General features: G+C 47.0%; 1 protein-coding gene across 1 annotated transcript; it reads left to right on the top strand.

Annotated features, from left to right (window-relative positions):
- The first annotated feature begins 40,869 nt into the window (after window positions 1–40,869).
- On the top strand, window positions 40,870–54,826 carry LOC137372358 (zinc finger protein 436-like). The gene is made up of 2 exons (XM_068036251.1): window positions 40,870–41,012; window positions 51,936–54,826. The coding sequence occupies exon 2, from the start codon at window positions 52,289–52,291 to the stop codon at window positions 52,829–52,831; it is 543 nt and encodes a 180-aa protein (XP_067892352.1). The 5' UTR covers window positions 40,870–41,012; window positions 51,936–52,288; the 3' UTR covers window positions 52,832–54,826.
- The last annotated feature ends 17,263 nt before the right edge of the window (window positions 54,827–72,089 follow it).

The following is a 72,089-nucleotide window of genomic DNA, read 5'->3' as shown; positions in this document are numbered from 1 at the left end:
TGGGTGAGCTTGCAGCATGGGTTGGTACCTGGGATCTCGATGTAGTGGCCATTTCGGAGACATGGGTAGAGCAGGGGCAGGAAAGGATGTTGCAGGTTCCGGGATTTAGATGTTTCAGTAAGAACAGAGAAGATGGTAAAAGAGGGGGGGGGGTGTGGCATTGTTAATCAAGGAGAGTATTACAGCGGCAGAAAGGACGTTTGAGGACTCGTCCACTGAGGTAGTATGGGCCGAGGTTAGAAACAGGAGAGGAGAGGTCACCCTGTTGGGAGTCTTCTATAGACCTCCGAATAGTTCCAGAGATGTAGAGGAAAGGATAGCGAAGTTGATTCTCGACAGGGGCGAGAGTAACAGGGTAGTTGTTATGGGGGACTTCAACTTTCCAAATATTGACTGGAAATACGATAGTTCGAGTACTTTAGATGGGTCAGTTTTTGTCCAATGTGTGCAGGAGGGTTTTCTGACACAGTATGTAGACAGGCCAACCAGGGGCGATGCCACATTGGATTTGGTACTGGGTAATGAACCCGGCCAGGTGTTATATTTTGATGTAGGTGAGCACTTTGGTGATAGTGATCACAATTCGGTTAGGTTTACCTTAGCGATGGGCAGGGACAGGTATATACCGCAGGGCAAGAATTATAGCTGGGGGAAAGGAAATTATGATGCGATTAGGCAAGATTTAGGATGCGTAGGATGGGGAAGGAAACTGCAGGGGATGGGAACAATCGAAATGTGGAGCTTATTCAAGGAGCAGCTACTGTGTGTCCTTGATAAGTATGTACCTGTCAGGCAGGGAGGAAGTTGTCGAGCGAGGGAGCCGTGGTTTACTAAAGAAGTTGAAGCGCTTGTCAAGAGGAAGAAGAAAGCTAATGTTAGGATGAGACGTGAAGGCTCAGTTAGGGCGCTTGAGAGTTATAAGCTAGCCAGGAAAGATCGAAAGGGAGAGCCAAGAAGAGCAAGGAGAGGACACGAGAAGTCATTGGCGGATAGGATCAAGGAAAACCCTAAGGCTTTCTATAGGTATATCAGGAATAAAAGAATGACTAGAGTTAGATTAGGGCCAATCAAGGATAGTAGTGGGAAGTTGTGTGTGGAATCAGAGGAGATAGGGGAAGCGTTAAATGAATATTTTTCGTCAGTATTTACAGTAGAGAAAGAAAATGTTGTCGAGGAGAATACTGAGATTCAGGCTACTGGGCTAGATGGGATTGAGGTTCACAAGGAGGAGGTGTTAGCAATTTTGGAAAGTGTGAAAATAGATAAGTCCCCTGGGCCAGATGGGATTTATCCTAGGGTTCTCTGGGAAGCCAGGGAGGAGATTGCAGAGCCTTTGTTCTTGATCTTTATGTCATCATTGTCGACAGGAATAGTGCCAGAAGACTGGAGGATAGCAAATGTTGTCCCCTTGTTCAAGAAGGGGAGTAGAGACAGCCCTGGTAATTATAGACCTGTGACCCTTACTTCGGTTGTGGGTAAAATGTTGGAAAGGGTTATAAGAGACAGGATTTATAATCATCTTGAAAAGAATAAGTTCATTAGCGATAGTCAGCACGGTTTTGTGAAGGGTAGGTCGTGCCTCACAAACCTTATTGAGTTTTTCGAGAAGGTGACCAAACAGGTGGATGAGGGTAAAGCAGTGGATGTGGTGTATATGGATTTCAGTAAGGTGTTTGATAAGGTTCCCCACGGTAGGCTATTGCAGAAAATACGGAAGTATGGGGTTGAAGGTGATTTTGAGCTTTGGATCAGAAATTGGCTAGCTGAAAGAAGACAGAGGGTGGTGGTTGATGGCAAATGTTCATCCTGGAGTTTAGTTACTAGTGGTGTACCGCAAGGATCTGTTTTGGGGCCACTGCTGTTTGTCATTTTTATAAATGACCTGGAAGAGGGTGTAGAAGGGTGGGTTAGTAAATTTGCGGATGACACGAAGGTCGGTGGAGTTGTGGATAGTGCCGAAGGATGTTGTAGGGTACAGAGGGACATAGATAGGCTGCAGAGCTGGGCTGAGAGATGGCAAATGGAGTTTAATGTGGAAAAGTGCGAGGTGATTCACTTTGGAAGGAGTAACAGGAATGCAGAGTACTGGGCTAATGGGAAGATTCTTGGTAGTGTAGATGAACAGAGAGATCTTGGTGCCCAGGTGCATAAATCCCTGAAAGTTGCTACCCAGGTTAATAGGGCTGTTAAGAAGGCATATGGTGTGTTAGCTTTTATTGGTAGGGGGATCGAGTTTCGGAGCCACGAGGTCATGCTGCAGCTGTACAAAACTCTGGTGAGACCGCACCTGGAGTATTGCGTGCAGTTCTGGTCACCGCATTATAGGAAGGATGTGGAAGCTTTGGAAAGGGTGCAGAGGAGATTTACTAGGATGTTGCCTGGTATGGAGGGAAGGTCTTACGAGGAAAGGCTGAGGGACTTGAGGTTGTTTTCGTTGGAGAGAAGGAGGAGGAGAGGTGACTTAATAGAGACATATAAGATAATCAGAGGGTTAGATAGGGTGGATAGTGAGAGTCTTTTTCCTCGGATGGTGATGGCAAACACGAGGGGACATAGCTTTAAGTTGAGGGGTGATAGATATAGGACAGATGTCAGAGGTAGTTTCTTTACTCAGAGAGTAGTTGGGGCGTGGAACGCCCTGCCTGCAACAGTAGTAGACTCGCCAACTTTAAGGGCATTTAAGTGGTCATTGGATAGACATATGGATGAAAATGGAATAGTGTAGGTCAGATGGTTTCACAGGTCGGCGCAACATCGAGTGCCGAAGGGCCTGTACTGCGCTGTAATGTTCTAATTCAGGAAGGGAGGACTGAGTTCAGTAGTTTTAGGATCCAGGGAGAGAACAAGGAGCTAATGAGGTGACTGGTGTGGGTTTCATCACATTTAGGATATAGGAGAGGTAGATTGTGTCGGGCTGTGTATTATGAGTGTAGGAGGAACAAGAAAGGAACGGTAAGGGGAGCAAGTACCACAGCAGTGTCCATAATAGTGAGGTCTCTTACCAGTCTGAGAAAGTGGGTGTGTTAGAAGGTGGGATGACTGAATCCCTTTCCACACACACAGCCTCTCCCCAGAGTGAGTGTGTTGGTGTTTCTTCACATAATTTATGCTTTTAAAGCTCTTCTCACAGTAAAAACATTTAAATGTTCTGGTCAGATGGGCAGAAAAGTGGCAAATGGAATTCAACTTGGAGAAGTGTGAGGTGATGCATTTATTTATTTATTTAGAGATACAGCACTGAAACAGGCCCTTCGGCCCACCGAGTCTGTGCCGACCAACAACCACCCATTTATACTAACCCTACAGTAATCCCATATTCCCTACCACCTCCCTACACTGGGGGCAATTTACAACGGCCAATTTACCTATCACCTGCAAGTCTTTGGCTGTGGGAGGAAACCGAAGCACCCGGCGAAAACCCACACGGTCACAGGGAGAACTTGCAAACTCCGCACAGGCAGTACCCAGAATTGAACCCGGGTCCCTGAAGCTGTGAGGCTGCAGTGCTAACCACTGCGCCACTGTGCTGCCCTCATCTTCAAATGTCATGACCAATCCTATTTCAGCAATTGCCTCCAGGGTATACATATCAAGAAGTGCTCTCCACTCGTCTGAAATCTGAAACTATTCATTCCGCTCTACCGGCCAATTTGGGGAGGTCAAACAAGGCAAACAAGGATTAGGGAACCATGGATGACAGGTGAAATTGTGAGACTAGCTCAGAGGAAAAAGGAAGCATACATAAGGACTAGGCGGCTGAAGAAAGACGAAGCTTTGAAAGAATATCGGGAATGTAGGACCAATCTGAAACGAGGAATTAAGAGGGCGAAAAGGGATCATGAAATATCTTTAGCAAACAGGGTTAAGGAAAATCCCAAAGCCTTTTATTCATATATAAGGAGCAAGAGGGTAACTAGAGAAAGGATTGGCCCACTCAAGGACAAAGGAGGAAAGTTATGCGTGGAGTCAGAGAAAATGGGTGAGATTCTAAACGAGTACTTTGCATCGGTATTCACCGAGGAGAGGGACATGACGGATGTTGAGGTTATGGACAGATGTTTGATTACTCTAGGTCAAGTCGGCATAAGGAGGGAGGAAGTGTTGGGTATTCTAAAAGGCATTAAGGTGGACAAGTCCCCAGGTCCGGATGGGATCTATCCCAGGTTACTGAGGGAAGCGAGAGAGGAAATAGCTGGGGCCTTAACAGATATCTTTGCAGCATCCTTAAACACGGGTGAGGTCCCGGAGGACTGGAGAATTGCTAATGTTGCCACCTTGTTTAAGAAGGGTAGCAGGGATAATCCAGGTAATTATAGACCGGTGAGCCTGACGTCAGTGGTAGGGAAGCTGCTGGAGAAGATACTGAGGGATAGGATCTATTCCCATTTGGAAGAAAATGGGCTTATCAGTGATAGGCAACATGGTTTTGTGCAGGGAAGGTCATGTCTTACCAACTTAATAGAATTCTTTGAGGAAGTGACAAAGTTGATTGATGAGGGAAGGGCTGTAGATGTCATATACATGGACTTCAGTAAGGTATTTGATAAGGTTCCCCATGGTAGGCTGATGGAGAAAGTGAAGTCGCATGGGGTCCAGGGTGTACTAGCTAGATGGATAAAGAACTGGCTGGGCAACAGGAGACAGAGAGTAGCAGTGGAAGGGAGTTTCTCAAAATGGAGACGTGTGACCAGTGGTGTTCCACAGGGATCCGTGCTGGGACCACTGTTGTTTGTGATATACATAAATGATTTGGAGGAAAGTATAGGTGGTCTGATTAGCAAGTTTGCAGACGACACTAAGATTGGTGGAGTAGCAGATAGTGAAGGGGACTGTCAGAGAATACAGCAGAATATAAATAGATTGGAGAGTTGGGCAGAAAAATGGCAGATGGAGTTCAATCAGGGCAAATGCGAGGTGATGCATTTTGGAAGATCCAATTCAAGAGTGAATTATACAGTAAATGGAAAAGTCCTGGGGAAAATTGATGTACAGAGAGGTTTGGGTGTTCAGGTCCATTGTTCCCTGAAGGTGGCAACGCAGGTCAATAGAGTGGTCAAGAAGGCATACGGCATGCTTTCCTTCATCGGACGGGGTATTGAGTACAAGGGTTGGCAGGTCATGTTACAGTTGTATAAGACTTTGGTTCGGCCACATTTGGAATACTGCGTGCAGTTCTGGTCACCACATTCCCAAAAGGATGTAGATGCTTTGGAGAGGGTGCAGAGGAGGTTCTCCAGGATGTTGCCTGGTATGGAGGGCGCTTGCTGTGAAGAGAGGTTGAGCAGATTAGGATTATTTTCATTAGAAAGACGGAGGTTGAGGGGGGACCTGATTGAGGTGTACAAAATCATGAGAGGTCTCGACAGGGTAGATAGCAAGAATCTTTTTCCCAGAGTGGGGGATTCAATTACTAGGGGTCACGAGTTCAAAGTGAGAGGGGAAAAGTTTAGGGGGATATGCGTGGAAAGTTCTTTACGCAGAGGGTGGTGGGTGCCTGGAACACGTTGCCAGCAGAGGTGGTCGACGCGGGCACGATAGCGTCTTTTAAGATGTATCTAGACAGATACATGAATGGGCAGGAAGCAAAGAGAAACAGACCCTTAGAAAATAGGCGACATGTTTAGATAGAGGATCTGGATCGGCGCAGGCTTGGAGGGCCGAAGGGCCTGTTCCTGTGCTGTAATTTTCTTTGTTCTTTGTTCAGCCCAAAATCTACCAAAGGAATACACGATTAATGGAAAATACTGAGAAGTGTCGAGGAAGTGATGGATATTGGAGTGCATGTCCACAGATCCCTGAAGGTAACAGGACAGGTTGATAAAGTGATTATAGAGAGATACAACACTGAAACAGGCCCTTCGGCCCACCGAGTCTGTGCCGACCATTAACCACCCATTTATACTAATCCTACATTAATCCCATATTCCCTACCACATCCCCACCTTCCCTCAATTCTCCTACCACCTACCTTTCCTCGGGGCAATTTACAATGGCCAATTTACCTATCAACCTGCAAGTCAGGCGGAAACCCACACGGTCACAGGGAGAACTTGCAAACTCCGCACAGGCAGTACCCAGAACCAAACCTGGGTTGCTGGAGCTGTGAGGCTGCGGTGCTAACCACTGTGCCACCCCTGAAGAAGGCATTTGGAATCCTTTCCTTTATTAGCTGAGTTATTATATATATTTCCAAGTCAGGAAGGTGTGTGACTTGGAGGGGAATTTGCTGCTGGTGGTGTTCCCATGTGTCTGCTGCTCTTGTTATTCTAGCTTCTTCTACCAGGAAGCTGCTGTAGAAGGAGCCTTTTGCTGCAGTGCATCTTGAAGATGGTACATATTGCTACCGGTGTGCACCAGTGGTGGAGGGAGTGAATTTTTAAGGAGGTGGATGGGGTGCTGATCAAACCGGGTGCTTACTCCTGGATGGCATCGAGTTGCTTGAGTGTTGTTGGAGGCGCACTCATCCAGGTAAGTGGAGAGTATTCTGTCACATTCCTGACTTGTGCCTTGTAGATTGTGGACAGGCTTTGGGGTGTCATGAACTCACCACAGAATTCCCAGCCTATGACTTGCTGTTGTAGCCACAGTATTTATATGGCTGCTAAATTAAGTTTTGTGGTCAATGATAACCCCCAGGATGCTGATGGTGGGGTATTCAGTGATGGTAATTCTGTTGAACATTAAGGAGAGATGGTTAGTTTCTCATTTGCTGGAAATAGTGATTGCTTGGTGCTTGTGTGGTGCAAATGCTACTTGCCACTTAGCAGCCCAAGCCTGAATGTTGTCCAGTCTTGCTGCATGAGGGCATGGACGTCTTCAGTAACTGAGGAGTTGTAAATGGTCCTGAACCCTGTGCAATCATCAGCGAACCTCCCCACTTTTGACCTTAAAAGGTCATTGATGAAGCAGTTTAAGATGTTTGGATCTAGGACACTGCCCTGAGGAAATCCTGTGGGCCTGAGGCTTCCAACAACCACAACCATCTTCTTTTGTGACAGGTATAATTGTAACCAGTGGAGTTTTTTCCCGCGCATTCTCATTGCCTTCAATTTTGCAAGGTCTCCTTGATGCCACACTCGATGAAATACTACATTGATGTCAAGGGCAGTCACTCTCGCCTCACCTCTCAAATTCAGCTCTTTTGCCCATGTTTTGCCTATGTTTGGACCTCTAATGAAGTCCACAGCTGAGTGACCTGGTGGAACCCAATTTGAGCATTGGTCAACAGGTTACTGGTGAGTAAGAAGCCAGAATTAGGTGAACACAGAGTTCATAAAATCATAGAATTACACAGCACAGAAGGAAGCCATTCAGCCCATCATGCCTATGTCACCCCTTTGAAAGAGCAGTGCACTTTAGCCCCACTCCCCTTTACCTGTATTCCAATTCAAGTATTCATCCCTTTTGAAAGTTACTATTGGATCTGCTTCCACCACACTATCAGCCAGTGTATTCCAGATCAGAACAACTCACTTCATAATGTCTTCCTCCATATCACCTCTGGATCTTTTGCCAATTACCTTAAATCTGTGCCATCTGCTTACTGACCCTTCTGACACTGGAAACAGTTTCTTCTTATTAAGAGGGTTGTTTGGCTGGGTGAGGTCACAGATAGGGAAGGGTGAAGCCATGGAGGGAATTGAACAAAAGGATGAGTATTTTAAAGGCTGAAGCCACCAGACGTCTCCCCAGTACAGAATATGACTCACTAGCATCATAGAACGTTTACAGCACAGAAAGTGGCCACTTGGCCAGCCGATAAACGTTCCACCCATTCTAATCCCACCTTCCCGCATTTCACATGGACTGCAGCGGTTCAAGATGGCAGCTCACCGCCACCTTCTCAAGGGCAATTAGGGATGGACAATAAATGCTGGCCTAGACAGCGATGCCCACATCCCATGAATGAATAAAAAAAAAGAATTTAGTCTGCAGCCCTGCAGATTATGGCACTCAGTATTTTCCCATGAATCGTGCATTCCTTTGGCTTTTTTGACCTTGCCAAATGCATCACCTCACACTTCTTCTGGTTGAATTCCATTTGCCACTTTTCTGCTGATCTGACCAGACCATCAATATCTTCCTGCAGCCTACAGCTAACTTCCTCGCTATCTACCACACGGCCAATCTTTGTGTCATCTGCAAACTTCTTGATCGTGCCCCCCACATTTACATCCAAATTGTTAATATATACCACAAAAAGCAGGGGACCCAGTACTGAGCCCTGCGGAACACCACTGGAAACAACCCTCCAGTCGCAAAAGCACCCATCAACTAATACCCTTTCTTTCCTGCCACTGAGACAATTTTGTATCCACCTTGCTGCATTTCGCTGGATCCCGTGGGATTTCATTTTTTAAACTGTCTGCCATGTGGGACCTTATCAAAAGGGCAATCAATATCTGTATCTTTAACGAACAGCAACACGGAAATCGGGAAATCTTTACACACTTGGTCAATTTGGCACTGAAGTGATTGAAACTCAGAATAGGAATTTCAAGGAAAGAAAATACTGACAAATGTTGATAAAACCAATCTTAATTTAACTATTAAAAGATAAATTCTTTAACAGGGGTTCGTACATCATCAACTGACTGTTATCTAATAGATAGAGGAATGGTGGCGCTGCTGCAACCTCTCGTGTACGGTGTGGGGACTCTAGGAGACTTTCCATGTCCTGGATTACCATTTGTGCAGGAAATGTCATCAGTTGCAGCAGCTCAAACTCAGGGTTTTGGAGCATGAGCAACAGCTGGCATCACTGTGGCGCATCTGGGAGGTTGAGAGCTACACGGATAGCATGTTTATGGATGTGTTCTTCCAGCAGCTTAAGAGTATGCAGGGAGAGAGGGAATGGGTGGCAAACAGACAGTCAAGAAGAAACAGACAGGTAGTGCAGGAGACCCCTGAGTGCATCTCACTCTCCAAATGGAGTTCAGTTCTGAATACTAATTTAAGTGATGGTTCTTCTGGGGAATACAGCCAGAGCTATGTCCATGACACCATGGTTGGCTCAGCTGCACAGGCGTGCACAAAACAGACAGGAGGAGCAATAGTGATAGGAGATTCGATAGATATTGGTATAGGCAAGGGTTTCTGCAGCTGGAGATGTGAATCCAGGATGGTGTGTTGCCTCCCTCAGCACAATGTGCAGCAGGGCGCATGCGTGGCCATTCTGGGCCAGGAAACAGGAGAAGAAAATGTTGTGAATTGACAGTGATAGCTTTTATAAGCTTCTTTTGCAGGGGCTGAGAAGGGGACGATCTGCAGATGGGCACTCTCAAGCCAAACATCACATCAAGATCTGACAATCATTCGATTTTTCGGGACCTGAATATCTTCAGCTTTTGATCGTTGAAGGAAGTAGTTTTATCTGCTTTCTCCATGGGGAAATGATTTCAGGTATCAGTGTGACAGGAAAAGCACTGAGATGCACAAAACCCTGGTGAGACCACACCTGGAGCACTGTGTTCATTTCTGGGCACACAGGAAGGATATATTGGCCTTGGAGGGAGTGCAGTGTTGATTTACCTGAATGGTACAAAGAACAGTACAGCACAGGAACAGGCCATTCGGCCCTCCAAACCTGCGCCGATCTTGATGCCTGCCCTAACTAACACCTTCTGCACTTCCGGGGTCCATATCCCTCTATTCCCTTCCTATTCATGTATTTGTCAAGATGTCTCTGAAACATCGCTATCGTATCTGCTTCCACCACCTCCCCTGGCAGCAAGTTCCAGGCACTCACCACCCTCTGTGTAAAAAAACGTGCCTCGCAGATCCCCTCCAAACTTTGCCCCTCGCACCGTAAACCTATGTCCCCTAGTAACTGACTCTTCCACCCTGGGAAAAAGCTTCTGACTATCCACTCTGTCCATGCCGCTCATAACTTTGTAAACCTCTATCATGTCGCCCCTCCACCTCCGTTGTTCCACTGAAAACAATCTGAGTTTTTCCAACCTCTCCTCATAGTTAATGCCCTCCAGACCAGGCAACATCCTGGTAAAACTCTTCTGTACCCTCTCCAAAGCCTCCACGTCCTTCTGGTAGTGTGGCGACCAGAATTGCACGCAATAGTCTAAGTATGGCCTAACTAAGGTTCTGTACAGCTGCAACATGACTTGCCAATTTTTATACTCTATGCCCCTTCCGATGAAGGCAAGCATGCCGTATGCCTTCTTGACTACCTTATCCACCTGCGTTGCCACTTTCAGTGGCCTGTGGATCTGTACGCCCAGATCTCTCTGCCTGTCAATACTCCTAAGGGTTCTGCCATTTACTGTATACCACCCACCAGCATTAGACCTTCCAAAATGCATTACCTCACATTTGTCCGGATTAAACTCCATCTGCCATTTCTCCGCCCAAGTCTCCAACCGATCTATATCCTGCTGCATCCTCTGACAATCCTCATCATTATCCGCAACTCCACCAACCTTTGTGTCGTCCGCAAACTTACTAATCAGACCAGCTACATTTTCCTCCAAATCATTTATATATACTACAAACAGCAAAGAACCCAGCACTGATACCTGTGGAATACCACTAGTCACATCCCTCCATTCAGAAAAACACCCATCCACTGATACCCTCTGTATTCTATGACCGAGCCAGTTCTGTATCCATCTTGCCAGCTCACCTCTGATCCCGTGTGACTTCACCTTTTGTACCAGTCTGCCATGCGGGACCTTGTCAAAGGCCATACAGGTAACATCCACTGCCCTTCCTTCATCAATCATCTTTGTCACTTCCTCAAAAAACTCAATCAAATTAGTAAGACACGACCTCCGCTTCACAAAACCATGCTGTCTCTCGCTAATAGGTTTGTTTGTTTCCAAATGGGAGTAAATCCTGTCCCGAATAATCCTCTCTAATAGTTTCCCTACCACTGACGTAAGGCTCACGGGCCTATAATTTCCTGGATTATCCTTGCCACCCTTCTTAAACAAAGGAACAACATTGGCTATTCTCCAGTCCTCTGGGACCTCACCTGTAGCCAATGAGGATGCAAAGATTTCTGTCAAGGCCCCAGCAATTTCTTCCCTTGCCTCCCTCAGTATTCTAGGGTAGATCCCATCAGGCCCTGGGGACTTATCTACCTTAATGCTTTGCAAGACACCCACACGGTTGTGTGTAGGGAAGGTAAGGCTTTTTCTATTTCTCTTCTTGTTTTATCGTGTGATTGGTTAAAAACTTGGGGATTTAGAATAGTGGGAATGGAGGTTAAGGCAGTTGAATGTTCCTCCTGCAGAATGTGGGAGGTAAGGGTCGCCAAGGATGTCCGTGCTGACTGCATCTGCGGGAAGTGCACCCAGCTCCAGCTCCTCGAGGACCGCGTTAGGGAACTGGAGCTGGAGCTGGAGGAACTTCGGATCATTCGGGAGGCGGAGGGGATTATTGAGAGGAGTTATCGGGAGGCAGTCACACCTCAGGTAAAAGAAGAAGGTAGATGGGTTACCGTCAGGGGAAGGAGAAGGAACCATCAGGCAGTGCAGGGATCCCCTGTGGCCGTTTAACTCAACAACAGGTATACTGTTTTGGATACTGTTGGGGGAGATGACTTACCAGGGGTAGGCAATGGGATACAGGTCTCTGGCGCAGAGTCTGTCCCTGTTGCTCAGAAGGGAAGGGGTAAGAGGAGCAGAGCATTAGTCATTGGGTACTCCATAGTTAGGGGAACAGATAGGAGGTTTTGTGGGAACGAGAGAGACTCACGGTTGTTGTGTTGCCTCCCAGGTGCCAGGGTACGTGATGTCTCGGATCATGTTTTTGGGATCCTCAAGGGGGAGGGGGAGCAGCCCCAAGTCGTGGTACACATAGGCACCAACGACATAGGTAGGAAGACAGATGGGGATTTAAGGCAGAAATTCAGGGAGCTAGGGTGGAAGCTTAGAGCGAGAACAAACAGAGTTGTTATCTCTGGGTTGTTGCCCGTGCCACGTGCTAGCGAAGTGAGGAATAGGGAGAGAGAGGAGTTGAACACGTGGCTGCAGGGATGGTGCAGGAGGGAGGGTTTTGGTTTCCTGGATAATTGTGGCTCTTTCTGGGGTAGGTGGGACCTCTACAAACAAGATGGTCTTCACCTGAACCAGAGGGGTACCAATATCCTGGGGGGGAGATTTGCTCGTGCTCTTCGGGGGGGTTTAAACTAATTCAGCAGGGGGATGGGAACCTAAATTGTAGTTCCAGTGTGCAGGATGTTGAGAGTAGTGAGGGCAGAGATAAGGTTATAAGGACACAAGAGGGCACTGGCAAGCAAGAGCTTGGTTTAAAATGTGTCTACTTCAACGCCAGGAGCATCCGGAATAAGGTGGGTGAGCTTGCAGCATGGGTTGGTACCTGGGATCTCGATGTTGTGGCCATTTCAGAGACATGGGTAGAGCAGGGACAGGAATGGATGTTGTGGGTTCCGGGATTTAGATGTTTCACTAAGAACAGAGAAGAGGGTAAAAGAGGGGGGGGTGTGGCATTGTTAATCAAGGAGAGTATTACAGCGGCAGAAAGGACGTTTGAGGACTCGTCTACTGAGGTAGGCTGGGCCGAGGTTAGAAACAGGAGAGGAGAGGTCACCCTTTTGGGAGTTTTCTATAGACCTCCAGATAGTTCCAGAGATGTAGAGGAAAGGATAGCAAAGATGATTCTTGACAGGAGCGAGAGTAACAGGGTAGTGTTTATGGGGGACTTTAACTTTCCAAATATTGACTGGAAATACTATAGTTCGAGTACTTTAGATGGGTCTGTTTTTGTCCAGTGTGCGCAGGACGGATTTCTGACACAGTATGTAGACAGGCCAACCAGGGGCGATGCCACATTGGATTTGGTACTGGGTAATGAACCCAGCCTGGTGTTAGATTTAGAAGTTGGTGAGCACTTTGGTGATAGTGATCACAATTCGGTTAGGTTTACCTTAGCGATGGGCAGGGACAGGCATATACAGCAGGGCAAGAATTATAGCTGGGGGAAAGGAAATTATGATGCGATTAGGCAAGATTTAGGATGCGTAGGATGGGGAAGGAAACTGCAGGGGATGGGCACAATCGAAATGTGGAGCTTATTCAAGGAGCAGCTACTGCGTGTCCTTGATAAGTATGTACCTGTCAGGCAGGGAGGAAGTTGTCGAGCGAGGGAGCCGTGGTTTACTAAAGACGTTGAAGAGCTTGTCAAGAGGAAGAAGAAGGCTTATGTTAGGATGAGACGTGAAGGCTCAGTTAGGGCGCTTGAGAGTTACAAGCTAGCCAGGAAGGATCTAAAGGGAGAGATAAGAAGAGCAAGGAGAGGACACGAGAAGTCATTGGCGGATAGGATCAAAGAAAACCCTAAGGCTTTCTATAGGTATATCAGGAATAAAAGAATGACTAGAGATAGGTTAGGGCCAATCAATTAGTGGGAAGTTGTGTGTGGAATCAGAGGAGATAGGGGAAGTGTTAAATGAATATTTTTCGTCAGTATTTACAGTGGAGAAAGAAAATGTTGTCGAGGAGAATACTGAGATACAGACTACTAGGCAAGATGGGATTGAGGTTCACAAGGAGGAGGTGTTAGCAATTTTGGAAAGTGTGAAAATAGATAAGTCCCCTGGGCCAGATGGGATTTATCCTAGGATTCTCTGGGAAGCCAGGGAGGAGATTGCAGAGCCTTTGTCCTTGATTTTTATGTCGTCATTGTCGACAGGAATAGTGCCGGAAGACTGGAGGATAGCAAATGTTGTCCCCTTGTTCAAGAAGGGGAGTAGAGACAGCCCTGGTAGTTATAGACCTGTGAGCCTTACTTCGGTTGTGGGTAAAATGTTGGAAAAGGTTCTAAGAGATAGGATTTATAATCATCTTGAAAAGAATAAGTTCATTAGAGATAGTCAGCACGGTTTTGTGAAGGGTAGGTCGTGCCTCACAAACCTTATTGAGTTTTTTGACAAGGTGACCAAACAGGTGGATGAGGGTAAAGCCGTGGATGTGGTCTATATGGATTTCAGTAAGGCGTTTGATAAAGTTCCCCACGGTAGGCTATTGCAGAAAATACAGAAGATTGGGATTGAAGGTGATTTAGTGCTTTGGATCAGAAATTGGCTAGCTGAAAGAAGACAGAGGGTGGTGGTTGATGGTAAATGTTCATCCTGGAGTATAGTTTCTAGTGGTGTACCGCAAGGATCTGTTTTGGGGCCACTGCTGTTTGTCATTTTAATAAATGACCTGGATGAGGGTGTAGAAGGGTGGGTTAGTAAATTTGCGGATGACACAAAGGTCGGTGGAGTTGTGGATAGTGCCGAAGGATGTTGTCGGTTACAGAGGGACATAGATAGGCTGCAGAGCTGAGCTGAGAGATGGCAAATGGAGTTTAATGCGGAAAAGTGTGAGGTGATTCACTTCGGAAGGAGTAACAGGATTGCAGAATACTGGGCTAATGGGAAGATTCTTGGTAGTGTAGATGAGCAGAGAGATCTTGGTGTCCAGGTACATAAATCCCTGAAAGTTGCCACCCAGGTTAATAGAGCTGTTAAGAAGGCATATGGTGTGTTAGCTTTTATTAGTAGGGGGATCGAGTTTAGGAGCCACGAGGTCATGCTGCAGCTGTACAGAAATCTGGCGCGGCCGCACCTGGAGTATTGCGTGCAGTTCTGGTCACCGCATTATAGGAAGGATGTGGAAGCTTTGGAAAAGGTGCAGAGGAGATTTACTAGGATGTTGCCTGGTATGGAGGGAAGGTCTTACGAGGAAAGGCTGAGGGACTTGAGGTTGTTTTCGTTAGAGAGAAGGAGGAGAAGAGGTGACTTAATAGAGACATATAAGATAATCAGAGGGCTGGACAGGGTGGATAGTGAGAGCCTTTTTCCTCGGATGGTGATGGCAAACACGAGGGGACATAGCTTTAAGTTGAGGGGTGATAGATATAGGACAGATGTCAGAGGTAGTTTCTTTACTCAGAGAGTAGTAGGGGCGTGGAACGCCCTGCCTGCAACAGTAGTAGACTCGCCAACTTTAAGGGCATTTAAGTGGTCATTGGATAGACATATGGATGAAAATGGAATAGTGTAGGTCAGATGGTTTCACAGGTCGGCGCAACATCGAGGGTTGAAGGGCCTGTACTGCGCTGTAATGTTCTATGTTCTATAACATCTCCTCCTTTTTGATAATGAGATGACTGAGACTATCTACACTCCCTTCCCTAGGCTCATCATCCACCAAGTCCTTCTCTTTGGGGAATACTGATGCAAAGTACTCGTTTCGCACCTCGCCCATTTCCTCTGGCTCCACACATAGATTCCGATCTCTGTCCTTGAGTGGGCCAACCCTTTCCATGGTTACCCTCTTGCTCTTTATATACGTATAAAAAGCCTTGGGATTTTCCTTAATCCTGTTTGCCAATGACTTTTCATGACCCCTTTTAGCCCTCCTGACTCCTTGCTTAAGTTCGTTCCTACTGTCTTTATATTCCTCAAGTGCTTCGTCTGTTCCTAGCCTTCGAGCCCTTGCAAATGCTTCCTTTTTCTTTTTGACTCGGCTCACAATTTCCCACGATTTCAAAGCTTCCCGAAACTTGCCAAACTTGTCTTTCTTCCTCTCAGGAACATGCTGGTCCTGCATTCTAATCAGCTGACGTTTGAAAGGCTCCCACATGTCAGATGTTGATTTACCCTCAAACAGCCGCCCTCAATCTAAATTCTTCAGTTCCTGCCTAATATTGTTATAATTAACCTTCCCCCAATTTAGCGCCTTCACCCGAGGACTACTCTTATCCTTATCCACAAGTACCTTAAAACTTATGGAATTATGGTCACTGTTCCCGAAATGCTCCCCCACTGAAACTTCGACCACCTGGCTGGGCTCATTCCCCACTACCAGGTCCAGAATGGCCCCATCCCTAGTTGCACTATCTACATACTGTTTCAAGAAGCCCACCTGGATGCTCCTCTCAAATGCTGCCCCATCCAAGCCCCTCGCACTAAGTGAGTCCCAGTCAATATTGGGGAAGTTAAAATCACCCACCACCACAACCCTGTTACCTTTGCATCTTTCCAAAATCTGTCTACATATCTGCTCCTCTACCTCCTGCTGGCTGTTGGGAGGCCTGTAGTAAACCCCCAACATCGTGACCGCATCCTTCCTATTCCTGAGCTCCATGCATATTGCTTCACTGCATGACCCCTCTGAGGTGTCCTCCCGCAGTACAGCTGTGATATTCTCCTTAACCAGTAATGCAACTCCCCCACCCCTTTTACATCCCCCTCTATCCTGCCTGAAGCTTCTAAAGTCTGGAACATTTCGCTGCCAATCCTGCCCTTCCCTCAACCAAGTCTCTGTAATAGCAACAACATCATATTTCCAAGTACTAATCCAAGCTCTAAGTTCATCTGCCTTACCTGTTATACTTCTCGCATTGAAACAAATGCACTTCAGACCACCAGTCCCGCTGTGCTCAGCAACATCTCCCTGCCTGCTCTTCCTCTCAGTCCTACTGGCCTTATTTACTATGTCCTCCTCATTTATTTCACTAGCTGTCCTACTGCTCTGGTTCCCACCCCCCCGCCACACTAGTTTAAAAGCTCCCGAGTGACGCTAGCAAACCTTGCAGCCAGGATATTAGTACCCCTCCAGTTTAGATGCAACCCGTCCTTCTTGTACAGGTCCCATCTGTCCCTGAAGAGAGCCCAATGGTCCAAATATCTGAAACCCTCCCTTCTACACCAGCTGCTCAGCCACGTGTTTAGCTGCACTATCTTCCTATTTCTAGCCTCACTGGCACGTGGCACAGGGCGTAATCCAGAGATTACAACCCTAGAGGTCCTGTTTTTTAATTTACTACCTAACTCCCTAAACTCCCCCTGCAGGACCTCATCACTCTTCCTGCCTATGTCATTGGTACCGATGTGTACCACAACCTCTGGCTGTTCACCCTCTCCCTTCAGAATGCCCCCTGTCCGTTCAGAGACATCCTTGACCGTGGCACCAGGGAGGCAACATACCATCCTGGAGTCTCTTTCACGTCCACAGAAGCGCCTATCTGTGCCCCTGACTATCGAGTCCCCTATAACTATTGCTCTTCTGCGCTTTGTCCCTCCCTGCTGAACAACAGTGCCAGCTGTGGTGCCACTGCTCTGGCTTCTGCTGTTTTCCCCTGATAGGCCATCCCCCCCAACAGTATCCAAAATGGTATACTTGTTAGAGAGGGGGATAGCCACAGGTACCTGGACTCCAAGGGTTAAATTACAAGGAGCGATTACATAAATGAGTCTTGGAGTCATTACAGCACAGAAGGTGGCCATTCAGCCTTTTGGTTCCATCCCAGTTCTCTGTCGAGCAATCCAGTCAGTCCCATTCCCCTGCTCTATTCCCATAGTCCTGCAGGTATATTTCCCTCAAGTGCACATTCAATTTCCTTTTTTAAATCATTCATCGTCTCCACTTCCACCACCCTCATAGGCATCGCATTCCAGGTCATTACCACTCAGTGTGTAAAAAAATAATTCTTCCTCACTGTTAAATTCCACAAAACCTGAGATGGAAGGATAATGCTGGAGCCTATCTTTATTTAGTTTCACATTTATTGTGCTGAATAGAAGGATTATAAACATGTAGCTCATCACTGAAACCCTCCACCAGTCTCCATAACTGTCTGCTTATAAGTGCTCAAGTAAGACCCCAATTAACAACCTCCACTGCATATAATGAAACAATTGATACACAATTAACAGATTAACACTTACATCCCTCCTCGATCTCATGCTCAAAACCTTAATATGTGTCCCCTAGTCCTTGTCAATCTTGTACACCTCCATCAGCTCACCCCTCAATTGCCTTTGCTCCAAGGAGAACAAGCTCCAACCTACACCCTCTCAAGGACCTTCATATCCTTCTTAAAGTGTGGTGACCAGAAGTGGACACAATACTCTAGTTGTGGCCTAACCAGAACTTGAGAAAGGTTCAGGATAACGTCCCTGCTTTTGCATTCAGTACCTCTACTTTGAGGCCCAAGATCCCATTTGCTTTGCCAACTACTTCTTCCTCTTTGGCCTCCTTGTCTCGAGAGACAATGGGTAAGCGCCTGGAGGTGGTCAGTGGTTTGTGAAGCAGCGCCTGGAGTGGCTATAAAGGCCAATTCTAGAGTGACAGACTCTTCCATAGGTGGTGCTGATAAAATTGGTTGTTGGGGCTGTTACACAGTTGGCTCTCCCCTTGCGCTTCTCTCTTTTTTCCTGCCAACTGCTAAGACTCTTCAATGCGCCACTCTTTAGCCCCGCCTTTATGGCTGTCCGCCAGATCTGGCGATCACTGGCAACTGACTCCCATGACTTGTGATCAATGTCACAGGACTTCATGTCGTGTTTACAGACGTCTTTAAAGCGGAGACATGGACGGCCGGTGGGTCTGATACCAGTGCCGAGCTCGCTTTACGATGTGTCCTTGGGGATCCTGCCATCTTCCATGCGGCTCACATGGCCAAGCCATCTCAAGCGCCTCTGGCTCAGTAGGGTGTATATGCTGGGGATGTTGGCCACCTCAAGGACTTCTGCATTGGAGATACGATCCTGCCACGTGATGCCAAGGAGTCTCCAGAGGCAGCGAAGATGGAATGAATTGAGTCGTCGCTCTTGGCTGACATACATTGTCCAGGCCTCGCTGCCATAGAACAAGGTACTGAGGACACAGGCTTGATACGCTCAGACTTTTGTGTTCCGTGTCAGTGTGCCATTTTCCCACACTCTCTTGGCCAGTCTGGACATAGCAGTGGAATCTTTCCCATGCGCTTGTTGATTTCTGCATCGAGAGACAGGTTACTGGTGATAGTTGAGCCTAGGTAGGTGAACTCTTGAACCACTTCCAGAGTGTGGTCGCCAATATTGATGGATGGAGCATTTCTGACGTCCTGTCCCATGATGTTTGTTTTCCTGAGGCTGATAGTTAGGCCAAATTCGTTGCAGGCAGCGGCAATCCTGTCAATGAGTCTCTGCAGACACTCTTCAGTGTGAGATGTTAATGCAGCATCGTCAGCAAAGAGGAGTTCCCTGATGAGGACCTTCCGTACTTTGGTCTTCGCTCTTAGACGGGCAAGGTTGAACAACCTGCCATCTGATCTTCTGAAGACTTGAACACATGTGAGAGCATTAGGGAGAAGAAGATCCCAAACAGTGTAGGTGCGTGAACACAGCCCTGTTTCACACCACTCAGGATAGGAAAGGGGTCTGATGAGGCGCCGCTATGCTGATTTGTGCCATTCGTATTGTCATGGAATGAGGTGATGATACTTAGTAGCTTTGGTGGACATCCAATCTTTGCGAGTAGTCTGAAGAAACCACGTCTGCTGACGAGGTGAAAGGCTTTGGTGAGATCAATGAAAGCAATGTAGAGGGGCATCTGTTGTCCGTGGCATTTCTCCTGTAGCTGGCGAAGGGAGAACAGCATGTCAATGGTCGATCTCTCTGCTCGAAAGCCACACTGTGCCTCAGGGTAGACACGCTCAGCCAGCTTCTGGAGTCTGTTTAAAATGACTCGATTGAATACTTTCCCCACTATGCTGAGCAGGGAGTCACCGCGGTCATCCTTGTTCTTATAGAAACTGATGATATTGGCATCGCGCTTGTCCTGTGGTACTGCTCCCTCGTCCCAGCACAGGCAAAGCAGTTCGTAGAGTGCTGAAAGTCTAGCAGGCTAGGCACTCTTGATTATTTCATGGGTAATGCTGTCCTTACCAGGGGCTTTTTCGCTGGCTCGAGAATCAATGGCATCACTGAGTTCCGATTTTGTTGGCTGTTCGTCCAGCTCATCTGTGACTGACAGAGACTGGACTGCATTGAGGGCAGTATCAGTGACAACATTTTCCCTGGAGTACAGTCTGGGTAGTGCTCCACCCAGCGGTCCATTTACTTGCATTTGAAGCCCATGATCCCATTTGCTTTCCCAACTACTCTCTCAATATGACCTGCCAACTTCAGTGATCCATGCACATGAACCCCTGGGTCCTTCTGTTCCAGCACTCTTTAGAACTGTACCATTCAGTATATGTTGCCTCTCCCTATTTCTTCTGCCAGAGTGCATCACCTCAATATTAGTGGTGGGGGTGGGGGGGGGGGGGGCGGGGATATCCCTGGAATTTAGCAGATTAAGGGATGATTTGATCAAAATTCTCAAGATATTAATTGAAACTGATTGGGTAGTTGGGAGAAACTGTTTCCACTGGTTGGGGAATCCAGTACGAGGGAGCAAGGTCTAAAACGTAGAGCCTGAACTTTCATTCATCCACCGCAGCCCTGTAAAATACAAGCATTAATCTACCCCCGGGCCCTGTAAACATGAGCATTAATCCACCCTGGGTCCAGTAAACACGAGCATTAATCTGCTCCTGGGCCTGGTAAACACGAGCAATAATTGGCAACTGAATCCTGTAAACACGAGCATTAATCTGCCCCGGGCCCTGTAAACATGAGCATTAACCCGCCCCCGTGCCCAGTAAAGACGAGCATTAATCCACCCCCTGGCCCCTGTAAACACGAGCATTAATCCACCCCCGGGCCCTTTAAACATGAGCATTAACCCGCCCCCGTGCCCAGTAAAGACGAGCATTAATCCACCCCCTGGCCCCTGTAAACACGAGCATTAATCTGCCCCGGGTCCTGTAAACACGAGCATTAATCCACCCCCAGGGCCTGTAAAAACGAGCATTAATCTTCCCCGGGTCCTGTAAACACGAGCATTAATCCACCCCCAGGCCCTGTAAACACGAGCATTAATCCACCCCCTGGCCCCTGTAAACACGAGCATTAATCTGCCCCGGGTCCTGTAAACACGAGCATTAATCCACCCCCAGGCCCTGTAAACACGAGCATTAATCTGCCCCGGGTCCTGTAAACACGAGCATTAATCCACCCCCAGGCCCTGTAAACACGAGCATTAATCTGCCCCGGGTCCTGTAAACACGAGCATTAATCCACCCCCAGGCCCTGTAAACACGAGCATTAATCCACCCCCTGGCCCCTGTAAACACGAGCATTAATCTGCCCCGGGTCCTGTAAACACGAGCATTAATCCACCCCCAGGCCCTGTAAACACGAGCATTAATCTGCCCCGGGTCCTGTAAACACGAGCATTAATCCACCCCCGGGCCCTGTAAACATGAGCCTTAATACGCCCCCGGGCCCAGTAAACACGAGCATTAATCTGCCCCGGGTCCTGTAAACACGAGCATTAATCCACCCCCGGGCCCTGTAAACACAAGCGCCCCCGGGCCCTCTATACCCGAGCATTAATCCACCCCCAGGCCCTGTAAACACGAGCATTAATCCACCCCCGGGCCCTGTAAGCACGAGCATTAATCCACCCCCAGGCCCTGTAAACATGTGCATTAATCTGCCCCGGGCCCTGTAAACATGAGCATTAATCCACCCCCAGGCCCTGTAAACAAGAGCATTAATCCACCCTCGGGCCCTGGAAACACGAGCATTAATCCACCGCCAGGCCCTGTAAACGGGAGCATAAATCGACCCCCAGGCCCTGTAAACAAGAGCATTAATCCGGCCCCGGGGCCTGTAAACACGAGCATTAATCTGCCCCCGGGCCAGTAAATACGAGCATTAATCCACCCCCAGGCCCTGTACACACGAGGATTTATCTGCCGCCGGGCCCTGTACACACGAGCATTAATCCACCCCCAGGCCCTGTACACACGAGGATTTATCTGCCGCCGGGCCCTGTACACACGAGCATTAATCCACCCCCGGGGCCTGCAAACACGAGCATTAAGCCACCCCCGGGGCCTGTAAACGGGAGCATTAATCCACCCCCGGGCCCTGTACACACGAGCATTAATCCACCCCCGGGCCCTGTAAACACGAGCATTAAACTGCCCCGGGCCCTGTAAACATGAGCATTAATCGGCCCCGGTCCCTGTAAACACGAGCATTAATCTGCCCCGGGTCCTGTAAGCATGAGCATTAATCTGCCCCGGGGCCCTGTAAGCACGAGCATTAATCCGCCCCGGCCCCTGTAAACCCGAGCATTAATTCGCCGCCGGGCCCTGTAAACGCGAGCATGAATCTGCCCCTGGGCCCTGTAAGCACAAGCATTAATCTGCCCTGGGCCCTGTAAGCACGTATATTAATCTGCCCCCGGCCCTGTAAGCACGAGCATTAATCCGGCACGACCCCCGTAAACCCGAGCATTAATTCCCCCCCGGGCCCTGAACACACTTGCATGAATCTGCCCCCAGGGCCCTGTAAAGGTGAGCACTAATCCGTCCAAGGGCCCTGTAAATGTGAGTATTAATCTGCCCTCGGGCCCTGTAAACATGAGCATTAATCAGCCCCAGGCCCTGTACACCCGAGCATTAATCCGGCCCCGGGCCCTGTAAAACCCGAGCATTAATCCGCCCCAGGCCCTGTAAACATGAGCATTAATCCGCCCCGGGCCCTGTAAACTTGAGCATTAATCGCCCCCGGCCCCCTGTAAACATTAGCATTAATCCGCCCCGGGCCCTGCAAACCCGAGCAGTAATCCGCCCCCGGGCCCTGTAAACCCGAGCATTAATCCGCCCCCGGGCCCTGTAAACACGAGCATTAATCCACCCTGGGCTCTGTAAACGTGAGTATTAATCTGCCCCCGTCCCTGTAAACGTGAGTATTAATCCGCACCCTGTAAACGTGAGTATTAATCTGCTCCTGGGCCCTGTAAACACGAACATTAATCCACCCTGGGCTCTGTAAACATGACCATTAATCCGCCCCCAGGGCCCTGTAAATGTGAGCACTAATCCGCCCCAGGGCCCTGTAAACGTAGTATTAATCTGCCTCCGTCCCTGTAAACGTGAGTATTAATCTGTCCCCGTCCCTGTAAACGTGAGTATTAATCCGCACCCTGTATATGTGAGCATTAATCCACCCCGGGTCCTGTAAACGTAGTATTAATCTGCCTCCGTCCCTGTAAACGTGAGTATTAATCTGTCCCCGTCCCTGTAAACGTGAGTATTAATCCGCACCCTGTATATGTGAGCATTAATCCACCCCGGGTCCTGTAAACACGAGCATTAATACGCCCCCGGGCCCTGTAAACGTGAGTATTAATCCGCACCCTGTAAACGTGAGTATTAATCCGCACCCTGTAAACGTGAGCATTAATCTGCTCCCAGGCCCTGTAAACACGAGCATTAATCCACCCCGGGTCCTGTAAACACGAGCATTAATCCACCCCGGGTCCTGTAAACACGAGCATTAATCCACCCCCGGGCTCTGTAAACACTAGCATTAATTCACCCCCGCACCCTGTAAACACGAGCATTTATGCGCCCCCGCGATGTAAACACGAGCATTAATCTGCCCCCGGGCCATAAAAACACGAGCATTAATCCACCCCGGGCTCTCTAAACATGAGCATTAATCCATCCCCGGCCCTGTTAACCCGAGCATTAATTCACCGCTGGGTCCACTAAACCAGTGTATTAATCTACCCCTAGCTCTTGTAAAGCCGAGCACCTTGGCCCTGGAAAACCATGCATTAATGTTTTCCTGGGTCCTGTAGACCTGAGCATTAATCCACCCCTGGGCCCTGTAAACGCGAGCATTAATCTACACCGGGCCCTGTAAAACTGAGCATTCATCCACCCCTGGCTCCTGTAAACCCAAACATGAATCCACCTCGGCTCTTTAAACCCGAGCATTTATTCACCCCTAGTACTTGTAAACCCAAGCATTAATCCACCGCTGGGTCCTGTAAACCCAAGTATTAATCCACTGCTGGGTCCAGTAAACCTGAGCATTAATCCACCCCTGGGCCCTGTCACGGACTTGTATTATTTTTTCTCCTCGACAAGAAACAGTGTGTGTGTGCCTTCAAGACTATTGGGAGCAGTGCACCTTTAAGGGAGAGAAGATTCTGTAAGTCTGAGACAGAGTTTAGTTTAGTTTAGTTTAGTGATACAGCACTGAAACAGGCCCTTCGGCTCACCGAGTCTGTGCCGACCATCAACCACCCATTTATACTAATCCTACACTAATTCCATATTCCTACCACATCCCCACCTGTTCCTATATTTCCCTACCACCTACCTATACTAGGGGCAATTGCTAATGGCCAATTAACCTATCAACCTGCAAGTCTTTGGCATGTGGGAGGAAACCGGAGCACCCGGAAGAAACCCACGCGACACAGGCAGAACTTGCAAACTCGAGACAGACAGTACCCAGAATTGAACCCGGGTCGCTGGAGCTGTGAGGCTGCGGTGCTAACCACTGAGCCGCCCTGCATTTTGGTTGCCCTGAGCAACAGCAGGTCTGTTTCATTCTGCGGATACTAGGGTGTTTAATCTGGCTGTTTTTCCGATTTTGGTAAAAAGTAATAAACATGCTGCGTCCTGTGGAATGATGGACTGAATTAACAGTGTGTTGCTTCCGCCGCATAACATATTTAATTGGGGGCTCATCCGGGATCAGAATCAGACTAATTGGGAGGCTCGCTTTTGGAATCATATTAATTAGTCGTCTCTGGGATAACACATAAATTGGGGTCTTACGTCTGGCATCATACTAATTGCTCTCACGTCTGGGACGCATTAATTGGAAACTCAATGATTGGGATCCAAATCTAACACCAATTACAAAAATAAAAGGAACCAGTTTTCTTGTATAATAAATCATGGTCTATACCATTGTAATGGCATTAGTAGTTGCAGCAGAGTTTCTGGGTAAGGAAAATGTATCTCTCAGTGCCTTGATAACTTTAACTAAGAATAAACGAAGAAAGTTGGTGACAAAATTGGGGTTAGAATTGAAATCAGGTGCCAAGAAAGCAGTGATAATTGATCCAATAGCCCAACATCTGGAATTAGAAGAAGACAAGGAACAAGAAGATAGTAAGTCAGAGAATGATGCATTAGAATTGGCTAGAGTACAGTTAGAAATGAAAAAAAACTTGGAACAGAAAAAGAAACAGCAATTGCATTGGAAAAACTTAACCTTCACCGGAAAAACGATAAAGCAATAGAATTGTAAAGATGTAGACTTGAATTTCAGAGAAAAAGTGAAAAAGAAGCAAGGGAATTCAAATTAAAAAAGATGGAACTAAGACAAAGGGGTGGTCTTGAATCCTGAGAAAGCTCAGGCCAGGAAGAATCTGAATTCAGCCCAGTACCCAGTGAAGAGCTGTTTAAATTTATTCAAGCTCTTCCTAAGTTTGAGGAAAGGGATGGAGAGGCATTTTTCATATCTTTTGAAAAATTAGCCAAACAGATGAAATGGCCAAAGGAAAGCTGGATATTGCTTATGCAAAGCAGGTTGGTAGGCAGAATTCATGAAGTTTAAGCCATGATTCCTGAAGAGGCTTCTTCAGATTATGAGATGGCAAAAAGGCTATTCTCGCGGCGTATGAGTTAGTCCTGAAGCTTACTGCCAGAAGTTTAGGAACTTACAGAGATTGGCTAGGCAGATGTATGTAGAATTTGAGAGGGTGAAGCAAATTAATTTTGATCGTGGATACGGGCATTAAAGATGGAAACCACATATGAGAACCTTCGAGAGTTGATTCTCTTGGAGGAATTTAATAACTCCATTCCTTCAGTAGCGAGAACTCGTGTAGATAACCTGCAAGTTTTGAAAGCAAGGCAAGCAGTGAAAATTGCTGATGATTTTGAGCTTGTGAATAAGCCAAAACCTTTTCTCCATCGCCCCATAAACCTGAGCAGGATAAGAAAGTGGGAGAGTGAAAGGAAAGCAAGTAGCCGGGGACAAGAAGGAACAGCTGGGAATGCCCTAGGATCACCTCCTCAGGATAGAAAGGAAGGTGCTGAGGGTAGAAGTGAGGTTCGTAAGCCAAAGTGTTATCATTGCCATAAAGCAGGTCATCTTCGTTCAGAATGCTGGAAATTGTTGGGTACACAAAGCTAATGCAGAGGAAAAGACTTTGACTGAGTGTACAGCAGACCAGGCTATAGCTTTAATGGCAGCTGTAAAACCAGATACAAAAACAAAAGGGAGTGTAAAGATTAAGAATAAGATACCTGAAAGTTATAATGAATTTGTGTCAAAGGGGGAAGTAACTCCATATCCTGTAAGTGAGGCAGGAACACTTATCATTATATTCAGGGAGACAGGAACAACCCAAACACTCTTACTGGGGAAAGATATAATGTTTCCATCAGAGAGCACCTTGGATGCTAAAGTTTTAGTTCACGGAATTGGCAGGGAGTCCTTTTCCTTTGTATAAAGTACACCTAGAGAGTGACTTAATATCTGGGATAGTAACAGTAGGAGTTGCCCACAGTTTTCCAGTAGAGGGAATGAATCTACTCCTAGGAAATGATTTGGTTGGATCAAAAGTATCAGTTTCTCCCATAATTGCAAAGGAACCAAGTGAAATTAAGGAAATGGAGCAATTACAGGAACAAGGGCGGCACAGTGGCGCAGTGGTTAGCACCGCAGCCTCACAGCTCCAGCGACCCGGGTTCAGTTCTGGGTACTGCCTGTGTGGAGTTTGCAAGTCCTCTCTGTGTCTGCGTGGGTTTCCGCCGGATGCTCCGGTTTCCTCCCACCTCCAAAAATTTGCAGGTTGATAGGTAAATTGGCCATTGTAAATTGCCCCTAGTGGTGGTAGGAGAATGGTGGGGATGTGGTAGGAAATATGGGGTTAATGTAGGAATAGTATAAATGGGTGGTTGTTGGTCGGCACAGACTCGGTGGGCCGAAGGGCCTGTTTCAGTGCTGTATCTATAAATAAATAAATAAAAAGTTCCTGGAATATTTCCTACCTGTGTAGTCACCCGAGCAATAGCTAAACAGGATCCATTGTCAGAGATAGAAGGGGCACCACAAACAGATAGCCAAGTATCTGAAATCTTACTTGGGGATTTACATAATCCAAATGCGATGTTTAACAGATCTTCTATCATTGCACTGGAGTGCTGACTTGGGTTGCATTAGTGTGTTAAAGTGGAAGTTTGGTGAGTGAGGATAATTAAGGGTTAATTTTATCTCAAGTCCAGTCTGTCTTTTATTTAACAGACTAACTTAACAGTTGCTGTTTGGGTTGGAGAAGGTGAGTTTTAGACCAGCTTTAAACAGAGTTCACTCAGGCTCTGCTTGCAGCTGCACCTTGTTAATTAGAGAATTGGCTTAAACCAGTTTTCAGGGGCTGGAGTCAGTCAATGTAAAAGTGGGCCATCTTACAGTGTTGACCTTGTTTGCATTGGAGTGCTGACTTGAGTTGCATTAGAGCGTTAAAGTGGAAGTTTGGTGAGTGAGGAAGTTTGGTGAGGAGGGAGCGAGGAGCTCCTTTCATTTCCTACCTGTCCTCAGAGTGAGGGGAGCTGAGAGTTTCCAAAGAGCACAGCTGACTGGGGTGTAAGTCCTGGTGGGTATTTTTCAAAGTGGATTGAATTGTAAGTCATTGTTTTAGCAAGACTTAGTTGTTTTTTTAAATTATAATCTTCTGAAGTTTTAAATTTAAAGGGTTTAGTCATGGCAGGAGAGGTTGAAGCCGTGGTTTGCTCCTCTTGCTGCATGTGGGAATCCGGGAACATTTCCAGTCCCCGGGACCAGCATGTGTGCAGGAATTGTGTCCAGCTGCAGCTCCTGGAAGCTCGGGTTTCAGAGCTGGAACGGCGGCTGGAAACACTGTGGAGCATCCGCGTGTCTGATAGCATTGTGGTTCGCATGTGCAGAGAGATGGTCACACCGCAGCTGAAGGGACTTGAGGAAGGAAGGGAATGGGTGACCACCAGGCAGTCCAAGAGAATCAGGCAGGTAGTTCAGGAGTCCCCTGGGGTCCCGCTTGCAAATCGGTATTCCATTTTGGAGGCTGATGAGGCTGGTTCCTCCAGGGAGTGCTGACAGAGCCAAGCTTCTGGCACCGCAAGCAACCTGTCTGCACAGGAAGGGGGAAGGAGAGGAACAGCAATAGTAATAGGGGATTCTATAGTCAGGGGAACAGATAGGCGCTACTGTGGCTGTCAACGTGACTCCAGGATGGTGTGTTGCTTCCCTGGTGCCAGGTTCCGGGATGTCACCGAACGGCTGCAGGGCATCCTGAAGGGGGAGGGTGATAAGGCAGAGGTCATGGTACATGTTGGTACCAATGACATAGGTAGAAAGAGGGATGATGTCTTGCATCAAGAATTCAGGGAGTTAGGCAGTAGACTGAAAAGCTGAACCTGTCGGGTTGTAATCTCTGGATTACTCCCAGTGCCACGTACTAGCTAGTATAGAAATAGGAGAATAGCACAGATGAATGCGTGGCTTAAGAGTTGGTGCAGGAGGGAGAGTTTTAGTTTCCTGGACTACTGAGACCGTTTCTGGAGAAGGTGGGACCTGTACAAGCGGGACAGTCTACATCTGAACCAGACTAACATCCTTGCTGGCGGGTTCACCAGTGCTGTTGGGAGGAGTTTAAACTAATTTGGCAGGGGAGGGGATGCAGACTCCTAGCAGAATAGGGACACAGCTAAACACAGGAAAGTGAACAAGTCAGAGGGAATACAGCGGAAGTAAGTTTCAAGGGAGTAAGACCAGGATGGAAGGCCTCTACTTTAATGCCAGGAGTATTGCAGGTAAAACGGATGAGTTAAGGGCAATGATTGACACGTAGAATTATGATATAGTAGCCATCACGGAGACATGGTTGAGGGAGGGGCAGGATTGGCAGCTCAATATCCCAGGATATAGAATCTTCAGGCGAGACAGAGGAGGCGGTAAAAGAGGAGGGGGCATTGCAATGTTAGTTCAGGAGTCAGTTACTGCAGTAAGGAGAGATGATATCTTGGAGGGGGCATCAAATGAAGCTTTATGGGTCAAGTTTAGGAAGAAAAAAGGGACAGCCACATTGAACAAACAAAGAACAGTACAGCACAGGAACAGGCCATTCGGCCCTCCAAGCCTGCGCCGACCTTGATGCCTGCCTAAACTAACACCTTCTGCACTTCCGGGGTCCGTATCCCTCTATTCCCATCCTATTCATGTATTTGTCAAGATGCCTCTTAGACGTCTCCATGGTACCTGCTTCCACCACCTCCCCCGGCAACAAGTTCCAGTCACTCTCCACCCTCTGTGTAAAGAACTTGCCTCGCACATCCCCTCTAAACTTTGCCCCTCTCACCTTAAACCTATGTCCCCTAGTAACTGACTCTTCCACCCTGGGATAAAGCTTCTGACTATCCACTCTGTCCATGCCGCTTATAACTTTGTAAACCTGGCCGGGCTCATTTCCCAATACCAGGTCCAGTACGGCCCCATGCCTAGTTGGACTATCTACGTATTGTTTCAAGACGCCCTCCTGGATGCTCCTTACAAATTCTGCCCCATCCAAGCCCCTAGCACTAAGTGAGTCCCAGTCAATATAGGGGAAGTTAAAATCACCCACCACTACAACCCTGTTACCTTTACATCTTTCCAAAATCTGTCTACATATCTGCTCCTCTACCTCCCGCTGGCTGTTGGGAGGCCTGTAGTAAACCCCCAACATCATGACTGCACCCTTCCTATTCCTGAGCTCCACCCATATTGCATCGCTGCATGACCCCTCCGAGGTGTCCTCCCACAGTACAGCTGTGATATTCTCCTTAACCAGTAATGCAACACCCCCACTCCTTTTACATCCCCCTCTATCCCGCCTGAAGCTTCTAAATCCTGGAACATTTAGCTGCCAATCCTGTCCTTCCCTCAACCAAGTCTCTAATAGCAACAACATCATAGTTCCAAGTACTAATCCAAGCTCTAAGTTCATCTGCCTTACCTGTTATACTTCTTGCATTGAAACAAATGCACTTCAGACCGCCAGTCCCGCTGTTCTCCGCAACATCTCCCTGCCTGCATCTCTTAGTCTTACTGGCCTTATTTACTAGTTCCCCTTCATTTATTTCGCTTGCTGTCCTACTGCTCTGGTTCCCACCCTCCTGCCACATTAGTTTAAACGCTCCCGAGTGACGCTAGCAAACCTCGCAGCCAGGATATTTGTGCCCCTCCAGTTTAGATGCAACCCGTCCTTCTTGTACAGGTCCCATCTGTCCCTGAAGAGATCCCAATGGTCCAGATATCTGAAACCCTCCCTTCTACACCAGCTGTTCAGCTGCACTATCTTCCTATTTCTAGCCTCACTGGCACGTGGCACAGGGAGTAATCCAGAGATTACAATCCTAGAGGTCCTGTTTTTTAACTTTCTACCAAACTCCCCCTGCAGGACCTCATCACTCTTCCTGCCTATGTCGTTGGTACCGATGTGTACCACAACCTCTGGCTGTTCACCCTCCCCCTTCAGAATGCCCCCTGTCCGTTCAGAGACATCCTTGACCCTGGCACCAGGGAGGCAACATACCATCTTGGAGTCTCTTTCACATCCACAGAAGCGCCTATCTGTGCCCCTGACTATAGAGTCCCCTATAACTATTGCTCTTCTGTGCTTTGGCCCTCCCTGCTGAAGAACAGTGCCAGCCATGGTGCCACTGCTCTGGCTGCTGCTGTTTTCCCCTGATACGCCATCCCCCCCAACAGTATCCAAAACGGTATACTTGTTAGAGAGGGGATAGCCACAGGGGATTCGTGCACTGCCTGCCCCTTCTAGCGGTCACCCATCTATCTGCCTGCACCTTGGGTGTAACCACTTCTCTAAAACTCCTGTCTATGACACTTTCTGCCACTTGCATGCTCCTAAGTGCATCCAGTTGCTGCTCCAACCGATCCATGCGGTCTGTGAGAATTGAACCCGGGTCACTGGAGCTGTGAGGCTGCGGTGCTAACCACTGTGCCGCCCCTTTTTTTAATTACAGGACATTTAGTTTAGTTTAGTTTAGTTTAGAGATACAGCACTGAAACAGGCCCTTCGGCCCACCGAGTCTGTGCCGACCATCAACCACCCATTTATACTAATCCTACACTAATTCCATATTGCTACCACATCCCCACCTGTCCCTATATTTCCCTACCACCTACCTATACTAGGGGCAATTTATAATGGCCAATTAACCTATCAACCAGCAAGTCTTTGGCATGTGGGAGGAAACCGGAACACCCGGAGGAAACCCACGCAGACACAGGGAGAACTTGCAAACTCCACACAGGCAGTACCCAGAATTGAACCCGGGTCACTGGAGCTGTGAGGCTGCGGTGCTAACCATTGTGCCGCCCTATATTCTACTATAAATATTAAATGCTAACGAAATAGAGTAATCTCCTCCCTCTGGTTTAGTTACTCCACTTATTAATTAGTTAATTAAGGGTTTTAATCAATTTTTATCACTTTTATTTTCAAATTCAGTACAAATTCCCTACCAGCCAATCAGGTCACAGCTTTCTTGTGACGTCACTTTTCAGGTTTTTTTTAGTAGAGGTAAGTTTTTTAATACTTACCGGTCTGGAACTCCGCCCTCCGAGAATGTAGGCCACGAATCCCCGAGGTAAGTTTTTATACTTACCGGTCTGGAACTCCGCCCTCCGAGAATGTAGGTCGCGAATCCCTGAGGTAAGTTTTTTATACTTACTGGTCTGGAACTCCGCCCTCCGAGTCTTCTCCGTTGAAGGAACTGTGACTGCAACTGCAGCTGAATTGTTTGCCTATCAAGAACCAAATATTTTCATCAAATCCAGATAAAGATTTCAAGTGAACTTTGGTGATGTACTTTGGGAGGTCTAACAAGACAATGGAATATACAATGGATGGTAGGACCCTAGGGAGTACAGAGGGACCTTGGGGTGCTTGTCCATAGATCACTGAAGGCAGCAGCACAGGTAGATAAGGTGGTTAGGAAGGCATACGGGATACTTGCCTTTGTTAGCCGAGGCATAGAATATAAGAACAGGGAGGTTATGATGGAGCTGTATAAAATGCTGGTTAGGCCACAGCTGGAGTACTGTGTACAGTTCTGGTCACCACACTATAGGAAGGATGTGATTGCACTGGAGAGGGTGCAGAGGAGATTCACCAAAGGTTTCCATCCAGCCCGTGGATGTATTAGGGATGAGAAATTTTCCATTGTCATCTTCAATTGCACATTGTCTGCCAATTACACAGCTGACAACTGCTGACATGGGGAATAGCGGTTTCCCAACTTCGGACAGATTCGGGGTTTTCCAGCGGGTTCTGACAGCGTGACTTTTGAAAAGAAAACTGGCCAACTGCAAATTTGCTGTGCTGAATGCTCCCACTCCCTGTACCGTCAGAGAGAGAGCGAGAAGGTGGGGGTGGGAACCCAGAGAGAGGGAGAGAGGCAGGTGAGAGAGAGAAAGAATGTTGGGGTTGGGGATAGAGTGTGATCAGGATTACTCCTGACAGATGGACATCTATCTGGAATACTCGCATCAGTAGAACAAGTGTATGGGCAAACATTGGCTACTTGCACAAGTGAAAAAATGCCAGGTATCTCACTAAACTATTCAAGAAGGGTAGCAGGGATAGACCAGGTAATTACAGGCCAGTGAGTCTAACATCTGTGGTTGGGAAAGTATTGGAAAAAATTCTGAGGGACAGGATTAATCTCCACTTGGAGAGGCAGGGATAGTCGGCATGGCATTGTCAGGGGGAGATCGTGTCTAACTAACTTGATTGAATTTTTCGAGGAGTTGTCTAGATGTGTAGATGAGGGTAAAGCAGTTGATGTAGTCTACGTGGACTTCAGTAAGGCTTTTGATAAGGTCCGCATGGAAGATTGGTTAAGAAGGTAAGAGCCCATGAGATCCAGGGCAATTTGGCAAATTGGATCCAAAATTGGCTTAGAGGCAGGAAACAGAGGGTAATGGTCGAGGGTTGTTTTTGCGAGTGGAAGCCTGTGACCAGTGGTGTACCACAGGGATCAGTGCTGGGATCCTTGTTGTTTTTAGTGTACATTAATGATTTAGACGTGAATATAGGAGGTATGATCAGTAAGTTCGCAGATGACACGAAAATTGGTGGTGTCGTAAATAGTGATGAGATTACAGGATATAGATGGGCTGGTAAGATGGGCAGAGCTGTGGAAAATGGAATTTAATCCTGAGAAGTGATACATTTTGGGAGGACTAACAAGGCAAGGGAATATACAATGGATGGTAGGACCCAAGGAAGTACAGAGGGTCAGTGGGACCTTGGTGTACTTGTCCATAGATTACTGATGGCAGCAGCACAGGTAGATAAGGTGGTTAGGAACGCATATGGGATACTTGTCTTTATTAGCAGGGGCATAAAATATAAGAGCAAGGAGGCTATGATGGAGCTGTGTAAAATGCTAGTTAGGCCTCAGCTGGAGTACTGTGTACAGTTCTGGTCGCCATACTACAGGAAGGATGTGATTGCACTGGAGAGGGTGCAGAGGAGATTCACCAGGATGTTGCCTAGGCTGGAGCATTTCAGCTGTGAAGAGAGACTGAAAAGGCTAGGGTTGTTTTCCTTTTGAACAAAGAAGGATGAGGGGGGGACATGATTGAGGTACACAAAATTATGAGGGGCATTGATAGGTTAGATAGGAAGAAGCTTTTTCGATAGGAAGAAGCAGAGAGTGCGAGCGAGTGAGCAGCTGGGAAGGTCAATTTAAAGTAAACTTAATTTCTTTTTGTTTTCGGCGGAGACCAGGGGGCTGCTGGGTAAGTAAAACCCTATATACTTGGGCCGTTTAAAATAACTTGCCTTTCATTGCAGCAGCTTTTTCGGGAGCAGAGAGTGCGAGCGAGTGAGCAGCTGGGAAGGTCAGTTTAAAGTAAACTTAATTTCTTTTTGTTTTCGGCGGAGACCAGGGGGCTGCTGGGTAAGTAAAACCCTATATATTTGGGCTGTTTCTGAACCCGAGACACTACACCTGTAGTGTCTCCCACCCGCCCTCCTCCTCTAACCAAAAAAAAAGGACTCGGTGGTGTGTAGATAAGGTAAGGCTTTTTCTATTTCTCTTTTTTTTAATCGTGTGATTGGGAAAAAAACTTTTCGTTTCTTTTTCATTTCACTAAGTTTAACCTTAAGATTAAAAATGGCAGGAGATCTCAGACCCGTGACATGCTCCTCTTGCTCAATGTGGGAGCTCAGGGACATGGCTGATGTCCCTGACACCTTCACGTGCAGGACGTGTGTCCAGCTGCAGCTCTTGTTAGACCGCATGACGGCTCTGGAGCTGCGGATGGACTCACTTTGGAGCATCCGCGATGCTGAGGAGGTCGTGGATAGCACGTTTAGCGAATTGGTCACACCGCAGATTAGGATTGCTGAGGGAGAAAGGGAATGGGTGACCAAAAGGCAGAGAAAGAGCAGGAAGGCAGCGCAGGTGTCCCCTGCGGTCATCCCCCTCCACAACAGGTATACCGTTTTGGATACTGTTGAGGGAGATGGCTCACCAGGGGAAGGCAGCAGTAGCCAGGTTCATGGCACCGTGGCTGGCTCTGCTGTTCAGAAGGGCGGGAAAAAGAGTGGAAGGGCTATAGTCATAGGGGATTCGATTGTAAGGGGAGTAGATAGGCGGTTCTGTGGTCGAAAACGAGACTCCCGAATGGTATGTTGCCTCCCAGGTGCACGGGTCAGGGATGTCTCAGATCGGCTGCAGAACATTCTGAAGGGGGAGGGTGAACAGCCAGTTGTCGTTGTGCACATAGGCACCAATGATATAGGTAAAAAACAGGACGAGGTCTTACAAGCAGAATTTAGGGAGTTAGGAGCCAAGTTTAAAAAGTAGGACCTCAGAGGTAGTAATCTCCGGATTGCTACCAGTGCCACGTGATAGTCAGAGTAGAAATGAAAGAATAGTCAGGATGAATGCGTGGCTTGAGAGATGGTGCAGGAGGGAGGGGTTCAGATTTTTGGGGGAGGTGGGACTATTACAAATTGGACGGTCTGCACCTGGGCCGGACTGGAACCAATGTCCTTGGGGGTGCTTTTGCTAACGTTGTTGGGGAGGGTTTAAACTCATGTGGCAGGAGAATGGGAACCAAATGAGGTCAGTAGAGAGTAAGGATGTAGTAACTAAAGCCTATAAGGAACTAGATAATGAAGTCAGCGTGACTAAGGGAAAGAGTAGGCAGGGAGCAGATGATGAAAGCAAAGGGACTGGTGGTCTGAGGTGTATTTGTTTTAATGCAAGAAGTGTAGTAGGTAAGGCAGATGAACTTAGGGCTTGGATTAGTACCTGGGAGTATGATGTTATTGCTATTACTGAGACTTGGTTAAGGGATGGGCATGATTGGCAACTAAATATCCCAGGATACCAATGCTTTAGGCGGGATAGAGAGGGAGGTAAAAGGGGTGGAGGAGTTGCATTACTGGTCAAAGAGGATATCACAGCTGTGCTGAAGGAAGGCACTATGGAGGACACGAGCTGTGAGGCAATATGGGCAGAACTCAGAAATAGGAAGGGTGCGGTAACAATGTTGGGGCTGTACTACAGGCCTCCCAACAGCGAGCGTGAGATAGAGGTACAAATATGTAAACAGATTATGGAAAGCTGTAGGAGCAACAGGGTGGTGGTGATAGGAGATTTTAATTTTCCCAACATTGACTGGGATTCACTTAATGTTAGAGGTCTAGATGGAGCAGAATTTGTAAGGAGCATCCAGGAGGGTTTTCTAGAGCAGTATGTAAATAGTCCAACTCGGGAAGGGGCCATACTGGACCTGGTGTTGGGAAATGAGCCGGGCCAGGTGGTTGACGTTTCAGTAGGGGACTACTTTGGGAAAAGTGATCACAATTCCGTAAGTTTTAGAATACTCATGGACAAAGACCAGAGTGGTCCTAAAGGAAGAGTGCCAAATTTGGGGAAGGCCAACTATACCAAAATTCGGCAGGAGCTGGGGAATGTAGATTGGGAGCAGCTGTTTGAAGGTAAATCCACATTTGATATGTGGGAGGCTTTTAAAGAGAGGTTGATTAGCGTGCAGGAGAGACATGTTCCTGTGAAAATGAGGGGTAGAAATGGCAAGATTAGGGAACCATGGATGACAGGTGAAATTGTGAGACTAGCTAAGAGGAAAAAGGAAGCATACATAAGGTCTAGGCGGCTGAAGAAAGACGAAGCTTTGAAAGAATATCGGGATTGTCGGCACAATCTGAAACGAGGAATTAAGAGGGCTAAAAGGGGTCATAAAATATCTTTAGCAAACAGGGTTAAGGAAAATCCCAAAGCCTTTTATTCATATATAAGGAGCAAGAGGTTAACTAGAGAAAGGATTGGCCCACTCAAGGACAAAGGAGGAAAGTTATGCGTGGAGTCAGAGAAAATGGGTGAGATTCGAAACGAGTACTTTGCATCGGTATTCACCGAGGAGAGGGACATGACGGATGTTGAGGTTAGGGACAGATGTTTGATTACTCTAGGTCAAGTCGGCATAAGGAGGGAGGAAGTGTTGGGTATTCTAAAAGGCATTAAGGTGGACAAGTCCCCAGGTCCGGATGGGATCTATCCCAGGTTACTGAGGGAATCGAGAGAGGAAATAGTTGGGGCCTTAACAGATATCTTTGCAACATCCTTAAACACGGGTGAGGTCCCGGAGGACTGGAGAATTGCTAATGTTGTCCCCTTGCTTAAGAAGGGTAGCAGGGAGAATCCAGGTAATTATAGACCGGTGAGCCTGACGTCAGTGGTAGGGAAGGTGCTGGAGAAGATACTGAGGGATAGGATCTATTCCCATCTGGAAGAAAATGGGCTTATCAGTGATAGGCAACATGGTTTTGTGCAGGGAAGGTCATGTCTTACCAACTTAATAGAATTCTTTGAGGAAGTGACAAAGTTGATTGATGAGGGAAGGGCTGTAGATGTCATATACATGGACTTCAGTAAGGCGTTTGATAAGGTTCCCCATGGTAGGCTGATGGAGAAAGTGAAGTCGCATGGGGTCCAAGGTGTAGTAGCTAGATGGATAAAGAACTGGCTGGGCAACAGGAGACAGAGAGTAGCAGTGGAAGGGAGTTTCTCAAAATGGAGATGTGTGACCAGTGGTGTTCCACAGGGATCCATGCTGGGACCACTGTTGTTTGTGATATACATAAATGATTTGGAGGAAAGTATAGGTGGTCTGATTAGCAAGTTTGCAGACGACACTGAGATTGGTGGAGTGGCAGATACTGAAGGGGACTGTCAGAGAATACAGCAGAATATAAATAGACTGGAGAGTTGGGCAGAGAAATGGCAGATGGAGTTCAATCAGGGCAAATGCGAGGTGATGCATTTTGGAAGATCCAATTCAAGAGTGAGCTATACAGTAAATGGAAAAGTCCTGGGGAAAATTGATGTACAGAGAGATTTGGGTGTTCAGGTCCATTGTTCCCTGAAGGTGGCAACGCAGGTCAATAGAGTGGTCAAGAAGGCATACGGCATGCTTTCCTTCATCGGACGGGGTATTGAGTACAAGAGTTGGCAGGTCATGTTACAGTTGTATAGGACTTTGGTTCGGCCACATTTGGAATACTGCTTGCAGTTCTGGTTGCCACATTACCAAAAGGATGTGGATGCTTTGGAGAGGGTGCAGAGGAGATTCACCAGGATGTTGCCTGGTATGGAGGGCGCTAGCTATGAAGAGAGGTTGAGTAGATTAAGATTATTTTCATTAGAAAGACGGAGGTTGAGGGGGGACCTGATTGAGGTGTACAAAATCATGAGAGGTATAGACAGAGTGGATAGCAAGAAGCTTTTTCCCAGAGTGGGGGATTCAATGACAAGGGGACACGAGTTCAAAGTGAAAGGGGAAATGTTTAGGGGGGATATGCGTGGAAAGTTCTTTACGCAGAGGGTGGTGGGTGCATGGAACGCTTTGCCAACGGAGGTGGTAGACGCGGGCACGATAGCGTCTTTTAAGATGTATCTAGACAGATACATGAATGGGCAGGAAGTAAAGAGATACAGACCCTTAGAAAATAGGCGACAGGTTTCGATAGAGGATTTGGATCGGCGTAGGCTTGGAGGGCCGAAGGGCCTGTTCCTGTGCTGTAATTTTCTTTGTTCTTAGCGAAGGGGTCAATAACCAGGGGGCATAGATTTAAGATAAGGGGCAGGATGTTTAGAGGGGATTTGAGGAAAAAGTTTTTCGTCCAGAGGGTGGTTGCAATCTGGAACACACTGCCTGAAGAGGTGGTAGAGGCAGGAACCCTCACAACATTTAAGAGGTATTTAGATGAGCACTTGAAACGCCATAGGATACAAGGCTACGGGCCAAGCGTTGGAAAATGGGACTGGAATAGTTAGGTGCTTGATGGCTGGCACAGACACAATGGGCTGAAGGGCCTGTTTCTGTGCTGTATAACTCTGTTACTCTTTGACTATGACTAAATCTGTGTCCAACATAGTGATGAGAAAGAAAGTTAATAAATTATTTTTTCATTTTTCATTCACAAAAATACACATTTGTTATTGTTTTGATTAATAAGCTAAATGTTTAATGCCTTTATCTTTCTGAAATTGTCTCACCAGCCCCTATATGTAAGACAAAAATTGTAATGTGGGCCCCTCATGTGAAGAAGGTGAATAACCTTAGTGTAGAGGGAGCTTTACTCTGTATCTAACTCATGCTGTCCCTACGCTGGGAGTGTTTGATGGGATAGTGTAGAGGGAGCTTTACTCTGTACCCAGCCAAAGTCAGTGCCTGAGGAGAGGAACATAAGGACATAACTATGAGCAGGAGTAGGCTACATATCCCTTGAAGTCTGCTCCGCCACTTAATAAGATCTTCTACCTCAATACGATCCTCCTACACTATCCCCATATTCCTTAACTCCCTTAGTATCAAAGAATCTATCAATATTTGTGTTGACCATACGCAATAACTGTGCATCCACAGCTCTTTGTAGTGGAGAATTTTAATCCTTTCTTTAAAAACAAGTTTCATCATATCAGCTCAACACAACCTTCGTAAGGGCAATTAGGGACGGGCAACAAATGCTGGCCTTGCCAGCAAAACCCACATCCCATGAAAGAATGAAATGAAAAAATGCTAAATTCCTGAACTCTTATTGTGGGACTGTGACCTGTAGTTCTAGACTCACATAGGAACATGCGAATTTGGAGCAGAAGTAGGCCACTCAGCCCCTCGAGCCTATTCTGCCATTCAATAAGATCATGGATAATCAAATTGTAACCTCAACTCCACATTCACGCCTACCCCTGATAACCTTTCACCCTCTTGCTTATCAAGAATCTATCTACCTCTGCCTTAAAAATATTTAAAGACTCTGCTTCTGCCGCCTTTTGAGGAAGAGAGTTTCAAAGACACATGACTCTGAGAATTTTTTTTTTCCCTCATCTCTCTTAAATGCACGACCCCTTATTTTTAAACAGTAATCCCTAGTTCTCGATTCTCCCACAAGGGGAAACATCCTTTCCCCATCCACTCTGTCAAGACCCCTTAGGATCTTATATGTTTCAATCAAGTCACCTCATACTCTTCTAAACTCCAGCAGATACAAGCCTAGCCTGTCCAAGCTTTCCTCATAAGACAACCCGCCCATTTCAAGTATTAGTCCAGTAAACCTTCTCTGAACTGCTTCCAATGCACTTGCATCCTTCCTTAAATAAGGAGACCAATACTGTACACAGTTCTCCAGATGTGGACGTACCAATGCCCTGAATAACTGAAACATAACCTCCCACTTGTGTTCAATTCCCTCGCAATAAACCATAACATTGTATTAACATTCCTAATTATGTGCTGTACCTGCATACTAACCTTTTGTGATTCATGCACTAGGATACCCAGATCCCTCTGTATCTTAGAGCTCTGCAATCTCTCACCATTTAGATAATATGCTTTTTTATTCGTCCTTCCAAAATGGACAATTTCACATTTTCCCACATCATACTCAATTTGCCAGATCTTTGTCCACTCACTAACCCTCCTTATGTCCTCTTCACAATTTACTTGCCTACCTATCTTTGTGTCATCAGCAAATTTGGCAACCATACCATCGGTCCCTACATCCAAGTCATTTATATAAATTGTAAAAGTTGAGGCCCCAGCACATCTGTGCCCCTTTGGCACAGCACTCATTACATCTTGCTAATCATAAAATGACCATTTATGCCGACTCGCTGTTTCCTGTTAGCTAGTCAATCTTCTGTCCATGCCAATATGTTACCCCCTACACCATGAGCTTTTATTTTCCGCAATAGCCTTTGATGTGGCACCTTATTAAATGCCTTCTGGAAATGTATGTACAGTACATCCATCCTTTATCCACAGCACATGTTTAACTGCTTTCTGTCTCCCTCCCTTTTTTGAATAAAGAAGTTACACAGTCCCTATTTTCCAATCTATTGGAACATTGTCCAAATCTAGGATGTTTGGGAAAATTGAAACCAACACAACAACTATCTCACTGGACACTTCTTTTAAAACTCCAGGATGGAGTCCATCAGGACCCAGCTCCAACAAGTTGCTCAGTACCACTTCCCTGGTGATTGTAATTTTCTTGAGTTCCTCCCTCCCTTCCATTTCCTGATTTACAGCTATTTCTGGGATGTTACTTGTATCCTCTATAGTGAAGACCAATGTAAAATACCTGTTCAATTCAACTGCAATCTGTTTATTTTCCATTATTCATTTCCTAGCCAGGAGAAACATCTTCCCAGCACCTACTCTGTCAAGTCTGTTGAGGATTTTAAATGTTTCAGTTAATCACCAGGAATTCATCGAATTCGAAGGAATATAGGTCTCTTCTACTTAATCTTTTCTCCTCAATCATAGAATCAGTCTGGAGAGCCTGTGCTGCGCTCCCGCTCAGGCAAATATATCCAAAATGATATTAATCAAATCCAGGTCTTAACCGTCACAGAGCGTCCATGCAATTGGGTTTCTATATGTGTTGTTTAAAAATTTCATCACATTCCGACCAGAGTATTAATTTCCATCATCAGTTGGGGTTAACAATGGCGGGGCTGTTACCCAGTATTCCCCGCGGTACTGAATGTACCCTACTCACTCTGCAGTAGCCCAGTGCGCAGGCGCAGGCCTGTATCTGGAGCATGTGTAATATCAGTGCGAGCAGAGCCGTGCGGACGCTGGAGTCGCTTTTATCGCGGGTGAGAGCCGGCAGACGGAGGCTTCAGAACTACTTGGTGTAGGCCGCAAGCCCCGAATAAAGAAATTTCAGGTTTCACCTTTGTCCCAAGCGGGGTGGCAGGTACTGTTTGAAACTAATAAATTAAAAGGAGGGGCTAAGGTTTCCTATTGAAGGGAGACAGGAATGTCTGGAAACAAAAACCAAAGCACACTGACGGACTGAGACGGAACAGGCGGCTCGGGAGGAGATTGTGGGCGCAGGGGAGGAATTGCAGCTTTGGGTGGGCTGGGAAGTTTCAGAAACACCTGGGGTCGTCCTGCGGCCCGAATAAGAGACTGCAGGCCTCGTGTTTACCCCCGCGGTGACAGGCCCGGGGAGCGGGGGCACTTGCTGTCCTCCTGAGGCTCCTGGTTCCCCGTTTGCACAGAGCGGGTCCAGGTTAATGGGCGCCTTCTGGACCCTTTAAATTCCCCCTAATCACTAGACTCTTGATTAGTGATTATTTCCGGCAGGTTTTTGTGTCTTCTACTGTGATGGCAGATTGGGCGGCGCAGTGGTTAGCACCGCAGCCTCACAGCTCCAGCGACCCGGGTTCAATTCCGGTGTGGGTTTCCTCCGGGTGCTCCGGTTTCCTCCCACATGCCAAAGACTTGCAGGTTGATAGGTAAATTGGCCATTATAAATTGCCCCTAGTATAGGTAGGTGGTAGGGAAATATAGGGACTGGTGGGGATGTGGTAGGAATATGGAATTCGTATAGGATTAGTATGAATGGGTGGTTGATGGTCGGCACAGACTCGGTGGGCCGAAGGGCCTGTTTCAGTGCTGTATCTCTTAAAAAAAAACAACGTATTTGTTTAATGTCGCTGCCTTTTCCTCATTAGTAGTAGTGATCTGCTCAAGGGCAGGGCCACTGCTCAATTCTCCATGTTTTATGGTCCTACAATTTTTGGTTGCTCGTAGCAGCCTCCCATTTTTTAACTTCCATAAGAAATTAGCAATATGACTGAGCAAAAAGTACATGACGTTGCTTTCTGTTCCCTCCTTCAAAGGGAATACAACTCCTCTTCCCAAAGGATCTTTCGTCTCTAAGCAGCTGTTGTCCCTCAAGGTTCTAGCTCTTCCATGATCACTGTTGAAAACTCACTGGTTCCACCATTGACCATGCTTCATAACCCTGAGCATGGGACTCTTAGCCGGCTTGGGATGACTTGCAAAAGGGCAGGGACAACCACCCGCTGAGGTGTCAAATGACCCTCCTACCCATTTCCTTATTCCCCATTATCATTTCTCCTACTTCTGCCTCTTATTGGCCCACATTTACTTTCACTAATCTCTTCCTATTTACATACTTTTTGAAACGAGGTGAAGAGTATCGTGGATAGCAGGTATAGAGAGGTGGTCACACCGCAGGCTCAGACTCCACAGACAGGAAGAGAATGGGTGACCACCAGGCAGAGCAAGAGGACTAGGCAGGCAGTGCAGGAATCTCCTGTGGCTATTAACCTGCAAAACAGATATACTGCTTTGGATACTGTTGAGGAGGGAACGGCCTCTCGGGAAATCAGCAACAGCCCAATTTGTTGCACCACAGTTGGCTCTGCTGCACAGGGGAGGAGTAAAAAGTGTGGGAATGCAATAGTTATAGGGGATTCAAATTGTAAGGGAAATAGATAGGCATTTCTGAGGCCGCAAAAGCCAGTGGTTGTGGTACACATTGGTACAAACAATGTAGGTAACAAAAAAAGGATGAGGTCCTGAAAGCAGAATATAGGGAGTTAGGAAGTAAGTTGAAAAGTAGGACCTCAAAGGTAGCGATCTCAGGATCACTACCAGAGCCGAAATAGCAGGATATATCGGATTAATACGTGGCCGAAGAGATGGTGTGAGGGGTGGGTTTTAGATTCCTGGGACATTGGGACTGGTTCTGGGGGAGGTGGGACCAGTACAAACTGGGCAGGACCGGGACTGATGTCCTCGGGGGAATATTTGCTAGAGTGGTTGGGGAGGGTTTAAACTAAAAAGGCAAGGGGATGGGAACCTTTGCAAGGAGTCAGAGGAGGGGGGAATCAAAGACAAGAACAAAAGACAGTAAGGGGAATAAGAAAAGTGTTAGGCAGAGAAATCAAGGGCCAGAATCAAACAGAGCCACAGTGAAAAATATTGGGAAGGGGCCAAGTAATGTTAAAAAGACAGGCCTTAAGGCTTTGTGCCTTAACGCGCGGAGCATTCGCAATAAAGTGGATTCATTTAATCGCGCAAATAGATGTAAACAGGTATGATATAGTTGGGATTACGGAGACATGACTGCAAGGTGACCAGGGATGGGAAATGAACATCCAGGGGTATTCAGTATTTAGGAAGGACAGACAAGAAGTAAAAGGTGGTGGAGTTGCATTGCTGGTTAAAGAGGAAATTAACACAATAGTGAGGAAGGATATTAGGTCTGACAATGTGGAATCTGTATGGGTAGAGCTGAGAATCACTAAGGGGCAAAAAACCCTATATAGACCCCCAAACTGTAGTGGTGATGTTGTGAAAGGCATTAAACAGGAAATTAGAGATGCATGCAATAAAGGAACATCTGTAATTATGGGTAACTTTAATCTGCATATAGATTGGGCAAATCACATTGGTCACAATACCGTAGAGGAGGAATTCATGGAGTGTATATGGCATGGTTTTTTTGGACCAATACATTGAGGAGCCAACTAGAGAACAGGCCATCCTAGACTGTGTATTGTGTAATGAGAGAGGAATATTTGGCAATCTAGTTGTGCGAGATCCCCTTGGGGATGAGCAACCATAATATGATAGAATTCTTCATCAAGATGGAGAGTGACGTATTTGATTCTGAGACTAGGGTCCTGAATCTTAATAAAGGAAACTACGAAGGTAAGAGGCGCGAGATGGCTATGATGGATTGGGAAACGTTCCTTAAAGGGATGACGGTGGATTGGCAATGGCAAACATTCAAAGAGTGCATTGATGAACTGCAACAATTGCTTATTCCTGTCTGGCGCAAAAGTAAAACAGGAAAGGTAGCCAAACCATGGATTACAAGGGAAATTATAGATAGCATTAGATCCAAGGAAGAGGCATACAAATTTGCCAGAAAAAACAACAGACCTGAGGATTGGGAGCAGTTTAGAATTTAGCAAAGGAGGACCAAGGGATTGATTAAGAACGGGAAAATAGAGTACGAGAGTAAGCTTGCGGGGAACATAAAAACTGACTGTAAAAGTTTCTGTAGGTATGTGAAGAGAAAAAGATTGGTGAAGACAAATGTAGGGCCCTTACAGTAAATCCCCAGGGCCTGATAATCTACATCACAGAGCACTTAAGGAAGTGGCCCTAGAAATAGTGGATATGTTGGTGGTCATCTTCCAAGATTCTATAGACTCTGGAACAGTTCCTACAGATTGGAGGGTAGCTAATGTAACCCCACTATTTTAAAAAAAGGAGGTCGAGAGAAAGCAGGGAATTATAGACCAGTCAGCCTGACGTCGGTAGTGAGGAAAATTCTAGAGTCCATTATCAAAGGTTTTATAGCAGAGCACTTGGAGAACAGTGGTAGAATCGAACAGAGTCAGCATGGATTTACGAAAGGGAAATCATGCTTGACAAATCTACTAGAATTCTTCGAGGATGTAACAAGTGGAGTTGATGAGGGACAGCCAGTGGATGTGGTTTATTTGGACTTTCAGAAGGCTTTTGACAAAGTCCCACATAAGAGATTAGCATGTAAAATTAAAGCGCATGGGATTGGGGGTAGTGTATTGCAATGGATAGAAAATTAGTTGGCAGACAGGAAACTAAGAGTAGCAATAAACGGATCTTTTTCCGAATGGCAGGCAGTGACAAGTGGGGTACCACAGGGATCGGTGCTAGGACCCCAGCTTTTCACAATATATATTAATGATTTAGATAAGGGAACTAAATGTAATATCTCCAAATTTGCAGATGACACAAAACTGGGTGGGAGGGTGAGTTGTGAGGAGGATGCAGAGAGGCTTCAGGGTGATTTGGACAAGTTGAGTGAGTGGGCAAATGCATGGCAGATGCAGTATAATGTGGATAAATGTGAGGTTATCCCTTTTGTATCAAAAACAGGAGGGCAGGTTATTATCTGAATGGCTATAAACTGAGAGCGGAAAATGCAATGAGACCTGGGTGTTGTTGTACACAAGTCGCTGAAGGTAAGCATGCAGGTGCAACAGGCGGTAAAAAAGACAAACGGTATGTTGGCCTTCACAGCAAGAGGATTCGAGTACAGGAGTAGGGATGTCTTGCTGCAATTATGCAGGGCCTTGGTGAGGCCACACCTGGAACATTGTGTGCAGTTTTAGTCTCCTTATCTGAGGAAGGATGTTCTTGCTATAGAGGGAGTGCAGCGAAGGTTTACCAGACTGATTCCTGGGATGGTGGGACTGACGTATGAGAGATTGAGTCGGTTAAGATTATATTCGAGTTCAGAACAGTGAGGGGGGATCTCATAGAAACCTATAAAAGTCTAACAGGACTTGACAGGGTAGATGCAGGAAGGATCTTCCCGATGGTGGGGGAGTCCAGAACCAAGGTTCATCGTCTAAGGATACGGGGTAAACCTTTCAGGACTGAGATGAAGAGAAATTACTTCACCCAGAGAGTGGTGAACCTATGGAATTCACTACCACAGAAAGCAGTTGAGGCCAAAACATTGTATGTTTTCAAGAAGGAGTTAGATATAGCTCTTGAGACGAAAGGGATCAAAGGATATGGGAAAGCGGGAACAGGTTACTGAGTTGGATGATCAGCCATGATCATAATGAATGGTGGAGCAGGCTCGAAGGGCCAAATGGCCTACTCCTGCTCCTATTTTCTATGTTTCTATGAAACATTTACAATCTGTTTTTCTATCTCTTGCTTGTCTACTCTCAATATTCTCTATTCTCTTTCCTTATCAATTGCTTGATCCTTCTTTGCTGAATTCTGAAATCCTTCCAATCCTCAGGCTGACGATTTGGGGCAAATTTATAAGCCTCCTCCTTTGATATAATACTATCGTTACTCCTCTTGTCAGCCATGGTTGGACGCATTTTCGGTGTAAATTTTGTGCCTCTAAGAAATGTACATTTGTGCAAATTATGAAGTAATTTTTGAAATGCTAGCCATTGCTTGTCTACCATCATATATTTTAATATAATTTCCCAATCTATCTGAACCAATTCTCCCCTCATCCCCGCGTATTTTGCTTTGTTTTGGATTTCAGATCCTAGTTTTGGACTTAAAGCCCTCGATCAAAAAATTTCTTTCATATTATGGTCACTTTTCGCCAGCGGCTCCTTTCGTACCAAGTTATTAATTAACCCTCTCACATTACACAATACTAGATACAAAATAACCTATTCCCTTGGTTCCTCGACATACTAATCAAGAAAACTATCTTGTATACATTCCATGAATTCGTCCTCCACACTATTACTGTAAATTAGTTTTGCCCAGTCTATAAGAAGATTAAAATCTCCCATGATTACTATTATTCTTGTTGCATGTACCTGTAATTTCCTGATTTATACTCTACCCTACACTCCAAATACTGTGAGGGGACCTATAAACAACTCCCACCAATGCTACATCCAGTTCCTCGAGATACTGATCTAGAAAATTATCTTGTATACATTCCTTGAACTCGTCCTCCACACTATTACATCAAATTTGGTTTGACCTGTCTATATGAAGATTAAAGACCACCATGATTACTGTATTACTCTTGTTAGAATAGCCTCTAATTTCCTTATTTATATTCTACTCTTCACTACAATTACTGTTTGGCCGCCTATAATCACCTGCCACCAATGTTTTTTTGCCCCTTTCTGTTTCTTAGTTCCACCCAAACTGATGCTGCTACTTGATTTTCTGAGCTAAGCCCTTATCCTATCCTTTATTATCAGAGCTACCTATCCTGCTTTTCCATTTTGCATTTCCCTTCTAAAGGTTAATTATCCTGGAATATTTAGTTCCCAACCTTGATTACTTTGCAATCATGTCTCCGTAATGGCTCTTAATTTCCTTATGTGCTATTAATTCATCAGATTTTTTTGCGAATGCTTCGTGCATTCAGATATAGTGCCTTTAGCTTTGAATTTTTTCTAATTTTTCCAGACGATATCTGAGTCATTCATGCCCAATTGCCTTTGTTACTCTCGCTGTCCCTTTCTGACCTACTCTGCTTATTTGTACCCAAAATGCTGCTCTGCTCTAGAGCCTTGACATTTTTCTTACTGCTTTTGAATTTATCCTTTCCTTAATCCTCCTACCCTCTGGGCATTCTGGGCAACAGGGTTTCAAGCAGCATCATCCACTCCCAGGCTGCATGTTGGAATAGAAGGGAAGTATAGAAGGGGCTGCTCCTCAGAATCTCAGAATTGTTCCAGTGCCGAAGGAGGCCATTCGGCCCATTGTGTCCGCACCGGCTCTCTGAAAGAGCAATTCCCTCAGTCCCATTCCCTTGCCTTCTCCCCATAATCCTGCACATTCTTCCTTTTCCTATAACTGTCTAATTCCCCTTTGAATGCTTCAATTGAACCTGCTTCCACCAATTTCTCAGGCAGTGCATTCCAAACCTGAACCACTTGCTATGTGAAAGTTTTTCCTCATGCCACTTTTGCTTCTCTTACCAAATACTTTAAATCTGTGCCCTCTCGTTCTTGATCCGTTCACGACTGGGAACAGTTTCTCTCTATCTACTCTGTCCAGACCCCTCATGATTTTGAATACCTCTATCAAATCACCTCTCAGCCTTCTCTTCTCCAATCTATCTTCATAACTGAAATTCCTCATCCCTGGAACCATTCTCGTGAATCCCTTCTGTACTCTCTCCAATACCCTCACGTCTTTCCTCACGTGCAGTGCCTAGAATTGGACACAATGCTCCAGCTGAGGACAAACTAGTATCTTATACAAGTTCAACGTAACTTCCTTGCTCCTACTAATACAGCTCAGGATACTGTATGCTTTATTAACCTCTCAACCTGTCCTGCTGCCTTTAATGACTTATGCACATATACACCTAGGTCCCTCTGCTGCTGCACCCCCTTTAGAATTGTACCCTTTATTCTATATTGTCTCTCCATGTCCTACGAAAATGACTCGCCTCACATTTCTCTGCATTGAACTTCATCTGCCACCTGTCTGCCCATTCTACCAACTTGTCCATGTCCTTTTGAAGTTCTACACTATCTTCTTCACAGTTCACAATGTGTCCAAGTTTTGTATTATCTCCGAACTTTGAAACTGTGCCCTGTACACCAAGATCTAGGTCATTAATATATATCAAGAAAAGCAAGGATCCTAACACTGATCCCTGGGGAACTGCACTACAAATCTTCCTCCAGCCTGAAAACCATCCATTAACCACTACTCTTTGTTTCCTGTCACTCAGCCAATTTTGTATCCATTTTGCTACTGTCCCTTTTATTCCATGAGCTACAAGTTTGCTCACATGTCAGTGTCTGTGTGACACTGTATCAAATGCCTTTTGAAAGTCAGTGTGCACCACATCAACAGCATTGCCTTCATCAACTTTCTCTATTACCTCAAAAAAACTCCTGTAAGTTAAACATAATTTTCCCTTAAGAAATCCATGTTGACTTTCCTTAATTAACGCGCATTTGTCCATGTGACTATTGATTTTGTTCCAAATTATTTTGTCCGGAAATATTCCCACCACCGAAGCTAAACTGACTGGCCTGTAATTGCTGGGCTTATCTTTACTCCCTGTTTTGAACAAGGGGTGTAATGTTTGCAATTCTCCAGTCCTCTGGCACCACCATCTAAGGAAGACTGAAAGATTATGGCCAGTGCCTCTGCGATTTCCACCATCCCTTCCCTCAGTATCCTTGGATGCATCTCATCCGGCCCTGGTGCTTTATCCCATTTCAGTTCAGACGGCCTTTCTAATACTTTCTCTTAATCAGTTTTAAACTCCTGTACTGTCTGACTTGCCTCCTCTTTCAACATTGCCTGGGTTGCATCTTCTTCCTCGGTAAAGACAGATGCAAAGTATTCATTTAATACCTCAGCTATGTCCTCTGCTTCCATGTGTAAATCCTCTTTCTGGTCTCTAATTGGCCCCATTCCTCCTTTTACTATTTATATGCCTATAGAAAACTTTGGGATTTCCTTTAATGCTAGCTGCCAGTCTTTTCTCATACTCTCTCTTTGCTTCTCTTATTTTCTTTTTCACTTCCCCTCTGGACCTTCTATATTCTGCCTGATTCTCAATAGTATTTTCTACCTGGCATCTGTCATAAGCACAATTTTTCTTTTTTATCTTAATCTACACCTCTTTTGTCATCCAGAGAGCTCTGGATTTTTTTGCTCTACTTTTTCCCTTCGAGGGAACATGCTTTGACTGTGCCTGAACTATCTCTTCTTTGAAGCTTCATCTACTGGTTTTCCTGCCAGCTTTTGACTCCAATTTATTCGCTCCAGCTCCATTCTTACCCCATTGAAGTTGGCCTTCCCCCAGTTAATTATTTTTACCCTGGATTGCTCCTTGTCCTTTTCCATTGTCAGCCTAAACCTTATGATACAATGATCACTATCCCCTATATGCTCTCCTGATACTTGATCCACTTGGCCCACCTCATTCCCAAGAACCAGGACTAGCAGTGCCTCCTTTCTCATTGGACTAGCAAAATATTGCTGTCGAAAATTTTCCTGAACACACTCTAGGAAGTCTTGCCTCTCACTGCCCTTTACACTACTGTTATCCCAGTCTATGTTTGGATAATTAAAGTCCCCCATTAAAACTACCCTATAATTTTTGCACCTCTCTGTAATTTCTTTGCACATTTGTTCCTCCACGTCCTTCCCACTGTCTGGTGGCCTATAGACAACATTGGGCAGTGTGACTGCATCTTTTTTGTTCATTAGCTCTAGCCAAATAGATTCTGTCCTCTACCCCTCTGGGACATCCTTTTTCTCCAGCACTGCAATGCTCTCCCTAATCAGTACTGCCACCCCTCCCCATTTTTTTCCTTTCCTAAACACCAGGAATATTTAATACCCAGTCCTGCCATTCTTTGAGCCAGGTCTCTTTGATAGCCATAACATCATATTTCCATCAGGCAATCTGCACCTGTACCTCACCAATCTTATTAACCACACTCTGTGCATTCACATGCATGCACATTAACCCTGATTCAGACTTTATTACTTTCTCCCTTACTCTGAACTCACCTAATAGTGTACTATTCCCTACGCTTGTGCGATCTATCTCCACCAGTATTCTGTTACACTTGGTATTCCTCTCTCAAACTTGCTCCTGGTTCCCACACTTCTGACTAATCACCAGTTTTGCTTCCCTCCAATCTGAGCTCCCTCTCAGGTTCCCATCCCCCGACAATTTAGTTTCAAGCCTCCTCAACAGCACCAGCAAATCTCCCTGCAAGGATATTCGTCCCAGTCCTGCTAAGATGCGTGCCCCCCCCCCCCCCATCCATCACCTCAAATTTGGTAGCACTTTAGCTCCATGCTCTTAATCTTTGGCCGCCCAGTGTAGAGGCGGATGGGTACGTTGGAGGCTCTTCTCTTGGACCGGGTTAAAACAACAATGTGTAGGTCCAGGATGTGTGGGACCATATTGGGGATGGAGGTGTCACTCTGGCTGCTGGCCTCCCTTCCTCAGTCATGTCCGTGCTCGGGTGGCCCAGTGGGTACCTCCAGGTACCATCTCAGACACTGGTTTATTTGGGACAGTTCCTTCGCTTTTGTTTGAACTTTGTTACTTACTTTGGCTTCTTTTAGTTGGAATGGACCACTAAGTGAAGTCGCATGGGATCCAGGGTGTACTAGCTAGATGGATAAAGAACTGGCTGGGCAACAGGAGACAGAGAGTAGCAGTGGAAGGGAGTTTCTCAAAATGGAGACGTGTGACCAGTGGTGTTCCACAGGGATCCGTGCTGGGACCACTGTTGTTTGTGATATACATAAATGATTTGGAGGAAAGTATAGGTGGTCTGATTAGCAAGTTTGCAGACGACACTAAGGTTGGTGGAGTAGCAGATACTGAAGGGGACTGTCAGAGGATACAGCAGAATATAGATAGATTGGAGAGTTGGGCAGAGAAATGGCAAATGGAGTTCAATTAGGGCAAATGTGAGGTGATGCATTTTGGAAGATCCAATTCAAGAGTGAACTATACAGTAAATGGAAAAATCCTGGGGAAAATTGATGTACAGAGAAATTTGGGTGTTCAGGTCCATTGTTCCCTGAAGGTGGCAACGCAGGTCAATAGAGTGGTCAAGAAGGCATACGGCATGCTTTCCTTCATCGGACGGGGTATTGAGTACAAGAGTTGGCAGGTCATGTTACAGTTGTATAAGACTTTGGTTCGGCCACATTTGGAATACTGCGTGCAGTTCTGGTCGCCACATTACCAAAAGGATGTAGATGCTTTGGAGAGGGTGCAGAGGAGGTTCACCAGGATGTTGCCTGGTATGGAGGGCGCGAGCTATGAAGAGAGGTTGAGTAGATTAGGATTATTTTCATTAAAAAGACGGAGGTTGAGGGGGGACCTGATTGAGTGTACAAAATCATGAGAGGTATAGACAGGGTGGATAGCAAGAAGCTTTTTCCCAGAGTGGGGGATTCAATTACTAGGGGTCACGAGTTCAAAGTGAGAGGGGAAAAGTTTAGGGGGGACATGCGTGGAAAGTTCTTTACGCAGAGGGTGGTGGGTGCCTGGAACGGGTTGCCAGCGGAGGTGGTAGATGCGAACACGATAGCGTCTTTTAAGATGTATCGAGACAGATACATGAATGGGCAGGAAGCAAAGAGATACAGACCCTTAGAAAATAGGCGACATGTTTAGGTAGAGGATCTGGATCGGCGCAGGCTTGGAGGGCCGAAGGGCCTGTTCCTGTGCTGTAATTATCTTTGTTCTTTGTTCTATTGGGGGGAACAAGAGAGGAAAAAATGTTCCATAGAAATTAGAATTGTCTGTTCTGAATTTCTATCCTGGGCTGACGGTGATGACTTTTGTAAACTCCTTTTGCAGAGTATTGAAAGGGGAGGATTTGCAGATGGGAAACTCAAACGAAACATCATGTCAGTATCTAACAGTCACTAGATTCATCAGGACCTGAACATCAACCTTTGAATGTGGAAGGAGAAATGTTTGTTCTGTTTGTGGGAAAAGATTTCAAACATCAGTGTGATTGGAAAAGCAGTGAGACACACATAATCGAATGAGAGTGTTCCAGTGCACTGACTGTGGAAAGAGCTTTAACCAGTTACGCAGCCTGAAAAACCATAGCACTGTTCATAGCCGGGAGAAATCGTGCATGTGTTCCGTGAGGACGAGGCTTCAACTGATCGTCCAACCTGGAGAGACACAAGGACACCCGCACTATGGAGAAACTGTGGGAATGTAGGGACTGTGGGAAGGGATTCAATTACCCATCTGGTCTGGAAATTCATCAACGCACACACACTGGGGAGAGGCCATTCATCTGCCCTATGTGTCAGAAGGGATTCACCCATTCATCCCACCTGCTGAGACACCAGCGCAGTCACACTGGGGAGAGACCATTCATCTGCTCTGTGTGTGGGAAGGGATTTGCCCATTCATCGCACCTGCTGAGACACCAACGCACTCACAGTGGGGAGAGGCCATTCACCTGCTCCGTGTGTGGGAAGGGATTCACTCAATCATCCACACTGCTGACGCACCAGCGAGTTCACACTGGGGAGAAGCCATTCACCTGCTCCATGTGTGGTAAGGGATTCGCCTATTCATCCCACCTACTGAGACACCAAGGCGTTCACACTGGGGAGAAGCCATTCACCTGCCCAGTGTGTGGGAAGGGATTCACTCAGTCATCCAACCTGCTGAAACACCAGCGAGTTCACACAGGGGAGAAGCCATTCACCTGCACCGTGCATGGGAAGTAATTCACGCAGTCATCCACCCTGCTGACACACCAGACGTTCGCAATGGGGAGAGGCTGCTCACCTGCTCCATCTGTGGGAAGGGATTCACTCAGTTATCCATCCTGCTAAAACACCAGAGGGTTCACATGTGAATGCAGGGGTTGGATTCTGCTGTTATTGCTGCTGTTAATCACATCCAGGACTGAACCGTATTCATTCTGATAGTTGTCGTTTGTTTTTGCTGGTGTTAACCCTATAACTGGACTGAAGTTTAATATTCTGAATAAATCTCAAATAAATCAGCTTTGTTTCCAATGCAGCGTGGGAGCTCATGGACGCACCATGTGTCCAAGACAAACATCTGCAGGAATGTCATCGGCCGGACAAGCTTGAGCTCCTGGTTTCAGAGCTTGAACGGAAGCTGGAGTCACTGTGGTGCATCCATGAGGCAGAGAACTATATAGATAGCACGTTTAGGGAGGTGATCACACTGCAGATTTGGAGCATGCAGGCAGATCGTGAATGGGTTACCACCAGGCAGTCTAAGAGAACCAGGAAGGTAGTGCAGGAGTCCCCTGAGACTAGCTTGCTCGCTAATTGGTTTTCCATTTTGGATACTAATGAGGCCGATGGTTCCTCAGAGGCGTGCAGTCAGAGCCAAGTTTGTGGCACCACAAGTGGCTCAGCTGCATGGAAGGAGAGAAAGAAGAGTGGAAGAGTAATAGTGATTAGGGGATTCGTTAGCTGGGGGAACAAACAGTCATTTCTGCAGATGTGACTCCAGGATGTTATATTGCCTCCCTGGTGCCAGGGTCAAGGATGTCACGGAGCAGCTACAGGACATTCTTCTCTGGGAGGGTGAACAGCCAGAGGTCTGGTCCATGTGGCACCAATGACAGAGATAGGGGGATGTGGTCCTGAAAACAGATTTTAGGGAGCAAGGAAGGAGATTAAAAAGCAGGACCTCGAAAGCAGTAATCTCAGGATTATTCCCAGTCCCATGTGCGAGTGAGTATAGGAATAGGAGAATTGAGCGATTGAACCCATGGCTTGCCAACTGGTGTAGGAGGGAGGGAGATTTCTGATGCATTGGGACCAGTTCTGGGGCAGGTGGGACCTGTACAAGATGGACAGGTTGCATCCTAGCAGGACTGGGACAAATACCCTTGCGGGGAGATTTGCTCGTGCTGCTGGGGAGGGTTTAAACTAGATTGGCAGGGGAATTTGGGGCCAAGGCTGAAGGCATGACCACCAGTAGCGGAGTGATTAAAATCCGGGACACACAGGAGTGCAGAGATCTCAGAACTCTATAAATGTAAAAAGCTACAGAGATTGGGCAGGGTGAGGCCATGGAGGGATTTGAAAACAAGAATGAGAATTTTAAAATTGAGGTGATGCTGGACCGGAGCCAGAGTAGAGCAGTGAGCATAGCGTTAATGGGTGAACAGGATTGGTGCAAAATTGGAAATGTGCAACAGTGATGTGGATGAGCTCAAAATTATGCAGGGTGGAAGATGTGAGATTGGCCAGGAGAGCATTGGAATAGACAAGTCTGGAACTAACAAAGACATGGATCAGGGTTTCAGCAGCAGATGAGGTGAGGCAGAAGAAGAGTCAAGCAATAGTCCTGTATTATTCATTTATGGGATGTTAGCTTTGGTGACGAGACCAGCATTTGGTGTTCATCTCTATTTGCCCCAAAAACATGCTGATGAGCTGCCTTTTCCAACTGCTGCGGTCCATGTGGTGTAAGGATACCCAGAGTGCTGTTGGGAGGGAGTTCCAGGATTTTGATCCAGCGACAGTAAACTAACAGCAATATAGTACAAAGTCAGGAATGGTGAGTTATTTTGTCGAGCATTTGCAGGTGGTGGCATTCCCATGCATCTGCTGCCCTTGTTCTTCTAGGTGGTAGATGTCACGGGTTTGGAAGGTTCTGTCAAAGGAGGCTTGGAAAGTTGCTTCTGTGCATCTTGTGGATCGTATACACTGCTGCTACTGTGTGCCAGTGGTGGTGGGGGGCGGGGGAGTGAATGTTGAAGGGGTGCTGATCAAGCGGGCTGCTTTGTACTGGATGGTGTCGAGCTTCCTTAATGTTGTTGGAGCTGCACTCATCCAGGCAAGTGGAGAGTATTCCTTCACACTCCTGACTTCTACCTTGTAGATGGTAGATGGCTCTGGGGAGACAGGAGGTAAGTTAGTCGCTGTAGAATTCCCAACCTATGACCTGTTGTAGCCACCCTCTTTATATGGCTGACCCACTTTTTTCTGATCAATGGTCACCTAATGGTTGATGGTGGGGAATTCAGTGACGGTAATTGCTGTTGAATGGCAAGAGGCAAAGGTTAGGTTCTCTCGTTAGACATGGTCATTGCCTGGCACTTGTGTGGCACAAATCTGTCAGCTCTAGCCTGAATGTTGCCTAGGTCTTGCTGCATGTGAACACAGACTGCTTCAATATATGAGGAAGTTGTGAATGGCACTGAGCAATCATCAGCGAATATCCCCACTTCTTACCTTATGATAGACGAAAGGTCATTGATGAAGCATCTGAATATGGTTGGGCCTAGGACACTACACTGAGGAACACCTACAGTGGTGTCCTGTGTCTGAGATGATTGGCCTGCAACAAACACAATCATCATCCTTTTTGCTTGATATGACTCCAATCAGGGGAGAGCTTTCACCCAATTCCCATTGACTTCAATTGTGCTAGGACAGTGACATCACAGGAAAGCTGCAATGTGATTGGTTGGTGAGTCACTGCTGTCAGGGAATAGCTCTAAATAGCTGGATCAGTAAGGTAAGAAAGGTCTAGTTTATTTCATATATAGTTAGGTTTTTTTTTAAGTCAGTTCTGCAGTGAAGAAGGGCCCTGGAGTAACTTATTATTTGACATTAAGATCTTCCAAAAGGTTAAAGGGTTAAGTCATGGCAGGAGCCAGGCCGTGGTGTGGTCCATGTGGAAAGCCGGGAAGATTTCCAGTGCCCGGGACCGGCATTAGATTAGATTAGAGATACAGCACTGAAACAGGCCCTTCGGCCCACCGAGTCTGTGCCGAACATCAACCACCCATTTATACTAATCCTACACTAATCCCATATTCCTACCAAACATCCCCACCTGTCCCTATATTTCCCTACCACCTACCTATACTAGTGACAATTTATAATGGCCAATTTACCTATCAACCTGCAAGTCTTTTGGCTTGTGGGAGGAAACCGGAGCACCCGGAGAAAACCCACGCAGACACAGGGAGAACTTGCAAACTCCACGCTGGCAGTACCCGGAATCGAACCCGGGTCCCTGGAGCTGTGAGGCTGCGGTGCTAACCACTGCGCATGTGTGCAGGAAGTGTCTCCAGCTGCAACTCCTGGAAGCCCGGGTTTCGGAGCTGGAGCGGCAGCTGGGGACACTGTGGAGCAACCATGAGGCAGAGAGTATCGTGGACAGCATGTAGAGAGAGGTGGTCGCACCGCAGGCTCAGACTCCACAGGCAGGAAGGAAATGGATGGCTACCAGGCAGAGCAAGAGGACTAGGCAGGCAGTTCAGGAATCTCCTGTGGCTGCAAAACAGATGTACTGCTTTGGATACTGTTGGGAATGGCCTCTTGGGAAAGCTGCAACAGCCCTATTCGTTGCACCACGGTTGGCTCTGCTGCACAGGGGAGGAGTAAAACGTGTGGGAATGCAGTAGTTACAGGGGATTCACCCTTGGGGGTGCTTTTGCTAACGCTGTTGGGGAGGGTTTAAACTAATGTGGCAGGGGGATGGGAACCAAATGAGGAGGTCAGTGGACAGTAAGGAGGTAGTAACTAAAGGTAGTAAGGAACTAGATAATGAAGTCAGCGTGACTAAGGGGAAGAGTAGGCAGGGAGCAGATGATGAACGCAAAGGGACTGGTGGTCTGAGGTGCATTTGTTTTAATGCAAGAAGTGTAGTAGGTAAGGCAGATAGAACATAGAACATTACAGCGCAGTACAGGCCCTTCGGCCCTCGATGTTGCGCCGACCTGTGAAACCATCTGACCTACACTATTCCATTTTCATCCATATGTCTATCCAATGACCACTTAAATGCCCTTAAAGTTGGCGAGTCTGCTACTGTTGCAGGCAGGGCGTTCCACGCCCCTACTATCTGTGTAAAGAAACTACCTCTAACATCTGACCTATATCTATCACCCCTCAACTTAAAGCTATGTCCCCTCGTGTTTGCCATCACCATCCGAGGAAAAAGACTCTCACTATCCACCCTGTCTAACCCTCTGATTATCTTATATGTCTCTATTAAGTCACCTCTCCTCTTCCTTCTCTCTAACGAAAACAACCTCAAATCCCTCAGCCTTTCCTCGTAAGACCTTCCCTCCATACCAGGCAACATCCCAGTAAATCTCCTCTGCACCCTTTCCAAAGTTTCCACATCCTTCCTATAATGCGGTGACCAGAACTGCACGCAATACTCCAGGTGCGGCCTCACCAGAGTTTTGTACAGCTGCAGCATGACCTCGTGGCTCCGAAACTCGATCCCCCTACTAATAAAAGCTAACACACCATATGCCTTCTTAACAGCTCTATTAACCTGGGTAGCAACTTTCAGGGATTTATGTACCTGGACACCAAGATCTCTCTGTTCATCTACACTACCAAGAATCTTCCCATTCTGCATTCCTGTTACTCCTTCCAAAGTGAATCATCTCATACTTTTCCGCATTAAACTCCATTTGCCATCTCTCAGCCCAGCTCTGCAGCCTATCTATGTCCCTCTGTACCCTACAACATCCTTCGGTACTATCCACAACTCCACCGACCTTCGTGTCATCCGCAAATTTACTAACCCACCCTTCTACACCCTCATCCAGGTCATTTATAAAAATGACAAACAGCAGTGGCCCCAAAACAGATCCTTGCGGTACACCGCTAGTAACTAAACTCCAGGATGAACATTTGCCATCAACCACCACCCTCTGTCTTCTTTCAGCTAGCCAATTTCTGATCCAAAGCTCTAAATCACCTTCAATCCCATACTTCCGTATTTTCTGCAATAGCCTACCGTGGGGAACCTTATCAAACGCCTTACTGAAATCCAGATACACCACATCCACTGCTTTACCCTCATCCACCTGTTTGGTCACCTTCTCGAAAAACTCAATAAGGTTTGTGAGGCACGACCTACCCTTCACAAAACCGTGCTATCGCTAATGAACTTATTCTTTTCAAGATGATTATAAATCCTGTCTCTTATAACCTTTTCCAACATTTTACCCACAACCGAAGTAAGGCTCACAGGTCTATAATTACCAGGGCTGTCTCTACTCCCCTTCTTGAACAAGGGGACATTTGCTATCCTCCAGTCTTCCGGCACTATTCCTGTCGACAATGACGACATATAGGTGGCTTCACATGCATATAGATTGGGCAAATCAAATTAGTCACAATACCGTAGAGGAGGAATTCTTGGAGTGTATATGGGATGGTTTTCTGGACCAATACGTAGAGGAATCAACTGGAGAACAGGCCATCCTTGATTGGGTATTGTGTAATTTAGTTTAGTTTAGAGATACAGCACTGAAACAGGCCCTTCGGCCCACCGAGTCTGTGCCGACCATCAACCACCCATTTATACTAATCCTACACTAATCCCATGTTCCTACCACATCCCCACCTGTCCCTATGTTTCCCTACCACCTACCTATACTAGGGGCAATTTATAATGGCCAATTAACCTATCAACCTGCAAGTCTTTGGCATGAGGGAGGAAACCGGAGCACCCGGAGGAAACCCACGCAGACACAGGGAGAACTTGCAAACTCCGCACAGGCAGTACCCAGAATCGAACCTGGGTCCCTGGAGCTGTGAGGCTGCGGTGCTAACCACTGCGCCACTGTGCCGCCCCAATGAGAGAGGAATAATTGACAATCTAGTTTTGCACGACCCCTTGGGGATGAGCGACCATAATATGATAGAATTCTTCATCAAGATGGAGAGCGACGTAGTTGATTCTGAGACTAGAGTCCTCAATCTTAGTAAAGGAAACTATGATGGTATGAGGCGCGAGTTGACTATGACAGATTGGAAAACGTTCCTTAAAGAGATGATGGTGGATAGACAATGGCAAACATTTAAAGAGCGCATGGATGAACAATTGTTTATCCCTGTCTGGCGCAAAAGTAAAACTGGAAAGGTAGCCAAACCATGGCTGACGAGGAAAATTAGAGATAGCATTAGATCAAAGAAAGAGGCATATAAATTTGTCAGAAAAAACAGCAGACCTGAGGATTGGGAGCAGTTTAGAATTCAGCAAAGGAGGACCAAGGGATTGATTAAGAAGGGGAAATCGAGTACAAGAGCAAGCTTGCGGGGAACATAAAAACTGACTGTAAAAGTTTCTCTTCGCATACCTATAGAAAAAAAGATTGGTGAAGACAAATGTAGGTCCCTTACAATCAGAAACAGGGGAATTTATTATGGGGAACAAAGAAATGGCTGACCAACTAAATGCATACTTTGGTTCAGTCTTCATAAAGGAGGATACAAATATCATACCAGAAACGTTGGGGAACAGGGCTTAGTGAGAGAGGAACTGAAGGAAATCAGTATGAGTAGAGAAATGGTGTTGGAGAAATTGATGGGACTGAAGTTCTTCAGGAAGTGGCACTAGAAATAGTGGATCCATTGGTGGTCATCTTCCAAGATTCTACAGACTCTGGAACAGTTCCTACAGATTGGAGGGTAGCTAATGTAACCCCACTATTTAAAAAGGGAGGTAGAGAGAAAGCAGGGAATTATAGACCAGTCAGCCTGATGTCCGTAGTGGGGAAAATTCTAGAGTCCATTATCAAAGATTTTATAGCAGAGCACTTGGAGAACAGTGGTAGAATCGGGTAGAGTCAACATGGATTTTCAAAAGGGAAATCATGCTTGACAATCTTCTCGAATTCCTCAAGGATGTAACTAGTAGAGTTGATGAAGGGGAACCAGTGGATGTGGTTTATTTGGACCTTCAGAAGGCTTTTGACAAAGTCCCACATAAGAGATTAGCATGTAAAATTAAAGCACATGAGATTGGGGTTAGTGTATTGCGATGGATAGAAAATTGGTTGGCAGATAGAAAGCAAAGAGATAAGTGGGTCTTTTTCCAAATGGCAGGCAGTGACTAGTGGGGTACCACAGGGATCGGTGCTAGGACCCCAGCTATTCACAATATATATTAATGATTTAGATGAGGGAACTAAATGTAATATTTCCAAATTTGCAGATGACATAAAACTGGGTGGGAGGGTGAGTTGTGAGGAGGATGCAGAGAGGCTTCAGGGTGATTGACAAGTTGAGTGAGTGGGCAAATGCATGGCAGATGCAGTATAATGTGGATAAATGTGAGGTTATCCACTTTGGTAGCAAAAACAGGAGGGCAGATTATCTGAACGACTATAAACAGAGAGGGGAATATGCAGCGAGACCTGGGTGTTCTTGTACTGAAGGTAAGCATGCAGGTGCAACAGGTGGTAAGAAAGGCAAATGGTATGTTGGCCTTGATAGTGAGAGGATTCGAGAGGAGCTGGGATGTCTTGCTGCATTTACAGAGCCTTGGTGAGGCCACACCTGGAATAGTGAGTGCAGTTTTGGCGTCCTTATCTGAGGAAGGGTGTTCTTGCTATAGAGGGAGTGCAGCAAAGGTTTACCAGTCTGATTCCTGGGATGGCAGGACTGACGTATGAGGAGAGATTGAGTCGGTTAGGATTATATTCACTTGAGTTGAGAAGAGTGAGGGGGGGATCTCATAGAAACCTATAAAATTCTAACAGGACTTAACAGGGTAGATGTAGGAAGGATGTTCCCAATAGTGGGGGAGTCCAGAACCAGGGTTCACAGTCTAAGGATATGGGGTATACCTTTCAGGACTGAGATGAGGAGAAATTACTTCACCTAGAGAGTGGTGAACCTGTTGAATTTGCTACCACAGAAAGCAGTTGAGGCCAAAACATTGTATGTTTTCAAGAAGGAGTTAGATATAGCTCTTGGGTCTAAAGGGATCAAAGGGTATGGGGTGAAAACAGGAACAGGTTACTGAGTTGGATGATCAGCCATGATCATAATGAATGGCGGAGCAGGCTTGAAGGGCCGAATGGCCTACTCCTGCTCCTATTTTCTATGTTGCGATGATGCCAAAGTCTGTCAAATGCTGCCTTGATGTCGTAACTGTCACCTCACCTCTTGAGTTCCACTCTTTTGTCCATGTTTGGACCAAGGCTGTAATGAGGTCTGGAGCAGAGTGGCTCTGGCAAAACCAATAACTGTGCATAGGTGAGTTGATTATTGCTGTGTACGTGCCAGTTGATAGCACTGTCGATGATACCTTCTGTCACTTTGCTGATGGAACATAGAACAGTACAGCACAGTACAGGCCCTTCGGCCCACGATGTTATGCCGAACCTTTAACCTACTCTAAGATCAAACTACCTACATACCCTTCATTCTACTATCATCCATGTACCTATCCAAGAGTCGCTTAAATGTCCCTAATGTATCTGCTTCTACCACCACCGCTGGCAGTGCATTCCACGCACCCACCACACTCTGTGTAAAGAACCTACCTCTGACATCTCCCCGAAACCTTTCTCCAATCACCTTAAAATTGTGCCCCCTGGTGATAGCCCTTTCCACCCTGGGAAAAAGTCTCTGGCTATCCACTCTATCTATGCCTCTCATCATCTTGTACCCCTCTATCAAATCACCTCTCATCCTTCTTCGCTCCAATGAGAAAAGCCCTAGCTCCCTCAATCTTTCTTCATAAGACACGTCCTCTAGTCCAGGCAGCATCCTGGTAAATCTCCTCTGCACCCTCTCTAAAGCTTCCACATCCTTCCTGTAATGAGGCGACCAGAACTGAACACAATATTCCAAGTGTGGTCTAACCAGGGCCTTATAGAGCTGCAGCATAACCTCGCGGCTCTTAAACTCAATCCCCCTGTTAATGAAAGCCAACACACCATACGCCTTCTTAACAACCCTATCAACTTGGGTGGCAACTTTGAGCGATCTATGGACATGGACCCCAAGATCCCTCTGTTCCTCCACACTGCCAAGAATCCTGTCTTTAAGCCTGTATTCTGCATTCAAATTCGACCTTCCAAAATGAATCACTTTACACTTTTCCAGGTTGAACTCCATCTGCCACTTCTCAGCCCAGCTCTGCATCCTGTCAATGTCCCGTTGCAACCTACAACAGCCTTCCACACTATCCACAACTCCAGCAACCTTCATGTCATCGGCAAACTTGCTAACGCAGCCTTCCACTTCCTCATCCAAGTCATTTATAAAAATCACAAAGAGCAGAGGTCCCAGAACAGATCCCTGCGGAACACCACTGGTCACCGAGCTCCATGCTGAATACTTTCCATCGACTACCACCTTCTTCTATGGGCCAGCCAATTTTGTATCCAGACAGCCAACTTCCCCTGTATCCCATGCCTCCTCACTTTCTGAATGAGCCTACCATGGGGAACCTTATCGAACGCCTTGCTAAAATCCATATACACCACATCCACTGCTCTTCCTTCATCAATGTGTTTTGTCACATCTTCAAAGAATTCAATAAGGCTTGTGAGGCATGACCTGCCCCTCACAAAGCCATGCTGACTGTTTCTAATCAAACCATGCTTTTCAAAATAATCATAAATCCTGTCTCTCAGAATCCTCTCCAATAAGTTGCCCACCACCAACGTAAGACTGACTGGTCTATAACCCAGGGTTATCCATATTCCCTTTCTTGAACAAGGGAACAACATTTGCCACCCTCCAATCATCCGGTACTACTCCACTGGACAGTGAGGACGCAAAGATCATCGCCAAAGGCGCAGCAATCTCTTCCCTCGCTTCCCGTAATATCCTTGGGTATATCCCGTATGTCCCCGGGGACTTATCTGTCCTCATATCATTCAAAATTTCCAGCACATCCTCCCTCTTAACCTCAACCTGTTCGAGCATATCAGCCTGTTCCACGCTGTCCTCACAAACGACCAGGTCTCTCTCACTCGTGAATACTGAAGCAAAGTATTCATTTAGGACCTCCCCTACCTCCTCCGACTCCAGGCACAAGTTCCCTCCACTATCCCTGATTGGCCCTACCCTCACTCTGGCCATCCTCTTGTTCCTCACATAAGTGTAGAACGCCTTGGGAATTTCCTTAATTCTACCCGCCAAGACTTTTTCATGTCCCCTTCTAGCTCTCCTAAGTCCATTCTTCAGTTCCTTCCTGGCTACCTTGTAACCCTCTAGAGCCCTGTCTGATCCTTGCTTCCTCAACCTTAAGTAAGCTTCCTTCTTCCTCTTGACTAGCTGTTCCACATCTCTTGTCATCCAAGGTTCCTTCACACCATCCCTTCCTTGCCTCATCGGGACAAACCTATCCAGCAGTCGCATATGATCAAGAGTAGACTGATGTGACACTAATTGGATTGGATTTGTTCTGCTTTGTGGACAGGACATACCTGGAGCAATTTTCCACATTGTCGGGTAGATGCCAGTGTTGTCGCTGTACTGGAACAGCTTGGCTAGATGTGCGGCTAGGTAAGTCTTCAGTACTACTGCTGGGATGTTGTCAGGGCCCATAGCCTTTGCAGTATCCAGTGCCTTCAGCCGTTTCTTGATATCATGTGGAGTGAATCAAATTGGCTGAAGACTGGCATCTGTGATGGTGCGGACCTTCAGAGGAGGCTGAGATGGATTATCCACGCAGCACTTCTGGCTGTAGGTGGTTGCAAACGCTACAACCTTACCTTTTGGATTGATGTGATAGTGTTGGACAAACAGTCTAACAAATCAGAGATAGATGCTTGTGGGACTCCAGAGATAAAGGTGTGGGAGTAGGACGAGAACGTCTATGAAGTCCATGAGTGGATAGATAAGAATTGAACCAGACCTGGAGACACCCAGCTGGACGACAGAGATGATGTGTTGGACTGGGATGGTGTGATGAACCATGCCAAAGGTTGAAGATGTGGTGAGAAGGATAAGGAGAGAGAATTTACCATTGGCACAGTCACATCAGATATAATTTGTGACTGAGGACTGTTTCAATATTGTGGCAAAAGTGGAAACATGCTTGGAGGGATTCAAAAATTATTTTGGGAAAAGATGGGCACAGATTTGGGAGAAGACAGTGCATTCAAGGACTTGAGAGGAAAGGGAGTTTGGAGATGGGGCAGTCATTTGCAAAGAGTGAGAGGTTAAGGGTGGCTTATTCCAGGGTGGTAGGGGGTGATGACCACAGACTTGAACAGGACAGGAACAATGGCTGAGCAGAGGGAACCATTAACTACATCAGCAAACTTGGGAACCAGGTAAGGAAGTTGGATACTCAGCAGCTTGGTGGGAGTAGGGTTGACAGTGAGGGCATGAGGGAGAGAAATGATAGAAAGATGCAAGCTCAGGGCAGGTCTTGGGTATCCTGGAATAGCAAGCAGTTTTGGTTGAGGCAAGCAGGACTCGATAGTGCTTTACGTGGTCCAGCCAGATCTGGTATTGAATGGTTAAAAAATAGTTGTTTGCCATGCACATTAATTGTGTGTACGTCGACTATAGGGAGAGATGAAGGCTGTGCTGGGGAGAACAGCCAGGGTGTGAGAATATTGGCAAAGGTGTAATGGGAAACAAAGATAATAAGCTCGGGATGGAGCTACCTGGTATGTGTATTGATAAGACTGCGGATGTGTGTTCATTGGAATGTGTAATCAATCATATCAATTATCCGTTGTTTGAACACACTGTAATAAGAATGATAAATAAGTTTGTGCTGCTCAATGTAAAGTTAGAGTATTACCTCGGAATAGCCGAGATGGTGTCTTTCCCTGCGTACGCTTGAATAAATTGATTGAACCTGTACCTGAGTCTCGTGTGGTGGTTGAGTTGTCCACAACAGTTTGGCGTAGTCGGCAGGATATTTGCATCCAACCATTGGAGCATCACTGCAAACGAGTGAGTATATTTATTTACCACCCACAGTTAGCGCAGTAAGCCTACCCGAGAGAAGGTCCGGTCGAGTATTCAAAGAATCTGAAGGAGGACTCGGGATAGGAGGTGCGCCGGGTAAGGAAACAGAACGGCGCTGGTGGGACAGTAAGTCCGAAGCCGCACAGAGGTCAGAACCACTTACCGTAAGGTATACTGAACGTTGAGCCGTGCTGGTCGGGGAAGTTACGGGGGTTGGGACCGTGCTAAGTGAAGTCAGGAAGCTAGCAAAATGTCAGATAAGAAGTTGAGTAACGAAATGTTTTCCGACTGGGGCCCGCACGGCAGAGCAATGTAAAAAGACTGTTTTTAGTGAAATTTCAAGTGAGTAAAAACGAGTTACTGTGTCTTTGTTCAAGCCTGCATGTATGTGTACTGTGGAACTGAATTGTTAACTCTTTGTTGCCTGGCTTTAATGTTGAAAGCATGAGTCTGTTACTTGTTCTATTTTTATATGTATATTTATGGGAAGCTTGAGTCATGTTTTGGGGGTGAACTAGTCGAACCTAGTGTGTGTTCCTTAGGATCGGCACAGGGAATTTAACAGGTTTTGCTATTTTGAATTCATAACCCATTACAGGAATCAATTTTCTAAGTTGTTTGGAATTGATACATCCTAACTGATACATCCTGAATGTTCTTTCTACTCCATGATACATCCTGAGCATTCCTTGTCCTCTCTGATACATCATGAGCATACGTTATCCTCTCTGATACATCCTGAGTGATCCTTATCCTCTCTAATATATTGAGTGTTCTTTATACTCTCTGATACATCCTGAGTATTCATTTTCATATCTGAAACATCCCGAGTATTCCTTATACTCTGTGGCACATCCTGAGTGATCCTTATCCTCTCTGATACATCCTAAGTGTTCTGCATGATACATCTTCAGTGATCCTTACCCTCTGAGACATCGTGAGCATCCTTATCCATTGTGATAAATCCCCACTGATCCTATCTGGTACACCTTGAGTGTTCCTTATTCTCTGATGCATCCTGAGTATTCCGTATCCTATCTGATATATCCTGAATGTTCCTTATACTTTTTGATACATCCTGAGCATTCCTTATTCTCTCTGGTACATCCTGAATGATCTTTATCCTGTGCGATACATCCTGAGTGATCCTCAGCCCCTCTCATACATCCTGCGTGTTGGATATACTCTCTGATACATGCTGAGTGATCCTTATCCTATCTGGTACATCTTGAGCATTCTTTATCTTCCCTGATACATGCTGAGTATTCCTAATTCTCTCCGATACATCATGTGCATGCGTTATGTTCTCTAATACATCCCGAATGATCCTTATCCTGTCTGATGTATCCTAAGTGATCCGCATCCACTCTTATCCATCCCGCGTATTGGTTATCCTCTCCAATACATCCTGGGTGATCCTTATTCTCTCTGATAAATCCTAAGTGATCTGAATTCTGTATGGTACATCCAGAGTGATCCTTATCCTCTCTGAGACAGCCTCAACATTCCTTATCCACTGTGATACATCCTGAGTGATCCCTATCCTCTCTGATGCATACTGAGTGATCCTTATCCTCGCTGATACATCCTGAGCTTTCTGTACCATCCATGATACCATGATACATCCTGAGAGATGCTTATCCTCTCTGATGATACACCCTGAGTGTTCCTTATCCTCTCTGATACATCCCGAGCAATTTGTATCCTCTCTGATACACCCTTAGTGATCCTTATCGTCATGGACACATCCTGAGAATTCCGTATTCTCTCTGATTGATCCTGAGCATTCCTTATCCGCTCAGATACATCCTCAGTGATCCTTATCCTCTTTGATAAATTTGAGTGAACTCTATCCTATCTGATACATCCTGAGTGTTCCTTATCCTCGCTGATAGATCCTGAACATTCCTTGTTCTCTTTTATGCTCTCTGATATATTCTGGCTGATCTTTATCCTCTCTGATACACCCGGAGTATTCCTCATCCGCTCTGATGCATCCTGAGTGATACCTATCTCTCTGACACACCCTGAGTGATATTTATCATATCAGATACTTCCATAGTGTTCCTTATACTCTGATAAATACTGAGCATTCCCGATCCTCCCTGATACGTCCCGAGTGATCCTGATCCCCTCTGATACGTCCCGAGTGATCCTGATCCCCTCTGATACGTCCCGAGTGATCCTGATCCCCTCTGATACGTCCCGAGTGATCCTGATCCCCTCTGATACGTCCCGAGTGATCCTGATCCCCTCTGATACGTCCCGAGTGATCCTGATCCCCTCTGATACGTCCCGAGTGATCCTGATCCCCTCTGATACGTCCCGAGTGATCCTGATCCCCTCTGATACGTCCCGAGTGATCCTGATCCCCTCTGATACGTCCCGAGTGATCCTGATCCCCTCTGATACGTCCCGAGTGATCCTGATCCCCTCTGATACGTCCCGAGTGATCCTGATCCCCTCTGATACGTCCCGAGTGATCCTGATCCCCTCTGATACGTCCCGAGTGATCCTTCCTGATCCCCTCTGATACGTCCCGAGTGATCCTTCCTGATCCCCTCTGATACGTCCCGAGTGATCCTTCCTGATCCCCTCTGATACGTCCCGAGTGATCCTTCCTGATCCCCTCTGATACGTCCCGAGTGATCCTTCCTGATCCCCTCTGATACGTCCCGAGTGATCCTTCCTGATCCCCTCTGATACGTCCCGAGTGATCCTTCCTGATCCCCTCTGATACGTCCCGAGTGATCCTTCCTGATCCCCTCTGATACGTCCCGAGTGATCCTTCCTGATCCCCTCTGATACGTCCCGAGTGATCCTTCCTGATCCCCTCTGATACGTCCCGAGTGATCCTTCCTGATCCCCTCTGATACGTCCCGAGTGATCCTTCCTGATCCCCTCTGATACGTCCCGAGTGATCCTTCCTGATCCCCTCTGATACGTCCCGAGTGATCCTTCCTGATCCCCTCTGATACGTCCCGAGTGATCCTTCCTGATCCCCTCTGATACGTCCCGAGTGATCCTTCCTGATCCCCTCTGATACGTCCCGAGTGATCCTTCCTGATCCCCTCTGATACGTCCCGAGTGATCCTTCCTGATCCCCTCTGATACGTCCCGAGTGATCCTTCCTGATCCCCTCTGATACGTCCCGAGTGATCCTTCCTGATCCCCTCTGATACGTCCCGAGTGATCCTTCCTGATCCCCTCTGATACGTCCCGAGTGATCCTCCCTGATCCCCTCTGATACGTCCCGAGTGATCCTCCCTGATCCCCTCTGATACGTCCCGAGTGATCCTCCCTGATCCCCTCTGATACGTCCCGAGTGATCCTCCCTGATCCCCTCTGATACGTCCCGAGTGATCCTCCCTGATCCCCTCTGATACGTCCCGAGTGATCCTCCCTGATCCCCTCTGATACGTCCCGAGTGATCCTCCCTGATCCCCTCTGATACGTCCCGAGTGATCCTCCCTGATCCCCTCTGATACGTCCCGAGTGATCCTCCCTGATCCCCTCTGATACGTCCCGAGTGATCCTCCCTGATCCCCTCTGATACGTCCCGAGTGATCCTCCCTGATCCCCTCTGATACGTCCCGAGTGATCCTCCCTGATCCCCTCTGATACGTCCCGAGTGATCCTCCCTGATCCCCTCTGATACGTCCCGAGTGATCCTCCCTGATCCCCTCTGATACGTCCCGAGTGATCCTCCCTGATCCCCTCTGATACGTCCCGAGTGATCCTCCCTGATCCCCTCTGATACGTCCCGAGTGATCCTCCCTGATCCCCTCTGATACGTCCCGAGTGATCCTCCCTGATCCCCTCTGATACGTCCCGAGTGATCCTCCCTGATCCCCTCTGATACGTCCCGAGTGATCCTCCCTGATCCCCTCTGATACGTCCCGAGTGATCCTCCCTGATCCCCTCTGATACGTCCCGAGTGATCCTCCCTGATCCCCTCTGATACGTCCCGAGTGATCCTCCTGATCCCCTCTGATACGTCCCGAGTGATCCTCCCTGATCCCCTCTGATACGTCCCGAGTGATCCTCCCTGATCCCCTCTGATACGTCCCGAGTGATCCTCCCTGATCCCCTCTGATACGTCCCGAGTGATCCTCCCTGATCCCCTCTGATACGTCCCGAGTGATCCTCCCTGATCCCCTCTGATACGTCCCGAGTGATCCTCCCTGATCCCCTCTGATACGTCCCGAGTGATCCTCCCTGATCCCCTCTGATACGTCCCGAGTGATCCTCCTGATCCTCTCTGATACGTCCCGAGTGATCCTCCCTGATCCCCTCTGATACGTCCCGAGTGATCCTCCCTGATCCTCTCTGATACGTCCCGAGTGATCCTCCCTGATCCCCTCTGATACGTCCCGAGTGATCCTTCCTGATCCTCTCTGATACGTCCCGAGTGATCCTTCCTGATCCCCTCTGATACGTCCCGAGTGATCCTTCCTGATCCCCTCTGATACGTCCCGAGTGATCCTTCCTGATCCTCTCTGATACGTCCCGAGTGATCCTCCCTGATCCCCTCTGATACGTCCCGAGTGATCCTCCCTGATCCTCTCTGATACGTCCCGAGTGATCCTTCCTGATCCTCTCTGATACGTCCCGAGTGATCCTTCCTGATCCCCTCTGATACGTCCCGAGTGATCCTTCCTGATCCCCTCTGATACGTCCCGAGTGATCCTTCCTGATCCCCTCTGATACGTCCCGAGTGATCCTTCCCGATCCCCTCTGATACGTCCCGAGTGATCCTTCCCGATCCTCTCTGATACGTCCCGAGTGATCCTTCCCGATCCCCTCTGATACGTCCCGAGTGATCCTTCCTGATCCCCTCTGATACGTCCCGAGTGATCCTTCCTGATCCCCTCTGATACGTCCCGAGTGATCCTTCCTGATCCCCTCTGATACGTCCCGAGTGATCCTTCCTGATCCCCTCTGATACGTCCCGAGTGATCCTTCCTGATCCCCTCTGATACGTCCCGAGTGATCCTTCCTGATCCCCTCTGATACGTCCCGAGTGATCCTCCCTGATCCCCTCTGATACGTCCCGCGTGATCCTCCCTGATCCCCTCTGATACGTCCCGCGTGATCCTCCTGATCCCCTCTGATACGTCCCGAGTGATCCTTCCTGATCCCCTCTGATACGTCCCGAGTGATCCTTCCTGATCCTCTCTGATACGTCCCGACTGATCCTTCCTGATCCTCTCTGATACGTCCCGAGTGATCCTCCCGAGTGATCCTTCCTGATCCCCTCTGATACGTCCCGAGTGATCCTTCCTGATCCCCTCTGATACGTCCCGAGTGATCCTTCCTGATCCCCTCTGATACGTCCCGAGTGATCCTCCCTGATCCTCTCTGATACGTCCCGAGTGATCCTTCCTGATCCTCTCTGATACGTCCCGAGTGATCCTTCCTGATCCCCTCTGATACGTCCCGAGTGATCCTTCCTGATCCCCTCTGATACGTCCCGAGTGATCCTTCCTGATCCCCTCTGATACGTCCCGAGTGATCCTTCCTGATCCCCTCTGATACGTCCCGAGTGATCCTTCCTGATCCCCTCTGATACGTCCCGACTGATCCTTCCTGATCCTCTCTGATACGTCCCGAGTGATCCTCCCGAGTGATCCTTCCTGATCCCCTCTGATACGTCCCGAGTGATCCTTCCTGATCCCCTCTGATACGTCCCGAGTGATCCTTCCTGATCCCCTCTGATACGTCCCGAGTGATCCTCCCTGATCCCCTCTGATACGTCCCGAGTGATCCTTCCTGATCCCCTCTGATACGTCCCGAGTGATCCTTCCTGATCCCCTCTGATACGTCCCGAGTGATCCTTCCTGATCCCCTCTGATACGTCCCGAGTGATCCTTCCTGATCCTCTCTGATACGTCCCGAGTGATCCTTCCTGATCCCCTCTGATACGTCCCGAGTGATCCTTCCTGATCCTCTCTGATACGTCCCGAGTGATCCTTCCTGATCCCCTCTGATACGTCCCGAGTGATCCTTCCTGATCCCCTCTGATACGTCCCGAGTGATCCTTCCTGATCCCCTCTGATACGTCCCGAGTGATCCTTCCTGATCCCCTCTGATACGTCCCGAGTGATCCTTCCTGATCCCCTCTGATACGTCCCGAGTGATCCTTCCTGATCCCCTCTGATACGTCCCGAGTGATCCTTCCTGATCCCCTCTGATACGTCCCGACTGATCCTTCCTGATCCTCTGATACGTCCCGACTGATCCTTCCTGATCCTCTCTGATACGTCCCGAGTGATCCTTCCTGATCCTCTCTGATACGTCCCGACTGATCCTTCCTGATCCTCTGATACGTCCCGACTGATCCTTCCTGATCCTCTCTGATACGTCCCGACTGATCCTTCCTGATCCTCTCTGATACGTCCCGAGTGATCCTTCCTGATCCTCTCTGATACGTCCCGACTGATCCTTCCTGATCCTCTCTGATACGTCCCGAGTGATCCTTCCTGATCCCCTCTGATACGTCCCGACTGATCCTTCCTGATCCTCTGATACGTCCCGACTGATCCTTCCTGATCCTCTCTGATACGTCCCGAGTGATCCTTCCTGATCCTCTCTGATACGTCCCGAGTGATCCTTCCTGATCCTCTCTGATACGTCCCGAGTGATCCTGATCCCCTCTGATACGTCCCGAGTGATCCTTCCTGATCCCCTCTGATACGTCCCGACTGATCCTTCCTGATCCTCTGATACGTCCCGACTGATCCTTCCTGATCCTCTCTGATACGTCCCGAGTGATCCTTCCTGATCCTCTCTGATACGTCCCGAGTGATCCTTCCTGATCCTCTCTGATACGTCCCGAGTGATCCTTCCTGATCCCCTCTGATACGTCCCGACTGATCCTTCCTGATCCTCTGATACGTCCCGACTGATCCTTCCTGATCCTCTCTGATACGTCCCGAGTGATCCTTCCTGATCCTCTCTGATACGTCCCGAGTGATCCTTCCTGATCCTCTCTGATACGTCCCGACTGATCCTTCCTGATCCCCTCTGATACGTCCCGAGTGATCCTTCCTGATCCTCTCTGATACGTCCCGAGTGATCCTTCCTGATCCTCTCTGATACGTCCCGAGTGATCCTTCCTGATCCTCTCTGATACGTCCCGACTGATCCTCCCTGATCCCCTCTGATACGTCCCGAGTGATCCTCCCTGATCCCCTCTGATACGTCCCGAGTGATCCTCCCTGATCCCCTCTGATACGTCCCGAGTGATCCTCCCTGATCCCCTCTGATACGTCCCGAGTGATCCTCCCTG

Source organism: Heterodontus francisci, chromosome 7 (assembly GCF_036365525.1).
Source record: "Heterodontus francisci isolate sHetFra1 chromosome 7, sHetFra1.hap1, whole genome shotgun sequence".
In the NCBI taxonomy this organism is placed as follows: domain Eukaryota; kingdom Metazoa; phylum Chordata; class Chondrichthyes; order Heterodontiformes; family Heterodontidae; genus Heterodontus; species Heterodontus francisci.
The sequence above is the reverse complement of the archived record's forward strand: the minus strand, read 5'-3'. Positions and strand labels throughout refer to the sequence as shown.

Bases quoted from the DNA above. Each gene is read 5' to 3' on its own strand.
- LOC137372358 (XM_068036251.1), top strand. From the start codon at position 52,289: ATGGAGAAACTGTGGGAATGTAGGGACTGTGGGAAGGGATTCAATTAC.